This window comes from Stegastes partitus, unplaced genomic scaffold (genome assembly GCF_000690725.1).
Source record: "Stegastes partitus isolate 25-593 unplaced genomic scaffold, Stegastes_partitus-1.0.2 Scaffold54, whole genome shotgun sequence".
In the NCBI taxonomy this organism is placed as follows: domain Eukaryota; kingdom Metazoa; phylum Chordata; class Actinopteri; family Pomacentridae; genus Stegastes; species Stegastes partitus.
Window position 1 is genome coordinate 70,333 of NW_007577785.1, and position 72,089 is coordinate 142,421.

Genomic DNA, 72,089 nt, shown 5'->3' on the forward strand with positions numbered 1-72,089 from the left:
GAAAAAAAGAAAAATAAAAGTTTTCATTTCCTGACTATTCTGATTTGGGCATCAGTAATGGAACACTGGCCAAATACAAACATTTCATAGTTGAGCTGGATTCTCTGTTGTGGAGTGCAATGTACACTTTTCACCACAGTAACATTAGCATATGCTGTAATCCAATGTGATCGAAAAGTGCAGATTAAGTTTAGTCTGACAACACAACAAACTACAATAACAGTTGTGTGAGAGAAATGATTTTATGTTCAAATTAAAATGCCTTTTTTTGTTGGTTAAGTGGTTGTTGGTTAAGTTTGGGGGTAGTCACAGAGGCCCTGGACCAGTATCATCAGCATTAAAGTTGGTCAAAGAAAAGAAGAATTTCACATAGGACCTGGAGCTGATCATCAGCATACATAAGAAAACAAATGACTAAAAGACATTAATATAAATAATAAGAAGAAAGATTAAACAACAGAAAAGCAAATTGAACATTATTTATCATTTTTACAGTTCCCTTACAAATTAAGGTAAAATAAGATAATACTTTATTGGTCCCTTTACAGAGAAATTGCTTTTACAGTTACATCCCGAGGGAGAACTGTCGGGTCAGCCAGCATGAACAGCGCCTCTTAAATTATTACTACTGTAGAGTCTTACCCTCAATATTTACTATAGTCAGGTGAAGTTGTATTTTGTATTTTAACATTTGAATTACTCCGGTTAATTCACATCCTAAATAACACCATATAGACTATATATGTAAACTTGTTCGGTCAACTGTTGTTGCTTTAAATGTGCAATATGAATAACACTGACTTAACGTGACATTTAGGGTAACACGGATGTAATTTCACCTCAATGTCATTATACACCAAGTTAAATCATAATTCTGTCATCATTTTGTTCTTGAGGTGCAGTGTCACACTTCGGCATTAAACATGTTTCATTAAACACAATTGATGTGTTATGATTTTAATAAGCCCATTACACTGCCCCCCTGCTGGGTTTTAAAAATACCTTTCAAAGAAACAACTCCCCCTGCCGGCCACCCACTGCAACTGCACACCGGCGGTTAGCCCACTGGCTCCACACAACAACACAAACGCCATCTTTAGCTGACAAGCAAAGTACCCGAAGCAGAGTTGTGGAGAGAAACTAGGTCAGGCGCTCGGAAAACCAGAAAACACTTTCGAAAACCTCGCTTCGTCAGCTTCCAGTCAGTGTTTGCTAACCTCCCGCCACGCCGTGCTGTCGTATGGTCCAATGTGTTTGATCGGTCGGCCAGCTCGAACGCAGTTTTCTTGTGTCGGTCCCGGTTGACGTTGATTGATCGCCTTTTACTAAATAGCCGACGGAGGTGAAAGCCAGGTGAGAGGAGGACGTGGTCGATAAATGCTGAAAACACACACTAAGTGTAGGAAATAAGCTGTTTAATTGTTCTCATTAACTGGCTACAACTTGCTAAGTAGTTAGCAAGAAGCAGCGTTTGGTTGGGCTAAGCTAACTCCTGGTTAGTGTGTTTATGTCGTAAACTGTGGTGTCACTAAACGTCGCTAGCATCGAGACATTTATGTGCATAAATGTGCATTTTAAGACAGTTTCAGCGAGCAGAAGCTAACTTTTAGCTTTTAAATGTTAACACCAGGCTGCTGTTTCAGTGGCGTTGGTAGAAGCAGGGGGAGGCGTGTCCTCTGTGGACAATGTTTTCATTTTCAAACGGGAAACACTGAGGAAACACATTTGGTTATTGACATAAGACTTTCACCCTGCAGGTTAATCAGCAGTGTTTCAGGTAGACCTAGGTAATACACACTACAGTGGCTCCTCAAGAATCTTTTTTTCATAGGGGTTGGCAGACAAATTTTAGGGGCTACTAAAAAATGATGACACAAAAAACTAAAAGTGAATTTCAGGACTTCTATCATGCTGTTGTGATACAGAGACTTATTAAATACTATGTTGGTACCAGGATTTGGGAATCATCATACTAGTAGGCTTTGGTTTCTTATTTTACAGTGATCGATGCTAATTAAATGATGTGCATACACAAGTACAAGTTAGAGCTGCTCTTGATTTTCATTGTCGATTAATAAATTAGTTGTTTTACATATTACAACAAAATGATGAAACGTGTTTCTCAAAAAAACAAGATAAAGTTGTCAAAGATTCCCAAAGATATTCAATTTACTGTCACATGAGAGTAAAGAAAGCAGGAAATGTTCACATTTAGGAAGCTAGAATCAGAGAATTTTGAGAAATTTACTCAACCCGATTAATAGATTGTCAAAATAGCTGGTGAATAATTAAATATTTGACAAGTAATCTATTAATCACGTTTTTATTTTTTTTACAGCTTTAATACAAGTAAAGTTTTTTTTTTTTTTTTTTTAATTACTTCTTTCAAAATAGCCATAGAGAAGAGATGCTGTGGTGTATTTGAGGGGGGAAAGGTTCACCCATGGTCATAGGAAAAACGTTTGTAGTTAATTTATAATACCAACAATGAAAAAGCTGTCTATGTGGTTTGAAAGTTTATCCAACAACAGCAACTTATGTTGCATTAAAATGTTGTTTTCAATATTACTCGGCTACCCACTGTTAAATTTTGTTAGTTTCTTTAAAGATTCATGTTCTTTACTGCATCCATATACAATTTAACGTCATTATTGCGGATATGCTGAAACAGAAAAATGTCCCTAATCGAAAAACTTGATATGACTGAGATTAATTTTTAGTTGAGTAAAGGATCAGACTGTTACAAAAAAAAGTCATATCCAGCTGTGATGGAGCTCAGGATGCAGTTGTGAAACAAATGAGTTATTTGTAGCTGACAAACTATGATTGTGTGTGTGGCAGGTCACCAGTATTAAATAAAGAAAAATACACACTGTCATTTACTGATGGATCCTGATTGATCCTGTCTCCATGATGGGGACCATTTATAATTATAAGTAATAAATAAAGTTACAGCTGTTCTGTCACATGCATACATGCACACAACTCTCTTGTAATGGAGATGCTCATATGGATCCTGCAGCTGTTTAATGCTGCAAGTGTTTATTGAACTCAGAAGACTTTTACAAACAGCTGGAAGTAACAGACTAAACTTCTTATCTTGTTAATGCCTTGTCAGAATTCTATTCATTGTTAATATAATCTGAGCTGACTCTGTCTTCATCACAGTAAAGTTTGAAAGTTTTTCCGACCACTTAATTTTGTAATAGGTGTTAAATTGTAGAACAAAGGCAAAGAAGGAAAACTCAGCAACCGCAAACTGTCTTGTGATTTTGAAAAGGTCTCTGTGTGCCTCTTGCCAGCTATAGGAATGCAAGCTGTGTCTTTTGCACTCTCTGCTGCTGTATTCGTCAGCTGTTAAAGCCATTCAGCGCTGCTTTTACTTGGACTTGGACACCGTAGTTGCATTCACTGAAACTTGGACATTAGAGTTTCAGTGAATGGACTTGACCTATCACATCTGGGTGTCCAGTGTCATACAGGGGTGGCTGTGCCCCCCCGGTTCCCCCATTGAAGTTGCCATTGTAAACATAGAATAACCACTCTGTTTTAAAACTGTGTTATTAAATACATCAATGTCATGTTTTCGTGCATAACAGGAAATAAACTAATTACATTTAAAGTTGGTGTTCTAAAATAATCTGCACAGAATTATTAGCATCCTTTCAGTATCGACCGAGACTGATATAAATATCAGAGAATGGTCAGATTCATAACAAATAGAAGCGGGAGTGGGCTGTTTGAATACAATCCTGTTATGCTGTGTTGTGATATTAATCTTTTAGTCATGTAGCAGATTTCTCTGGAAAATCAATTGAGAAACAATGAATATAATAACGAGACAGGAATGTCTATTTGTGGCTAATCCGGTGAAGTAAATAGACGTGGTCTAGCACAACTAAGAACAACAGTATACTATGAATTTGCAAAAATCTCTTGACACTTGACAAATGTGAATGTTCTCTTGGCACATAACGCCAGCCCTAGTTTACAGATGCTTTCTATATATTGTGTTTTGTTGTCTGCAGCTGATATTTGGTCAGTTTTGGTCACTTTTTCTCTTGTAAAAGTCAAATGTGCAAGAAGTAGCCCATATTGGTTTTTCAAACCACTTTGTTGCCTCGTAATAGGCTTGTCTGATTTTTATGTGTGTCTGCATTTGAGACAGAAGTCCTACAAAAGTTCTTATGGGTTAGACCGTTAGATCTGAATCATAGTAGTACATCACAATCCCTGTTTCAGCCACCACTGTCAGAGAAATCCTAGGTGTTCATTTCTTTGTCGTGTTAATTTTTGTAACAAATTGTCGTGCAAAATTATCACGTCATCGACAAGGACATCATGTGAATGTATTGTACATCCTGACTAGTCGCCCTAGTTGCTGTGGAGAGTAGGTGTTCATGAGGTATTTTTGCCATGTGTTAGACATTAAATAATTACTTTTGGGAGACTTAACGAGCGATAATTTAAGGAAACTATTTTGGTTGTGATTAAGTAATTTGCCAAATAAAAATAGCAACGGTTCTTGGTTTTAGCAGCTATCAGTATCACAGTGAAATGAATTTCTTTGATCATTTTTAATATGTCATAGCCTAAAAAATGAAACAATAAATAATTCATTGCCTAAGTGATAATGAAAATATTTGCCGCTCTGTGACCATGTATCAGCCCACCAGAAATGGACTGCAAGCTTCTTAATAATGGGATAAATGGGATGACATTCACACTGCCAAGCGTGTCAGGTAATTAAGAGTTAGTTCGGCCCAGTCATCTGGATGTTGTAAACTCCTCTTCTGTTTACACAGGATGAAACGAGGTCTCCAAGGGAATGAGCAGGAGGATGGAGGTGGCACCAGCGGCGGGTGTCAGAAGACTCTTAAACGGTCCCGCAAGCAGAGGCGGGAGAAGGATTTGGAAGAGGAGGGAGCCCATTGGGAGTGTCTGCCACAGGAGATTCTGCTCCACATCTTCCAGTACCTCCCTCTACTAGATAGAGCTTATGCTTCTCAGGTACCTGTATAATAACTTGGCATTTACTGCTACACTCAGTGGACAATATATGCCAGGAAGCGCTATTTATTGTTGCAACTAGTACTTTGTTATGAATAGTCTGACGGTGGCTTGTAAGGAATCACCAGTCACTACTGTTAGATAAAGACAGTCACACATCAGCTTGTACGTAGGCGCCATTTATTACAATGCATTTTAGAGACACTTTACATGTATAAACCTTGTTTTTGTTACTTTGCATACACATACCATTGCCATGAATATACTGAAATTGTTCCTTAGAGGTTCAGATTTTGCCTACTCTGCTTGTATTTTCAATGTTTCAGTGATTGAGCAGTAAAGGTCATCACTTGGTGCTTTAACTTGACTTCAACTGCAATACATAGTATGTAAAACAGGGAGAGTACAAACAGATTCAGACGAACTACATATTTCATAATGGAAGCACACGCATGCAGCCAATTGCCCTAAAATTCAGAAACTCTGCAATTATTAAACACCTCGACAAGAACAAAAAGTATTGCAGAGCAAACACTTCAGATAAAGAATTGATGGTAACATCAAAACACATTGCGATAAGCATGCATTTTTGTGCGTTGCTTCCGTCTATGTGTTATGTATCCATTTCCTGCTCGGAAACGATAATGCTTTTGCCACTTCTCTATTTAATTTCACACTCTTAGCTGACTCATAATAAAAAATGGGTGGAGCCAGACTCTCATTGCTTTTGTTTCTCCGTTTTTCTATGCATTTTTAAAGTCAGTCTTCCACATATACTGTTTGTTGTTTTGTTAATACCCTTTTTTATCTGATTACCTTAAACCAGATCATAGCAAATGCTGATTAAAAGTAACTAGTTGGCACTTCCAGATCAAACACATGCATTGACATGTTGGCACAAAACATAAAAAATGCAAGATTTTCATAACAGAGAGTGGGATTCATTGTATTGTTATTTCTTTTGATTATTTAACAATTCTAACTTAATAATGTAATTAATGAAACTTTCATTTGTTGCTAAACTTGCCAGCTTTCGCTTATCAGTGAACTAAGAGGAGATAAACAACAAATATACACTCATAGATGGTGTTTTCCTGTAACAGGAAGTCTTGCACTCTTGACATATGCTAAGGTGAAGGCCACTATGATTAAATACTTGTGTTTGTTCTTTCCTGTGTTTCAGCCTTCCTAAGGATTGAAAAAGTGTTTTTGACCACAGTGTTAAAAAATTGAGACACAACTGTGGTGGTATTACATAGGCTGACATTTTTTTTGTATCTGTCCTTTGTTAAGTCAGTTTTGTTGTTTGTTTCACCTCAGGTATGTCGGGGCTGGAACCAAGCTTTTCACATGCCAGAGTTGTGGCGGTGCTTCGAGTTTGAGTTGAACCAGCCAGCCAGCTCCTACCTGAAGGCCACACACCCAGACCTAATCAAACAGATAATCAAGAGACACTCCAACCACCTACAGTATGTCAGCTTCAAGGTATGAGCAAGAGGTTGTGGCCAGGGTGGCTGGAAAAGTGATAAAGAAAAGTTAACAGTGAAGTTGATTCCTGCTCTCTGTGTCAAGTGTCATTTTTCATATCCTGTCTGTGCTGTGCAGGTGGACAGCAGCAGAGAGTCTGCAGAAGCAGCGTGCGACATCCTCTCTCAGCTCGTGAATTGTTCTTTGAAAACCCTGGGGCTCATCTCCACCGCCAGGCCGAGCTTCATGGAGCTGCCCAAGGTAAGCCTCGGCAAAATAATTGTTTCTGTGCGCATTAATCTGCAAACAAAGCTTAGATACTGCATTTTTTTGACTTAATGTTATTATGGTAATACTACACAACTAAATTCATGTTTTCAGTACATTGGTGCATCTCAAACTAAGGGGGTTTTGGAGTGAAGACTGTCGAGAGGATTAATATAATTCATGTTGTGACTTAAACAAAGTAAAGTCTTCTGAAGTTTGCAAGGCAATCTTTTTTCTGATTTCAGACACATTAAACTTGGCTTGTTTTTTTAGTAGCTTCCCTGCTGTCAATAATGATTTTGATGTTGAGTGTGGCGGGGCATGAATTTTTTTTTTCAGCCTCTGAAGTGAAGCACAACCGAGTGCTCAAACGAGAGCTTTTCTGTATTGTAACATACTGAGGCGACGTGACAATTAACTAGTTTAAGCTATGATCTTTGATTAATTTCCGAGATGCTGCTGAGTTGATTAATGCCAAGTGCCTGTGGGAAGGTCTATAATTTAACATCTCCAACTTGTCAGCTTAAAATGTTGCACTCAGCTATTGTTTTCTTTGACAGTTAATCTTAGAAGACAAATCCTTCTACAAAGTGATGTGGCTGCACATTTGCATGGTTGTTGTTTTAATTCATGCTTATAATGCAAAGGTACCCTGTGGTGTTGTGATAGCTTGTGGTGTTGTGGACCTCTTTTGTATGAATCTTGTGCTTTACCAGACAAAGGTGATATGATAGGAATTTCTGCTAAATGCAGAGGGTGGTCATGCATATGTATCATGGAATTATACAGCAGTTGCAAGCTTTGTCTGCATGTTAAATTCCGCATTGTCTTAGTAAATAAAGCTAGCATTTAGAGCTACCATGTTTACTAAAGATTCCTTTCTTTTGCTCTATTTGACAGTCTCACTTCATCTCAGCACTGACAGTGGTCTTTGTCAACTCCAAATCTCTGTCCTCCCTGAAGATCGATGACACGCCAGTAGATGACCCCTCCCTCAAAGTCCTTGTGGCCAATAACAGCGACACACTCAAACTGCTGAAAATGAGCAGTTGCCCTCATGTTTCACCTGCAGGTACTGACAAATAGAACGGGTCATACATAATAGCAGTGTTGATGATTAATAACAACTCACTAATCATTATTAAGAATTTGATTGATCAAGAACAATTATAGCTGAGTTGGTGAAAGCTTTTGTACATCTGTGGAACGTCAGTTATCCCTTAGAGCAGTTTCATAAATCACTGTGGCAATAAAAATCAACAGTAAGTCTAAAACCTGCATTCTTCATCAGAGCTCCGCCTTAAGGCTGTGCAGATCTCCTAAGTTCTTTTTCCTCCATTTCAGGCATCCTGTGTGTGGCTGATCAGTGCCATGGCCTGAGAGAACTGGCTCTCAACTATCATTTGCTGAGTGACGAACTTCTCATCGCCCTCTCGTCAGAGAAGCACGTCCACCTCGATCACCTTCGCATTGACGTGGTTAGTGAAAATCCCGGCCAACAGTTCCACACCATCAAGAAGAGCAGCTGGGACGCCATGGTGCGGCACTCTCCTAAATTTAATCTGGTCATGTACTTCTTTCTCTACGAGGACGAGTTCGGCCCTTTCTTCCGCGATGAAATCCCCGCTACGCATTTGTACTTCGGCCGCTCCGTCAGCAAAGACGTGCTCGGCCGCGTTGGACTCACCTGCCCACGTCTGGTCGAGCTGGTAGTGTGCGCCAACGGGCTGCGACCGCTGGATGAAGAACTCATCCGCATCGCCCAGCGTTGCACGCAGCTGTCTGCCATCGGCTTGGGCGAGTGCGAAGTGTCCTGCAGCGCCTTTGTGGAGTTTGTTAAGATGTGCGGTGACAGACTGACACAGCTATCCATCATGGAGGAAGTACTGGTTCCAGATCACCGTTATGGGCTGGATGATATCCACTGGGAGGTGTCAAAGCATTTGGGTCGTGTCTGGTTCCCAGACATGATGCCTACATGGTAGCGCTCCGGGAGAAGGTATAGGTTTGTAGGAGTTTATCTTCATCTTTCTCATCTTTTGAGAAAGGCCTCTTTCTAGGCACAATTTGAACTCCCTGAATACATGAAGAAATTACATCAATTTGAGTTTTGAGTTGATAAAACACAAATTTGCTTTTAAAAACATTGATTTCAAGTGTGTTCCGTGTACATAATTTTTATATTTATATATATATTTATGTATCATTAGATTCATCTTATTTTTACTCATAACATCGAGCACCTTCTTCTCTTCAGCCCCTTTAAGGGCTGTAAAACCCTGCAGGCTGGTTATGTGTAGGGTTTCAGGATTATTCAGGGGTGGCACTTTTTCATGAGAATAAACAGGATTGTAGGAAAATTATTGAATATGAGTAAGAATTGTATTTTTTTTTAAATTTCACGTACGCAGGTTGTATGTACCACATCTGAATCTATTGCGATGCAGACAGCTAAATATAAACTTTGCCTTATCACAAGTAGGCATATATACAATTATTCTAATAGAAATCAGAAACTTTACAGTAATCAGTTTAATATAACTGCAATGACTTCACATATAGACATATTCAACAGATTGTCGTCACAACTCTGAATGTGCAATGTATTCGAAGTCAAGCCGTTTGGTAATTTATAAAAAATAGACTTTGTGTAATATAAAAATGTACAGTACAAACATTAGATGGGGATGATTGCCATTATAAGCTAATATGTTTGTTTATATTCAGTTAAAATCACCAAAATTTTCATTCTAATGGAAGGTTTCTGAAGTTTTCTGACACTTATAACTAAAGTAATAACAAATTATGACTGTACAAGAATATAAAACATTTCATTGTAAAGGGACGGTCTACATGTGGAGCTTGTTAAAGATTGGGTCATGTGACTGTGGTCAGGGAGGCAGTCGCACATACAGATTCCAGCTGAACACATACGTTTTTGTTTGGTTTTCGTTTCTGTGTGTCATCCACTTCCAGCGTCCGTCATTGTGTCACTACTTCATGTCTTTGAATGTGTTCTAAGTCACTGCATCTTATGTCGAAAAGTAGAACTGCCTCTTCCCCTGTCCTCTGCTAGATTCGGACAAGGACAGGGTTTTTTCTGCATAGTTCTATATTCTTTAGTCAATTTTGTTGATTGGGGCTTCATTTACTAAAGCATAATAGGCACTGCTGTTTATTAAATAGTCAGAAATAACAGGAAAATGCATAAGTTTCGGTCCAATAAAGTAACTTAGACACACTGCTAGGCCGAGCAAGCTTACCGTGGTGCATGGTCACCTTTCAAAGGCTCATTCTGAGCTGGAAGAAACCCTGAAGGATGAAGGCAGTTCTATCTCAGCTTTTCTAATAACAGATACTCGTGAAGGCGGAGCTCTCAAGTGACTTATCTCAGTCTGTATAAACTGTATAATGTGTGTAATGTACAGTAGTTCTGTTCTGGCATTGCCTGTCCCATAGTCCCATTGTAAATATCAAAATGTTATATTTAAAAATGATTGGAAGGGAGAAATTCTAATCGTGGACGTCATATATTAATACATTTAATGAATGCTTTTTGATGCACTTTTATTTTAATGAAGGTCCCAAGTTTAGCCAGTTGAGCTTCTGTGTCATTGGGGTGTGAAATTAACAGATTTTGCAGCCAAGTGCAGTGGTCTGTAAGTCAGCCAGCGCTATGAGTCGCTCTTGTTAGTTAAATTGCTTTTATGGGGTTATTTTCTGTTTTTTACAAACATTTTAGTTTCTAATAACTTTGAGGTGGAGTTGTTTAATTACTGTCAGTTGACAAAAACTCTATTCTGTGTAACCAAACCTGCTTGACAGCACAATCATTTACCATGTTGATATTCTATATTAAAATATTTTTTCCCAGGAAAGATATATTCTGGCTGAGAGTTTATAAAGCTAAATTTCTAGTTAAAAGGTGCATTTGCTGTTAAAAAATGACCGTTTTCAATGTAAACACATCAGAGAAGTGACCCACATTTTTAAATTGGATTTTCTGTCTTTAGGAAAACAAATTCTTTATGTGATTTTTAGCCCAAATTATATAATTTGGATTTACTTTCTGAGACAGGGCTGCACAGTTATGACCAGTGGGTTTCTCAGGCTGTCATACAGAAACAATTGGATTACAAAAATGGGAATGTATACAAATTAAACACATGGTGGTTTGAGATCAAATTTGTCTTTTGCTTAAAAACATGAACTCCCATGTCATCCAGTTACTCTATTGCGCATTTGGATGTCACAACTGTTGTAATTTATTAGATAAAAATACAACACTCGTGATCTTAATGAGGTAGTTGTGCAGCTCTGCAGACGGTGTGGCAGCTGAATGTTGATGAAACTGAATGTGTTTGCAAGAAATATTTATGTTTCACTATTGTTTTGTGGCAGTGGAGTGATATAATTGTAACTGAAAGATGTCTTAAGGTGGACTTTGTGAAGATGTGGCCTGTGGATTTGCTGAAAGATAACATATTTGGGCTGTGCAATGAGAACTGCTAATCATTTTGTTCAGTTTAAAATCAATAGTTGGTTTACAGGTTTGGTATTCGTCCTTTTTTGTGCATTTTGTTTGCAAATGTTTATTGAAAAAAAAAAAAATCACTACTTCTGTTCTTCTGCCCTGCAAAAGGGGGCAAACATTGTCTTAATTTTTCTGTTCCTGGATGTCAGCTAGACCTGGCAGTGGACTATCTTTTACGGACATACAGTACATTTTACTGTATATTTATAAAAACATGCCATCTGCTGGTTAATATTTACTGCATTTGTATTCAGCGCTTCAACAGGATTATTGTAGTATCCAAGGATAGGCCGAGTAAGGGGTGCAGTTTCTTTATAGAGACGACAGTGCCGGTGTGTTGTTTTTATTCGAGCTAAATAAAGCTGCATTGTACTGAGAAGTTTTATTGGAAGGTGACTCGTACTTTCCCCAAAGATATGTAATATTTGAGTAAAGTTCATAGCCACATTAAAAATGCCTGTTTGAAAATGTACGTTGTGTCTGAACTGTAAAAAAAAAAAAACAACAAAAGAAAAAAACGGTGCTGCTTTAATTATCGTCACTTTAATTAGTTCAATCTGTCTGTTCTGAGATGCTCCACAAAGTTTAGTAATGAATTTAGTAAAATAGTCTCATAAACTGTTGAAGGGAGTTAAAAAACATCAAATTAGACATTAATTCGGTTTTCACACCCTCAGCACTTGTTCAACAGTCGACCGGTATTTGTACAAAAGGTTCTTTTTCAACAAGGCTATTAGATAGGGAGATAAATAGATAGATAGAGCAGGAGAAGAAGTTCACATGCACAACACATAATTAGGGTCAGTGAAGCTCACAAAAGGTGACAACACACAACAACCATATTGTGCTGCAATTAATGTGTGTTTCATGAGAAATAAGATCAGTAGCATTAGAATTTTGTCAGAGAATTAGACAAAAAACTTGTTTTTCTTCCAAGTCTTGCAGTCTCTTTATCAGTAGATGCCCTCACATGTGACCTTGCATTGAGATTGATTTTTTTTTTTTACTTTAAGGTCAAGATTGCTTTCTTTTTCAATTCAGGCTTTATATACAGTGTATGAGAGCTTTCTGCCAGCTGTGGAACTGCACTTGCAATTACAAAACCTATAATAGCCTAAAAAATACAACTTGGTCCTGTTTGAATTTGTCTGAGTGTCCTTCTCTTGGAAATTTTTTCTTGGAAATTTTTTTCTTGGAATTCACTTAATGTCCTATATTCTGATGATTTTCTTCTACTTCTTTACAGTAATAATAATAATGATAGCCTTTTTTGTCTCCCATTTTTGGGTGAAATGTTTATATATGTACAAAACAAAAGAACAACAATACAGAATTCAGGCACCAGGTGACAGTTCAAAATAAAATGTAATATATTATAATGACTTAATATTATCCCTGCTGAGGCAACACACATGTTGGATAGATTTACTTTTGTGTCTTCTTTTTGTATCACTTGTTTGGAGAAATAACACTAATTTTTAATTAACTTCTAAACCCCTGAACTTCAGTAGTTTCAGCAAGATTTCTGCTCCAAACCTTCTTTATTTAAATCACACATAATTATTGTGACTATACATATGCATTGCAATGGTTTTGCAAAATTCAGGTCCTTTGCTTCTTTTATGTGTCCGTTGAGGGGGGTATATCCCCTGCACCTATGCTTCTCTGTGATGCTTTTATAGCACGCTAAGCCTTGTCCTTATTCTCTGCACTATATTCATCAATTTGCAAATAATCTTATGTCTAATGTGCAAATGCTATAAGTTCACAATAAGAAATGGGATGCATTGTGAGTTGTCTCATTTTAAATTTGCCATGTAAGCCTGTTGAATCAGTTCGATTATACTGAGGAAATTGGGGGGGGGAAGGAATAGTGTGTATTACAATACGAGTAAATTTTATTTACACAGCACTTACCTCCAAGCGGAATGCTTTTCAAGCAGGTACATAAACAACAGTAAACATGAGGACATAAAAGCAGACACAAGCAGGAGAGGACACATTCAAATAATAGCTCCATTAAACGAAATCTGATAAAAGGCATAACTTGGGGTGCTGTCTCCCCTTTCCAAGCACAGCTAATTAAATTTTTAGGTCTCAGGATTTAAAAGGACAATAAGTGATATTTTTTTCCAACGGTAAAACATGCTGCCAGCACTTCACTGCTGATGAAGTCAGATTGCTAGCGTTACTCAAAAAGCGCAGTTTGGGAAGTTTTATGAAGATTGTTGGCCATCCACATTTTTACAGGCCTTGCATTTACAGGAACATTCTCGTCTTTATTTCTGCTCAAAATGGCCTTTCGGCTGTTTGGAAAGCTCTCTCTATATTTTTGTGTTAATTTGGAGTTTGCTGTAAAACTGCACCAAAACCATTGTTGGAACATCACACCCGAAAGCAAGTGGTAATTTAGCAGCCTTGTCCACGAGCGCTACTGGTTGAGATGTTATGAGGAAAAGAGGGATGCTTCTTTAATCCTTCATGTCTTTTGTTACATACTTTGCAATGACAAAGTTTCATTTATATTCTCTACACAACCCCAAGCAGGGGATTTTACTCGTGATTATTTAGGCCTCTTATGGGACTGCATTAATGTGATTATTTAAATAGATTATATTTTACAAGGTGCAGGGTGGCGCAGTTGGTTAGCACCGTTTCCTCGCAGCAAGAAGGTTGCCGGTTCACGTCCCGGTAGGGGCACTGGGATCTTTCTGCGTGGAGTTTGCATGTTCTCCCTGTGCAGTATGGGTTTTCTCCAGCTTCCTCCCACACAGTCCAAAAACATGCTGAGGTTAATTGGTGATTCTAAATTGTCTGTATGTGTGAATGTGAGTGTGCTTGGTTGTCTGTCTCTAAGTGTAGCCCTGTGATAGACTGGTGACCTGTCCAGGGTGTCCCCTGCCTTTGCCCTAAGTCGGCTGGGATAGACTCCAGCCCCCCTGCGACCCTAGTGAGGATTAAGCGGTGTATAGAAAATGGATGGATGGATGTTTTACAGACATTTTTATCTGCTTTTTTGTCAACCATGTCCTTTTTTTAAATTGCATTTCAGTTTGGCAAGTTATGCCATTTCAGTTGATTTAAGTATAAGAAAAATTATTTTAAGTTCCGTTTAATTGACTTGACACACCTACTTTATTTAAAAATGTGATATATGGCTGTACATAAACCCCTTTAATGTATATGATAGGATGTTAGTTGCTAATAGAAGTTTTGGATGAACCTTACCCATATATTCAACATAAATATATATATTTACCACCAATGGCTACATAAGTTACTGTATGAACTATAAATTACTGATTTTAAAAAACCAACATCACATCACCCCAATCCTTACCTCCCTCCACTGTCAACCTGTTCTTTCAGAATTGATTTTAAGATTTTATTAATCACAGGGTCTGACTTCAAGTAATACAAGAGAAATATTGACTTTTGCTGCCTCAGATTCTCAAGTGGGGCCCTTCTGATGGTATCCAAAGTCGAGGCTTAAATCGAAGGGTGTTATCGCATATTTGGTGCTTTTATTCTTTTAATTGTGTCAGCTGATGTTTGTTCTATGATTTTTTTTTATATTGAAATTCTGTGGATCGTTTATTATTATTATTTTTTGTTATACTGTGTCTTTTACCTCTTTTTCTCTGCTTTTTGCTTCTCTTGTCTGTTTTCCTCTGTTTGGCCTGACTCACTGACTCACTGAAGAATTTTGTAAACTTTGTTTTTAAAAGGTGCTACATAAAAAAGGCATATTCTTCTTCTTCTTATTATTAATAATACTTATAATAATAATAATAATAATAATAATAATAATAATAATAATAATAATAATAATAACGTCAACATATCAGCCATACATGCCCATACATCACACTTTTGCAAAAGTTGCTCGATACATCTCCAGTTTAGTGTGCAGATGAACAGAGATGATGATGATGATGATGATGATGATGACGATGATAAACTTCACACACTCCCAGGGGGGAAGGACAGAAGCCGCTGCCAGCTCAGACACGCTGGAGCTCAGCTAGCAGGGAGGGGACGACACGGCGGCACAGGACGGGTCTGCGGTACCCAGAAAACTTCGGCAACAGTGACAGGAGCGAGCACCTTGATTTATTAGCTACGTTTCTTACACTGTCGTGCTAAGAGGTGATGCTGGGGGTGGCAGGAATGACGGGCAGGTAAGACGTTTTAGTCGCAAGCGTCAACAACCACCTAACTTCAGTGAGGTTAAATGGTCAGCTAGCTCTGGGAGCTAAAGCTAACGTCATATTAGCCTGCTAACGTAGCTATTCACAGGGGTAAAGTTAGCTTCGCCGCTACGTTAGAAGAGATGCCCGTCTTAAAATGCTTAAATTGTTAGTGTCTGTACGTATTTTAGTGCAAGGCAAAAGCTGAAATGTTGTTCTACAGACAACTGGTTTAGATAGAGATAGTTCCCCAGCCAAATACTGTTGATATTCTTCTCACATTGAAGCTAGTTGTACTGTTAGCATGCTAGTTAGGTAGCTGGTTGGTAAGTTGGCTAAGTAATGAAATTAACCTTTTAATTCTCAGCATTATCTAAATTATTGTTGCTCACATGTTTATTGTTAATGTCCTGTATGCGTTTTGGGGTATGACAAAGATTTATTCGAAGTTATTTAAGGACAGCAGCTAATTCCTTTTACTGGAAAAAACATTAACCAAACTCCAACAATAATTTAATTTAAATTAGCTTCAGCCATTGCAGTTAAAAGTTAACTCAATTTCAACGTCTTCGGGTTCAACAGAAAGCCTCAGTCATCATTGGCTCTGAGTGTTACTGGATTACCAACAGAAAGTTTTGACATGGTATTGAGCTGTATATTTAGAACAGATTATCACAGCCCGAGTCAGTTTAATAGCAAGTTTGTGTTTGTATGTATGAATATCTGTGTGGGAAAGGATGCGGCCAAAGCTCAGCACCTCCATTCCTTTTACCAAGTTAGGTGATGGCTTTGCAGTGAGCAACGGTGTTAGTGAGTTCATATATTATTTCCATTCTCCAGCGTGACAGCTGTTGAAACAAGCTCAGCAGTTGATGTAGGAGTTATGTGAGATATGATAAACATTGGTCCAAACATGTCTCAAAGTTATTTGTCAGCTCCACATGTCGGGGGACTATGGGGAAGTAAAGTACTAATATGTATTTTGTTGTTGTCTCATGCAACAGCATTGCTAATGCCCTGGCCAACGCAGCCTGTGAGAGATGCAAGAGTGGCTTTGCTGCGACCGAGAAGATAGTCAATAGTAATGGAGAACTGTACCATGAGCATTGCTTTGTGTGTGCCCAGTGTTTCCAGCAGTTTCCAGAGGGACTTTTCTATGAGGTAGTGCACTCAGATGTTTTATATTTATTTATTTATTTGATCAGGGACCATGCATTTTTACATAGAAAACATCTAATGTATTGCATAGAGAGTGTATAACATTAAGCTAATTTTCCACTCCTGCACCACTCACTGTGTTTCACTTCACAAGTCAACACAATGATGAGTCATGCTTTGTGTACTGCATGTGTGTTGATGATCTGTCTGGTTTTATATAACAAATGTTCTGAATGTTTCTCCTTACAGTTTGAAGGCAGAAAATATTGTGAACATGACTTCCAGATGCTCTTTGCTCCTTGCTGTCACCAGTGTGGTAAGTCTTACAGGCCCTGAAGTGGTAATGTAGTTCCTTCTCATCTCACACTGGACAGAAGCAGCACAGGAAAATGATCTTATGCACTTAGTGATACAGCTAGCGGAGGTGCTTGTTTTAGCCCTGTGGAACTTGGCATTGGTATATCTGCCAGGCTTGGTAACTTTGTACAAAGCAAATTAAATTATTAATTAAGCATTCATTTAAACAATGCTGTCATGATACACCATTTTTTTGGCTGCTCACCCGTGTCTTATAAGGACATATCGACTCAGCAGCCCTTCACGAACATGCTTTGCCGCAGTGTATTCGAAAGCATTCAACCTTTACCATACCTCCTGTTGTAAAACCCTCCTGTTTCGATATAAGCATCTCTATGAGTTGTTTGAGAGATCAGATCCCAGTGTATCCTTACTGAACCCTATTTATTCTTTAATTTAAAACTTCCCACTTGTGTTTAGGTCACCCTAGATGCCTTTTAGTGCATCTTGGGTGCATCTCTTAAGCTTAATTTAAATACTGCTTGACTGTGTCCGGGGAGAGACAGATATGCTCTAATTAAATTAAATGGATGATTAAATTGCATTCAACATTAGTCTTCTATTAAGTATCACTAAGAGAACAATACAGAAAGCAATATAGTACATTGTAGGAAAACTGGACAGTGGAGCACTCATTAGAAACTTCAGTACAATAGCCAAAATGTAAGATGTAAAGTGGTCCCAACATATATTGGAGAAGTCAAACTTGGACTTGACTGAAGCTGATCTCTCACTTATGGTTTCCCCCAGGAGAGTTCATCATCGGTCGTGTCATTAAGGCCATGAACAATAGTTGGCACCCTGACTGCTTTTGCTGTGACATTTGCCAGGCTGTGCTTGCAGATGTGGGGTTTGTCAAAAACGCTGGCAGGTAAGTATCCCATCTTATTACAGTCTTAATATAACTCTGTGACAGCTTGTAAAACAGGTGGTTACACACGTCAAGCTGCTGACTGACTCACTTTTGCATTCTAACAAATGATAGAATTTTTAGCAGCTGTGATGGAGTGAGTCTGAATGTTATTTGAGGCTGCAGAATCTTTTTTGACACCCCAATTTTTTCTCTCTCCGCCACTTACCTCAGGCACCTGTGTCGCCCATGCCACAACCGTGAGAAAGCCCGTGGCCTGGGCAAGTATATCTGCCAGAAGTGCCATGCCATCATTGAAGAGCAACCACTAATCTTTAAGAATGATCCCTATCACCCAGACCACTTCAACTGCAGCAACTGTGGGTCAGTCTTACCACTCCACACTATTGTTTAGTATAGATCCATGAACTTAAGCATATATCAAAGATCCGCATAACAAATACTTGTGTCTCTGTCATTGTTTAATGTGTTTCAATGTTCGTCTGTCCTCAGGAAAGAATTGACGGCTGAAGCCAGGGAACTGAAGGGAGAGCTTTTCTGTTTGCCCTGTCACGACAAGATGGGTGTACCAATCTGTGGTGCCTGCAGGAGACCTATCGAAGGGCGTGTTGTCAATGCAATGGGCAAGCAGTGGCATGTGGAGGTTTGTGAACAAGAATTATATTTATCAATACACAACATACAATCCATGCATTTTTCAAAGTAATCTGTATCATGTTGCAGTTTTGCTGTGTACATTATAGATTATCTCAGGAGTTTGTTTTTCCAGAAGAAAGCTAAGGCCTTTCAGAGTTTGTTTTAGGAATCATGGCCATATTTCCTGCATACATGATTTGATATTTGTTTGGGAAAAAAGTAAGGAAATGCTGTGTAGTTTTTTTTTTTTTTTTTCTTTTTTTTCTGTAGTTTGATGAAAAAGAAAACTCAAGTGTAATTGATGTCTAATCTGTACATTTTCTAATGTCCAAATTCATAAAAAGAAGTACACAAAAGATACGAAAACTAAAGTCAAAATCATATGGCAGTGATTCAGGCAAAACAGTGTAACAAGTGTGCAGTAAAAACTGGCATTGTAAGTTGAATTACAGGGAGTAGGCTTCAAACAGACTCCTGACAGATTAATAATAGTGGACAAACTTCACACAAACCACCTTTTTATAGTTCATAATATATGTAATACAGCCTTCACACAAAGGAAGAATAAAAATCTTTTATGAATTTCACATTTAGTTACCATTACTTATGCACAAGGAAATTAGATTCATTAAATAAACCAATTTAGAACCAAAGCACTGAAAATGAGCTCATTTGAGTCCACAGAGAGATGTGAGCACTTTTTAAGAGATTATTTCTCCTGAGGCAGAGCTCAGCAGATCAAACTGTGTGTGTTCCTCTGTCTGGAGGCTGCTGAGTTTTGTACTGTTCAAAAAGCTCAAAACTATCAACCGTGCATAGCAGTCAATTTAATGCTGAAGATGGTAATTAGCTCAAATTAATTTTGCATCTCCCCACTTCAGGAATTATTTTTGGCAAGCACCAGAAAAGTAACTATTTTAAAAACACTTTGGGCACAACACCAGTGGATCGTTTCTCCATAGCACTGGAGGCTAAATGTGATTTGAAAACAAACAAACAAACAAAAAAAAACCACTGTAGGATTTCTTCAGTATTCATACAGTGAAGTTTTCTCCAGTGTCAGGACTGAAACTTTCATAACTTGTCTAGATCAGTAAATATATTCATGTAATACTCATGTAATATTCATGTTTCGCACTATTATATAAAAAAAAAGTCGGTACCCTCCGCATGTGTGTTGACACCTGCTCTAGTCAGTTTCACATGCCTTCGTTAGGGGTTTAGTCAGAGGTCCCTCTTTCCCTCAGCAGCATTTGTTTTTGTTTACAGCATTTTGTGTGTGCCAAGTGCGAGAAGCCATTCCTTGGTCATCGCCATTATGAGAGGAAGGGGCTGGCTTACTGTGAGACTCATTATAACCAGGTAAGAAAGCCAAGTAAAGTAATGGCATTGAGGACATGACTGTCATCACAATATTAATATAGTCTCAAAAATATGGCACAGTCCTACTAAACCCTTATTACTTTGCCAAATAAAAGAATTTGTGTTTGCTGGATAAACGCGTAATCTTCTTGTTTCCCTCTTCTCAAGCTCTTCGGTGATGTGTGCTATCACTGCAACCGTGTGATTGAAGGCGATGGTGAGTATCAGAGTGATAAAGCTCATAATCAGTATGGTGTTTTCAGTGATTTACACAAAGTGTCTCTTGAAGATACAGCAGTTGAATGTTGAATGTAATGTCCCTCTTTTTTTTTTTCCCCCTTCTTCTTCTGTGACCCACCTTCAGTTGTGTCTGCACTGAACAAGGCCTGGTGTGTCACTTGTTTCTCGTGCTCCACCTGCAACACTAAACTCACTCTGAAGTAAGTCATACTGCTTGTTATAGTTTCTTTTACTCACTAATGACTTGATATACTACCAGCTGGCCTCTGTTTTCTCGAACACTCCTACTTTGAGTCTTAACCCTTCTATGTGTATTTCACTCTCTTCTGACAACTCTTCCCTCTTGGCTCTTTTTCTTTTCCTACCTTTCCTCCATTTTCTCCTCTTACATGCTTCACTTTCCGCGTCTATGGTAACTCAGAGATAAGTTTGTTGAAATTGACCTGAGGCCAGTGTGCAAGCACTGTTATGAGCGCATGCCTGAGGAGCTGAAACGCCGCCTGGCCCGACGTGAGCGTGATGCCAAAGACCGCAAGAAAAAGCCCGCTGTCTGTTTGTAGACTTATTACTTACAACTCACGACTCCATCCGCTGGTTGGTGCTATCTCTGCCTTCCTCTTTGTCTGTAGTGTTCCATGTTTACTCCTTTGACAGTGTGGCATGTCATTATTTCTCATTTATTTTTTGAAGTAAAACCCCAAACCATGCAGTTGTTTTGTGGTAATGCTGTTTGTGTATAAACCCACAAGCATACATGAATATTGAATATGAATTTGGCTCCACTGATGCATTTGAGTAGGGCAGTTGCTAAGGAATAGTTTCATTATCAATTTATCTTCTGATTGTTATTAATTTATCAGTTGTTGTGTCTATAAAAGAAAGAAAAGAGTCCAAGGTGGTGTGTTCAAATGTTTGTTTAATCCAATCAACAGTCCCACTGCACAGAGATTTCAGTGCTTCTATTCCTTTTTTTTTTTCTTTGCAGGAACAAGTTTGTTGAGTTTGACATGAAGCCTGTTTGTAAAAAGTGTTATGAGAAGTTTCCTCTTGAGCTCAAGAAAAGGCTCAAGAAGCTGGCAGAGTCTTTGGGACGCAAGTGAGCTGCTTCAGGACAAACAACCTGGAAGTATTCCTGCTATGTCTGTGATGGTAAAACTCCCAGGGAACTGCTGCATTACAACATAAGAGGCTGGTGTTACACCAGTACATCAATATAAAAAATGTAAGTCTGGGATCCCTTTAAAACAAATATAAATATATACCACTGTGTCTTGTGATAAACATAAACTGTTAGCTGATTTTTTTTTTCCCCTTGCTGTTGTTTTTTTTTATATATATATATGCAAATGTCTTTTTTAAATACATTCCTAAAAGGTCCTAATTAGTTTTCTCTCCAATTCAAGACATGTGAGATTCCAGTTGATTATGCTTTACCATGACTGTAATAGTTATGTGTGAAACTTGAATTTGAAAAAGATTGATTGTTGGCATTATTTTTAATTACACCTGTGCCTTGAGAATATGAACTATGTGTATTAAAATAATACAGTTATGCCTTAGTTATCTATCTTAATAAGACAGAGTATCTACTGAAAGCAGAATTTTATTAAACTTTTCACCTTGAGCTTTCATACCTCAGTATGAGCAATTATAAAGCAACCACTGTGTTCTTAAGGGTATTGTAATGGTGCCTCTTTCGGAGAATGGGATGAAAAAAAAACATGTCTCAAGGAGAACGTAAAATGAGCCAGTATTGTGAGCATCTACAAACTGTTATGTGTTAATTAAACTATACTTGGATGTACAGTGACGCATGTTAGAAGTATCTATATAACTAAGTTCTGGTGCCTACTGATCAGCCTTACAGGACAGATTAAATTCCACAGGTAATTATTTTATCTAAAGAACTGCTGCGTGACTACAGCTGGGCCACTGGTTAGGCAGAAACTGTGACATTAGAGACGGTACTATGTTTAAGTGACTGTAAAATCCTGGTCTTATCTTTTAAAATAGTCTGTTGGTGTAAAGGTGTTTGGTATGCTTTCTGTGTATATGGTACTGTAATATTACTGCTTGTACTATAAATGCCTGGGGTTTGCTAGTCTGATATTTTCAGCCAAATTAACATTTGCATCTTTCTGAGGAAAAACAGTTCAAAAGGAATCTGGATTAAACGAACCTTCCTCTGATTATTTAACAGTAAAAACGCTTTGATGGTAAAAGTATTGCTAATGAGTCAGCGCATTGCTTGGGTTATTTGTAAACTGGCGAATGTGTTTAGAAAAAAAAAAAGTGCCTGACACAAGAAAAGATATATATTTGTTTTGATGAGCATTTTATTATGGAATACTTTTGCATATACATTTATTTTGTCAGTTTACATTTTATTGAATTGCATGAACTGGAGAATGACAGTTTACTGCAACACATACACTGTTTAGCTCCCTGCTTGAATGATCAATAAAATATTCCTGAACCCATCATAGTGAACGTAGCACGTTAATGCCTGTTGAGATTCTAAAAAGATGCAGTGCAACCATATGAGAATTTCCACAATCCACCCATTCAGTTAATAAATTACACCAACTTCATGAAAGAGTTCTTAGAAGCTGTAGCATGGATTCATACTGTTAAATACAGGCACGTCACATGCCTCATTTGCAACATTCACAGATGGCAGAATATAGTCAGTAGAAGTTCCAATACGTGCTAAACAAAAAGAAACCAGCCTAGACAATAACAAAAATGTAATGTGTAAATCCTGCAGTTCCAATGTGGTGTAAGAGGCATTGATACTGACAGAAAACAAAGCCTGTATATCTTAGGAAATATGTGTGTGTCTATATATGTTCTAGACCATTTTATAGCAGCTGGTAACAATAGCTGCTCTGCATGTTTTCTCCCTGAAGTAGCTAAATGGAATTCAGCCATCAGCGCTTTGCCTGCTGTGGCACGTCAAGCTATCTGCTGTGAAACAAGCCAGCGGGAATGCGACATCTAAGTAACACGCTAGCTTGCATTGTTGGGATAGTACCTCTTGCGTTAACATTATGCGTGTGATAGTAATTTAACACAGCTACAGGAGATTGAATATTTTAATTTCTAAGTAATGTCTAGCAAGCATTTAACAAGAAGAGTTCATGTTTAATAGACTGATGCACTCAATTATTACTCAACTAATGCGTTCCTAATTATAATATGAAGCATGAAAGACTACATGATTTATCACAAGCTCCTGTGGCAGAACAAAGCCTGTGTGATTGATTTACACTTGAATGAACTCCTTCATGAATGTAACCCGTACATTACTTAAAATGTCTTGAGAATAGCTGTAAACCAGTTGCATTCACAAATGCTGAGACCAGCGCATTCGGTAAAGTCTCAACAGCACCAACTATGTAGCTTCCTGGTCAGCTTTCATCAGCCATGACTTCATAGTGTCCTTCAATGTAGTTTATTTATGCATTAGCTGATTAAAACAGAAAACTTGGGCATTGAGAGGAGTGTGATAAACTTTCCAGTTTAGTCAGACTACTCATTCCAACTATAGCTTGAGACAAAACAAAATACAGATTGCTGTTTTGTCAGTGGCTCAGGGCGGCCCTGCACAGCACACTGAGCAGCAGGTAAGAATGCAGGGAGAGAAGTGTTAAAATCCTTCAAAGGACCCGTGGAGAATGAGTGGAATATGTTGGAGCGGAGGAGGAAGTAAATGAGGATAAATGTAAACATCTGAGCAGCAGTTTGGAGTCGCAGTGAGACAGCGGCTGGTTGAGATGGGAAGCACAGTGGTGCAGTAAACAGTAACAGGTTGTTCATCTCAAATCATCAGGGGCCTTCTGCTCGACCATCTCTGACTTGCTTGAAACTTTTTATTATCATAAACTATGGATCTTTAAAATGGTACTGAAGTTTTAGCTTTATATAGCGAGTACTTGACGAGAAACATTTTCACTGTTATTTCTCATCATACCATTGAGTCAGATTCTGCAATACTGGACACATATCAAGTTATATCTGATCATGGGTGAGTTAAATTATATAAAAAATGTAAGCTGTCATGAAAAGTTCCATCTTTGAACACATGTTAACAAAAGCTGACATGTCACAATAATACAAAAAACATATTTTGCCTGAAGTTTCATCACAGATTGAGCAGGTATGACAAGTTGTATCCCAAAAATATTGCAGACCATAGTTCTGGAGTTTCAAATATAAGATTTTTTAAAAATATGGGCATATTTTTCTTTTAAAGACATTTTATCTTTAATAGTTCATGTGATACTGTTCAAACATAGCCTTAAAATTTTAGTGTGAGAAAAAACAAACTGAAAGTGGGTCAATGGGCCATTTAACAAAAAGTATTGATATGTCAAGCTAGAATTTCACAAATAGCTTTATTTATGCTATAAAAATCTCAGGTCAATCACAGCAGAAACAAAAAAAGAAAAAGAAAAAGATGATTTGAGATGGAATAACCCTAACATAAGAAACACAAATATTAAAAAAAAAAAAAAGAAGGGTTTGTGGGAAACATGATTTTTTTCACAGTTAAAGCAAAGCAGAATTCATCGATAACATCACAAACTATCAGATGTGCTAATAGGAACAAAATTCACTTAATTTCTTTCTGACCCATCCCTGTAAACAGCAAGCCTGGCTCTGAAAATGAGTAATTAACACAATGCATATGGCTTGTTTAATCCACACGAAAGCAGAAATGTGAAATGTGGTTTTATTGGAATATTACTTCTTGGTGAGCAGTGTCGAGCACAGCCAGCTTTAGAGGTGCTGATAGGTGTATTTTTAAACCTGAACAGAGCCATGGCTGGGTAATTTCCCCGGCTCCCAGTTCTGCTAAGCTAATTACCTGCTGGCTCTGGCTTCATATATCACACAGGTACAGCGGTGATATTGCCTTCTTATTTAACTAATTCATTAGTAACATCAACACGGATTACCGTCTGTATGTGAACTCTATGCACACGTTGCGTATTGTTGCTGTCAATAATAATGAATGTGGCTCATGCAGATCATATTTTTAGGAATCTCAGACTTATTATATGAACTGCATTCCTACATGGAACTGTTCACCGCACTTGGATTCGACGAGTAATGCTTTGGAGCATGTAAGAGGTATTTTGACAGCTGGCTCTTAGAATGATAAGGTGTTGGCGGCATATTTGTGTATCGGGGCCGAAGATGTGATGGCAAACCCAAAAAGTGCAATCTGAAAGTTGCCCATTCACCAAAGGTCATGTCTAGGAGGTTTTTAAGGTCATCTACATCACCGAAGACCAGCGCCGTACCATTGAGGTCATTGCTTTTCACAATATCGATGTACTTGCTGGTGTATTCCATCCTCTCCAACTGTGAAAAAAGAGAAAATATGAGATCATGATTATATCACTTCATCCTTGCTGATAAGAATGAACTGATATAAACACAATTTTGATTTGCACTATGGTGTGAAGAGAATAAACACATAACGCTGAATAAATACACACTGCTTCGTAGCAAAGATTTACATGAAATTTATGGATGTTTTTCAGAAAAAAAAGCTATTCACTGTGCTCACAATCAGCATGAACTTCTTTATAAAGTAATGTTAACTGCTAGTGTTTGTTTTAAACAGCCTACCCCATCCTCAGGGTTGACTGTTCTCTCTCTTTCCATCATGTCAGAGTTGTATTAAGTTGCTGTGACGGTTCATCAGAAATGTGTCTACAAAATGATCCATGTTTATTTTCTGTGTTTTTTGACAGCCAATGAGTAATAGAACTATAAAGGGAGCTGTTAGTCGAAGAGCTACAGGCGACAAGCTGCACAACTTTAACTTCTCAGCAAGGTAAAACTTCACTGTACCTTTGTGCTGTGTAGAAAAGCACTTTCACTGTGTGAAAGTCGGATTGCGATTGCTCATGGCATGATGGAAAAAGGCCAATTATTGACTATTACAGCATGAATTTTCTTGGCTTCCTTATAAAAGGTGCACTTGCTGTTATGTTGTATTTTCTGCAAAAAGCTTCTCGACAAACTTTAACTGTATTATTAAGCCACACTTGTGGATACCACCAGTAACCACTGGTGTTGCCAAATCAGCCACGATTGAAATCTGAAAGATTCTAACTTTAAAAAAGTTCTTACCTCTTTACACACATCCTCTGTACTCATTTTGATGATAGTTGTGATTGGCAGAGGAGCGAGGTCCCTCATCCAACCGGAATCTTTCAGCCTGGCTGTCCCTCTGATCTGAGCCAGCTCCCTCCTAATCGAATGATCCAGGTTCACTGTTGCTGCTTCAAACATCTTCAAGTCGTTCACAGTGAACTGGAAATCGACTTTGAGGAATTTTTCAAACATCTCAGGATCTCCATCCTGCTCAAGGAGGTCCTCAATCTGTGTGCTCATCACATACAGCTCTGCCCGAGACCCACGGAAGACATCCCATAAGGTCTTTGAGTTGTCCACGCCTAGGACATTGTTATGATCAATATCTGCCCTCTGCTGAGCATCTTCTACGCACTGGATAATCCAGCTGAGCCGGCAGGGCCACTGATTGGCTAAGACCACCCATGCTGCAATGCGTTCTGGTTGAGGAAGCTCTTTCTTCAAGGCCTTCATGATTATCACAGTTACTTGAATAGAGTTGATGACCCTCCTCATCGACATGACATCATCTAACATGTACTTGTTTAGGTTCCTTTCATTGCTGGTCAGAATGCTCCAGACCAAATTCTTTACTTCCTCCTCCTGTACATCCAGTGGTGCTGTATTTCTATTGATCAGTGGATTTGTCTCCTTCGTTTCTGATGCAACCTCCACTAAAGGGACATTTGAGAAAGATGCATTTCTTTTGTGTTTACCTTCCCTTGAGGAAGAGTCCTCAAGGATTTTTGAAGTGCTAGAGAGGCTGTAAAATAAATTGCGCCTCGAATCATCGCACAGCGGTGGGACCGTGAAGGCCAGAGTCACTATGCGGTTCAACAGTGCATAGGCTCTGTCCTCTTTGCTGAAGCAGCCATCTGCAAAGTTCACTTTCTCTACAAGAACCTGGGGGTTTACTGCAAGAATGGAAATAAATGGGCTATCCTCATCTGAAAGCAGAATGTTGATGGCATCCAGGACTGCAACAATTTTCTTGGGAGAGCAGCGGTCGAGACTGGTGATGTTTAGCACTACTCGAATCCTTCTCCTCTCAAACACCTCCATAAACTCGATGAAGCGAGTCAAAAGCCACATTTCCTTTCGGACCTCATTCAAAAAGCCCAGTTGGCTGCTGATCCGTTCGTTGTCCATCCCCCTCTTAATGTTCAGCTCCTGGCTAAAAATGAGGTTCTTGCCCATCATGAAGGCAAACCTCAATGCACTGGCTGCAGGGACTCCTAATGCAGCAATGATAAGGCCCTCCAGCACACCCACCTGGCCATTTGTTGCAGTCTCCGTCCCGTTTGGTTTCACCTCGGTTTTGGGGAGGCCAAATGTCAACCCGAACACCAGGATGATAGCTGGTATCACAAGAATACACAAGACGAGTAACCACAGCGGGCAGCAGCAAATCTTCTTAGTTCTCCAATGATCTGGACCATCCTTTACAATCTGATTTGTTTATAAAAACAAAACACAGGCCAAAGGAAAAACAGGTGAGACAGTACTGTATTTTTTTTGTATGTGATTCTACAAATGGTAAATATTAGTTAACATGCTGAACAGTCCCAAGGTTAAAATATGTCTTTTCAAGTGACTTTGGCTTAATAGGTTGGCAGCAAATTTCATACAAACAATTGTGGTTGTCAGATAATGAATGCTATTGACTCTGGAGATATTCTTATTTCTGTCTACCATCACTACGATAAGGTTCACATTTTTGGTTTCCTGAAATGGTGAACTATCTCCACAACTACTTCTATTTTCCAGTTAGCATCAGCTAAAATAACTTTGGTGACCCTTTGTTTTATGATGTAACTTTCTTCAGTACATATTTATGTCAATAATTTAATATGGAAAGATTTTGAGGATAAAAAGCACTTTATGATGTTGAACTTTAACAATATTCCCTTTATAAAACCCAACAGTGATGAGCTTTTGCAGAAACAGTTTCCTGGTCACAAAAAACATACCACAACAGACAACAGACCACTTTTCATTGGGACTGGTTTTCTACAAGAGCTTAAAAAGCCTGGATATGAAAGTTTAGTTATTGCCAAACCAGTGTTAGCACATTATCTAACATCCTTAACATGCTGTTAGCATGGCTGTACAGTCACAGTTTAATAAAGGAAAAGTTTAGATGATTCACAGACCTTCTGCTTGACTTCCTCCTCTTCATCGTATTGAGCCACACGGTAAAGTACAAGTTGTAATTTCCCAAAGCTCAATTGCATGGCCTGAAACAGCCGTATGGCTATGCCCGCCCAAAGCAGGTCACTGCCTGCAAAATGCCAAGCACTAAAGTGCACATAAATGAACCTGACGTTGTGGTGCTGCTGGTTCTCTTTTGTCCAAATTGGCCTGTAGAAGAGCAGTCGGCCAAAGAGTGCTAGAAAGTCAGTAAATGAAGGCTGAACTGAGCGAGGCCTGGATCTTCCTTTATATTCCTTTTCAATCCTCAAAGCCTCCTGGTTCATGTACACTAAGGACACACAAACATCCAGGGTTATTTACATTCATCATTTAGGTGGTTGAGGTGCACATAAGGGTGACATAAATTCAAGGCAGAAAGATAACAAGACATGTAAACATGGAAGTGAGTTGGCTGGGATGTAAAAAGGACAAGAAGTGGAAGATTTTTATACTTTTTTTGTTAAATATAATATCAACAATTTTGTGGTTTTTGCTCATTTGGCTCCCAACAGTTGACAAAATGCCCTGGAGCGTGGCACGAAACCAAAAGCTGTTACAGGGAGAAGAATCAGTCTGGCTCTTTTGCAGAAAAAAAACATTGTCACCTGAAAAGACCAGATGCACAATAAACAGTGAAAAATATAGCATTCTTGAATAATAGTGTTTATTATCCGCCTTGCAACATTTTGAAGCTTTATTCATTTATTCTGCAAGCACCAAGTCTGGTCCAACATGTGCGATATATCTGCCAAGGTTGAAATAAAAAATGGTCACGACAGCCTTACACGGCAAGACCGTCAGAGTAACAAAAAATAACTTGTCTTTTCAATTGGAGACCTTCACTACATGCTCCATTCAGTCTGTTCAATGCCACACGTCTATTAAAAAAACACAAACTACATCTTCATGCGGGAGTTGTCGTATGTTTTGCGTGCAAGGTTGCGACTTTCTAGCATGCTTTTCTGAAAGTTCCCAAAAATGTGTTTCTTGTCCTTAAATGTTTATGCTGTGCATGTTTGATCATTATTTATATATGTGTGTATATATATATATATATATATATGCAGACATTGGCTTTAACTGTAATTAAATACTGCAGATTTATTTGCTTATATTTACTCTGTCAAACTGATAATGAGGGGATTGTTTAGACACAGTAGCATTGCTGCCTTTTTAATTACTACACATGGGATAAATGTGCACCTTTTATTTACCCCCTGCAGTGTTTAGGAAACTTTTATGTATACTTTGGGACACAGAGATCCTCCAGAGGCCTGCAGAGCATAAATACAATGTCCACTTTCAGTAAGTTGTGAAGACATGATTAAAGCCTGAGCCAGCTCTGTGATGGTGCACAGTTGATTTACATACTAGGAAGTAGCTCAGCTATTTTGCTGCAGTGACTAAATCACCTTCCAAAATTAAAATTCGGAAAGGGTATAAAGGCACATGTTTTAACATTGTGTCACTATATTACTGTAAGCAACTACAATAGTTATACATACACCAATCATGCTTACAGCGAACACTGCAGACACTGAAAATAGAAACTGCGTCATAAACACTGTTTGCATGCAAATCATCAGAAGTTGTTTTTGTTTAAAAAATTATTGCTTTTTTTTAGCTGAGCATCCTGCAGCTCCCACCCACAGACTGAATATCGTCACAGGGTTTGAGCGTCTGAATAGGAAACAGCAAGCTGGACCAGTTAAACTGTTTATATACCTTCCATTTGTTCCAGAATCATGTTTAGTCGATTCTGACATGAAGAGTAGAGTCCTACAGTTGCAGGTGATGAAACCTTTGTCAGGGTCTTGGACAGGGCGTACGCATAAATGTCATCTGAAAGCAGATTTAGGAGGAAAAAAAAATCAGCATTGCTAACTCATTATACATTTCCATTTTACATCCACGCAAATTTAGCTGATGTGCAAACCCCAGAAAGCCCCCTGGATAAGTCATAAAACCTTAAAAATAAGCTAAAGTTGAAAGACTATTGACATACCTGTTTATATAGTTCATTTACATTCATAGTGAAACTGAGAAAACAGGATCTCAAGTAGACATGCACGCATGATTAATTATTACAGCAAAACCTGTTTTTGTTTTTCACTTCAGTCATGCTGAGATGAGCTGAGCAGTGCAGGTGGATGACAGGTGTTCACATTCAAGTATTAAAAGGTGAGCATTTTCAGCCTATAAATACACCACTGATTGTACTCTTAGATGAGCATCGAGAAGCATTTACATCTTCAATGGATGAAAAAGTGAACTATAAAATATTCTTTTACACATTATTTCCTGTATAATTTGTAATATCTATAGGATATAATCTTATCACATGTGACTCCAGCACCCACAATTATCATTGAAATCATCACAAGTCATTTCACAGATGAAGACTCACTGGCTGTTGCATACACAACAGCGTAACACCTGCAGCTGCACCATGTGGTGACGCCCAAGGTTTGGTTTTATAACAGCAATTAAGTGTTGTCTGATGCAAACTTTAATACAGACTGCAGGAGCCTCTGAATAATTAACTGCTCAAGTAGCGCACAGGTGTTGATGGTAGGTCAGAAAAGACAGTCAATCAGTGGATTACAGAGTTGGGATACATGTGTGAAAAAAATTACAAATGAAGACGTGAATCAACCAGTTGAATAAAACCTATTAGCTGCGAGTGCGATGTGATTAAATCAGTAACAAACCATCTGCAATTAGCACGTATACTTATAAAGAAAACTGTAGTGACACTGAAATATAAACTCATATTACAAAGATTCAAGGCCAACAGCTTGCTGAACACTGAACTGAACACAAATACAAAACAACATCATCAACAACAGCAGCAATAACAGAAAATAAAAAATATTAAATACTTAATTCATGTGGCCCAGGGGGGCATTATTTCTGTCGAGCGTGGCTAAACAATAGAAGCTGGAAACACCACTGATTTAGACATTAGTACACATATTCACAGAGGGTGTCAGTGAGAATTTCAATAGCAAAGTGAAACCAAAAGTGTGAACAGAGTCTTTCAGAGGAGGAGAGAGGAGCTGTGTCACTGACACAGATTACCTGCAGATAACTCACCTTTTGTTGGCTCATTCATGATGACTGTGTGATGGGACACGCAGCTTTCACCGAAAATACCTGCAACCTGTGAAGAATGAATAACTGAGATCTCAGTTCAGTGAAGGTGTGTCTGTGGTTGTGGGTGTTGAGCTACAAGTCCCTCCTTGCTTTTCACTGTCACATCTTTTTTCCATCATTAACACCTAAATATCTGCGCAGAGAGATATAATCAGTCATGATGTTCTGTTGGTATAATTTGCTGCCACTCTCTGATAAAGCTTCGCGAGGGTTTATAAACTGAGATTAAGGATTTATTAATAGTTAATGCATCATTGACTGATGTTTGCAGTTTGTTTAGAAGTCATTATTAAAATTGTGAACAATCCTTGCATTGCTTGTGTTTTCATTGAGCTCTTTGAGCCACTAGGGAGACCAGTGAATCTTTTGTCTGCCTACTTTCTGTAAAAGGGCTGCAGAACATCTGGGCCACAAACGCTTATCAGCATTTACAACTGCAGACTTGATGAACTGTGGAACCCATAATTTTTTAGCATTTTTAACTACAGTTGATTTTAAACCCTAAAACTTATTAGGAAGTATGCAACAATAAGTGGTTTCTTGGTTTGCCAACATGTATAACTGCAAAATCGCTGACTAGAAACACACAGCCACATTATTAATAAAACATTTCACTTTAACGGCACACACTGATGCAATAGAGACTTAGTTAAAGCAATAGAATGGGAATTTCTTAACTTATATATTTAATAAAAACAACCCTTTGCGCCAACGCTTCATATTTACTGTGCCGTTGTCACAACATTTATGCTACTTGGAGCTAACCCAGTGATAGGGTGAAATTAATTTACATATCAGAAATGTATAGTGATATAAATGCTAATATAAGCCCGAAGTGCATCATCACTATTGTTACTTCAGCTCTGTAAATCTTTAACCAGTGAGTGACTAAGTGTATATCATATCTGGAGAGCAACGGTTTCCTGCTTCCAGTGAGTAACCTCAATGTAAAACTCCTGATCTGACAGTTTTAATGCAGCACACTCAGTTTAACTTAATGATTTTCTGTTTAAGAACTGTTTGTTTTTGTGCTAAGCACCACTGGAGCTGAATGGAGAGACGTGGAGTCAAAATGCTTGAGAGTGCTGACTCAGCCATCTCCCCCGCTAAAGAAAAACCAAAAAAACAAAAACACAGAGAAAGAAATTTTAATTCAGTAACACTGTGATTTTGTGAGTGTTGATTGACAGGCATTTAAGTGAGCTGTTTTAAGGTGACATCCTGACGTTCATGTGAGGGTAAGAGCCTTCCCATGAGCTCAGGCTGTTCTGTTTTTATGTGCATAGAAATGTCAACCGTTTAGCTGTGTCAATGATTACCATTACGTAGTCCCTTTCCCTGCCGGCAACATATTTCCTGCTCCTGTTCTTGCCTGTACTTGCCCAACAAACTCAGACTGGCTGTGCAAAATAGAGTTTTACACAGAGACTTTTATGTGTGGTAAAGTCTATGTTTAACTTTCATGGAATAATCTCTGATCAGTGAATACAATACTACAATAAAACTTCTGCAAATATGACTCCCATAAAATACACACTGATATGTTATTACTGCATGGCAATGTGTTACTGGTGAAACAAGCTTACCTGGTTAGCTTCAAATGTCAGTTGTCATGTTGAATCTCAACTCTTCCGTGCCCCGTAAACAAAGAGGATCATGCAGCAGCAGGAGCTAAGGTGTGGTGGACCCTACACCACCAAGACTTCAGTGCTGTAAACCTTTACAACACTGATAAGAGGAAGGAAAGGCACCTGATAACCTGTGTGTTTGTGGGCTGGACACTTTCGTGGAAGTGAGGTCACATACAAGAATACATTATTGCAAGATGAAGCTGTACATCTCTCCCATTCTCCTTCTCCAATCCCCTCTCTCCTGCTCCCAATCTTCTCTCTATTCACAGCATCTCAGTGAAGTGGGTAGTTCCTGAAAGCATTACAAGGTAGAAAAATCCCCCATTCTTGCTGTAGCTGCTGGCGTTAACTATCCAACTTTTTCAGTCCATGGAAAAATGTAACAAATGAGTGATTTCATGCTGGAGCCATGGGTCTGCATGATTCATTAAGTGAATTCCTCGTTTTGGAGTCCCTCAGGTTGAGAATGACTGGATTGCTCTGGCTGGTCTGAACTGACATGCAAAGCAGTTGATGCCAAAGCAGCAGCACCAAAGCTTTTTGCCTGCAGTAGGATTTGTTGTGACATAACTGGTTAGTCAAGCTTTGAAATGCAAGCTAGGAGTCTAATTTCCCCTGGCATATTTTTTTTTTTTTTGTATTAGCCTACTTGTACCATCTGGTGTTGCGGTATACTTCATGACACAGGTCCTTCACAAAACTACAACAACTGCAGTTTGCATTTAAATCAGAAGTGACAGTTTTTAATACATACATACATACAAGTTGCATTTAAAGCATGTGCAAGGTCATTATTCATGTGAATCGTAATTGAAAGTGAAAAGATATTGCATTAAAGCTATATTTTGCAGACAGATATCAATTCACAGCTCTTAAAGTATAAAATACAAAGGACAAGCTGGTGTGAACATGCAGACGGGTGCTAAATTAAAGGGAGAAGCATTCAGGAATGCTTGACCTCTACAGTGATGGGATCTGGTGGCCTCTGTTATGCTGTGAGGGACATTTTCTTGGCATAGTTTGAGTCCACTTGTCCACTCAAAGGAAAGAGGTCACTAAAAATGAGCACACAGTTAAGCCGAGTGATCAACTTTGTCCTATAATAAAACATTTCTGCCTTGATGGGAGTGCAAAATGAAATGAATTATGCACTGTGGCCTTCGCAGTCACCAGATCTCAACCTAATTGAAAACCTTTGAGAGATTTTGGGCCGATGTGTTCTCCACCACTATCACTAAAACACCAAATGAGGGAATATCTTTTAGAAAAATTGTGTTTCATCCCTACAGAGTTACAGACACTTGCAGAACCAATTCTAAGGAGCACTGAAGCTGTTCTGGTGGCACATGATGGCCCAACACCTAACTTAGACACTAAATGTTGGCTTTTGCCTTGAATTCGTTTCCATTCTGAATGTATACTAACACACGGCTTTGTGCGTCCATTTATATTATGGTCTATAACCACTGGCTGTAAAAGAAGGTTAATTTAATGGTAAAGGATTGTTAAAATTTATTTTGGATTAGAAGAAGATCTGAAAAAAAAAATAAAAATTTCATGTTCTGTTGCTCTATGTAATGATTGAGGGGTTACATTTATTATTATTATTATTATTTTTTTTTTAGCAAAATGTCTGGACGAACGTAATTTGTCAGAATCTTCCTTGTAGCAGAGTTCATTTGTTGACCTTCAGATAAAGGACAATTTAATGTTACATGTAAAATGTTATGGTCTGATATTTTAAAGCTGCACCAGTATTACTGAGGCTATGTGGGAAATTACATGTTCATGAAATGATAAATTACGCCATTTAACTTCATGTTCTGTAAACATTCAACTTGAAGTCGACTTTTTTTGGGATCACAACCAAACATTCGGTGTCAGCACTGTATACAGCATCACACACAAGCATCTGAGAGCAAAATACTCAATACTTTAGGCTAGTTGCTGAAATGAAGTTTAATTAGTGCATGTCTGATTAAGATTTAAAGTGTTTGGCCCGAGGGTGACTAATTCTGTCTTTACTCCAAGTACCTGATTGTTCAACTTCTTTAATTAACTTGATTGTCATAGAGAGAGTGAGACTGTGTGTGTGTGTGTGTGTGTGTGTGTGTGTGTAAGGCGTAAGGTGTAAGAGAGAGAGAGAGAGAGAGAGAGAGAGAGAGAGAGAGAGAGAGAGAGAGAGAGAGAGAGAGAGACAGTTCTCAGTTTGGCTAGAAGTCTTTTGCAAATCAATACCGAATGAACTGGATGTTATCTCACTTCATACGTACCCGCACCACACCTTGCCCTTTCACCACATAAACTGTGCAATTAAGGTTAATGAATTCACCTTCATGATTAATCAAAGATAGGCATCAGACATAGATAAATTATGTTCCAGATTTGGGCAGAATTGGAATGATTTTCTGCTAAAGGCAAGAGGAAATTAAACTATTATTGTAATATTTTAGGTTCAGGGGATGGGAGCCGTGCTCTGGCAGGAGCTGGTCTGAAAATGTGCACACTGAAGAACGTTTGTACTATCTGGGATGCATAAACAGATGATGTGAGGTATTTAAAACAAAATCATCTAACACTCCAACAGAGGGTGCTAAAGTATTGTGCATGGAAGCAGGGCAATGACATTTGATCAGTAGCCCTTCATCTCTCCCTCGCTGCTCTATTTGGTATGTAGAAGCAGACGCGACAGTAAAGGAGGCATTTACTGAAAATGGGGTGCGGTCGAGGGCTTAAGATGTGCAAGAACTTCTTGTGGATGGGGTGATGGTCATTTAATGTAAATCAGTAACTGCAGCGCGCAGGACACACACACACACACACACACACACACACATGCTCACACACTCACGCTCACACACTCACAGCAATATCTATCTGCCTTTATTCCTTATCCATTCTTCCTAAGGGCAGACAAGCTTCAGTATTGACACACAGCCTGACACCAGCTTGGCCCTGGCCCAGCTTGCCTGGCCTAATTGGCCTCAAGACCTCTTGTTGGTGTGATCTATTGATCAGTCTCACTGCAGATGCTGCTAAGTCACAGGCAGAGGACAGAGAAATAGCCAGATATACTGAAAGTAAGCACTGCCAAATCTGGGCATGATGTCTTAAGCTTTGCTGTTCCCTCTGCAGAGCTGTGCAGCAAGCAAAGATGATAGGGTCTTCACCCTGAGGTGCAGAGGTCCAGATTCTTGCCACAAGCTGATTCACACACACTGATTGTCCTTTATTGTTACCAAGGGGATGATGGCACCAACAAATGGAGGTTTCTGAATGCTGTGACCCCCAAAGATCTATAGACACAGTCTGCTTTAACAATCCCACCAGAGACAGCGAGATGAAAACTCCTCTATACTCGCAAAATCCACTTTTTCTTTGAAACCTCTGCGGCAAATATTAGGAGAAAAAAAAAGGCAGCAATGAGATTGCCACTGAAGAGCCCTTCTGGGGCAGGGGTGAGCGAAATGGTATGCATGCTGATCTTGTATCTATCAGTGCAAACATCCTATACATGATTATTTTTCCCTGCACCTTCAACCTCGTTTCTACTCACATTCAGATCCCTGATCACATCATCTCATTCTCATCTATTTCCATTTTGACTTCGTCTCCTCATCGCCTCCCTTCTCAAGCAGTACAGCTATTTCAATGTAAATAGTGTCTGTGCTTATCTGCCTCTTAATCCTCCTCAGTCATTCTGTACAGACTTCCTTCAACTCCCTGCAAAACTCATAAGAGAAACATGCATATGTTTATGAGGCCTGCCACACAATGTGTCCTTCACTACCTCATAAAAGGCAATACATTCTTCTTTATGTGCAGCTCAAATTTCCTATTCTCTACTGTGTGTGAGAGCTACATTCCCATATGGTATTACATTTATGATGCATGACAAGGCTTACAATTCTCCATCTCCTCTGCAGCACGGTGCAAGTAACCAGAGCTGTCCAAAAGTCATGGCTGTGACAACGGGGATCATTATACATTTTTCTTTCTGTGCGGCTGCCTCTCTGTATTCCTCTCCACGCCTCCATGAAATCTGTCTTTATCCTGCCGTGAGAGAGTATAGCTACCAGGTGCACACTGAGCCCTTCTCTGGGTGGTGGTGTTGGAATGAGTGTCCACTCTAGGACCTTTTCACCAACACGCAAACTTACACGCATGTGTGCACACATTGCCGCCAACCTGCTGATCCTGCCTCCTGTTTTATTGTCAATATCAGTTGGCTCAGGGGTTGTAGGGTTGACGGCTGTTGACAGGGGCTGGATTGTGGAGGTAAAGATGATGGCAGCTCTCGCGGAGATAGAATAGCTGTATCTTGAGACCTCTTGGAGGGTGTTATTAGGCTGTTATGAAATCTGCTCCCTATCAGACCTTCACTGAAGCAAGGGGGAGGATATAGCCAGATGCAGTGAAAAATACAAGTGTGGACTCTCTCCTTTCCTCCTATAGCTTCCTGTTATCTACCCCTCTACTTCCTTTCGCTCGCACACAAACACACACATTTCTCTGTAGTATCGCCCCACCTGTACCTGTGTTTTTCCAGTCAACATAGCATCCTGCAGTTTCCCTGCACACTTGCACAAAGGAATTGCTTTATCATATAAGAAATGGCAAGGCATGCTGCATGCACTGCATCATGACACCAAGACCTGCTGTCGGGCTGCACCAAAGCTGCTGTCAGGATACCTGAACACACACAGATCATTCCAGGACATCAGTGCGAGAAGTGCTGGAAAACTGTGTAATGCATCTGGCATTCAAGTGCAAACAAATACACAAAAAACAAGGAACACATGTACTTTACACAGCATGGCAGGAGAGCGCAAACATGTGCGTGACACTTATCATGCTACCGAGGTTTGTGTATCAAACAAGAGATCAAACAGCAAAATGAGTTGTGAAGAAAAAATTGATATTTTGAGTGTATCCATGGCACAGAGGAGCAAACATCAACATTCAGGTGATTTCACCTGTAAGCGTCTGTTCTTTTGTGTTTAACTTTACAACATGAGAGTGTTTTTTTGTACCTCAACCTTTTGGCTCCTGTCATTATCATGTCACTGGAGCTGTTTTTCTCTCTCGCTATGCTGGTAGTGGCGCTGTATGGATGGCAGTGTCAGTCAGTTGCTCCACCACCTTGGTTGCTCAGGGATTTTTTTCCCCCCCTCTTCTTTTTCCTTCAGGTTGCAGACGGAAAGGGTGAGTTACAATGAGACTGTCCTTCCAAGAAAAACAACAACATCACTCGTGTCAACAAATTCCCCAAAACAGCATATCATAAATTCTCAAACAGTGGCTCTTTATTTACCTCGGTTGCAGAAAGGTTATTATTTGAGACAGGCCTTTATTTCTATTTTACCCTGTCCTCCAGTTACGTTTTCTGCTGTTGTCTTGATAAATTCAACAGAATTTCCATTTTTGCAACACTAATTTCATCAGAACAGCATGAATCATGCACATCATGCTTTCCACTTTAGTCTTTTTCTCTGAACAATGTTAAGCTCCTGTCATTGTGATGGAAGGTTGTGTATGTTGGCTTCCTTTAACCGTGACTATAATTATGCATTACCTTCAGACAAGTAGTTTTTGTAAGAACTTCTCGGTTCATTTAAGATTGGACTATCTCTATTCAGAGTTCCGACAGAATAAATTCTTAGGACTGTGGTGAACCTCTGACTTTTTCATTATGTTTGTGGTTTTGAGTAAGATGTCTCAACACCTAATAAAAGAAAATATGTTGCATATAGTCACAAGGAAAATCTGCAAAAGCAAAAGTCATCCACAAAAATCAACATTTTATCAATATTCAGCATAGTTTGTTCAACATCTCTCTCAAAAAGAAGTGCAAGAGTGACGGTAAAAACAAATGTTATTTTCCACTGACTCATTTTAAATAGTTTGACCCTCAGAATTCTTTTTGGTCATGTCAGAAACTTTAAGTCTCAGTGGAGCCTCATTACCTGACCTGAGGTCTTGACTTTTTACCTTCCTCGTGTAACCCGCACACATAGAATAGAATAGAATAGAATAGAATTGAATAGAATAGAATTGAATTGAATATTTTTTGATTGATCCCCCATTGGGGGAAATTTACATGCCAAAAAATATAGAAAAGAAGTACTGGGAAATAACAATAACAAAAATATACAATTGAAGGGAAAAAAAAACATATAATAGTTACACTGAAGAAGAAACAGACTTGTGCAAATTTGCTGTGCAAAAGTGAATTATGACCATGTCTTAATTTTACCCATTTGGTAAATATCAGCTAGTGATGCTGATGTTGTACAGTCTTATTGCAGTGGGGAGGAATGACCTGCGGTAGCGCTCTTTCTTGCAGAGAGGATGTCTCAGTCTGCTGCTGACGGAGCTGCTTAAAGCCCCCATAGTCTCATGCAGCAGTTGAGAGGGGTTGTCCATGATGGATGTGAGCTTTGCTAACACCCTCCTCTCATCCACCTCCACTATGGAGTCCAGGGAGCAGTCCAGGACAGAACCGGCTCTCCTGACCAGTCTGTACAGTCTCTTTCTGTCCCTGTCTGTGCTCCCTCCTCCCCAGCAGACCACTGCATAGAAAAGAGCAGACGCCACCACAGTGACATAAAATGTCCGGAGCAGAGTCCTGCACACTCCAAAGGACCTCAATCTCCTCAGCAGGTGGAGACAACTTTGGCCCTTCTTGTACAGGACATCTGTGTTGTTGGACCAGTCTAGTTTATTGTTGAGGTGAACACCCAGGTATCTATAGGTCTCCACCATCTCAATGTCCAAACCCTGGATATTCACCTGTGCACTCTGAGGTGTCTTCCTCCTACGGAAGTCAATGACCATCTCCTTCGTCTTACTGGCATTGAACTGGAGATGGTTCTGCTCACACCAGTTGACAAAGTCAGTGATGATGGTCCTGTACTCCCAGTCGTCCCCCTCAGATACACACCCAACAATGGTTGTATCATCAGAGAACTTCTGGAGGTGACAGCTCCCAGAACTGTAATGGTAGTCCGACGTGTACAGGGTGAAGAGAAAGGGGGAAAGCACTGTCCCCTGTGGGGCCCCTGTGCTGCAGACTGCCACATCTGACACACAGTCCTGAAGATTCACGAACTGTGGTCTGTTGGTGAGGTAGTCCATGGTCAATGCAGCCAGATGACAGTCTACTCCTGCTCTTTCAAGCTTCACCCTGAGCAGAGAAGGCTGAACTGTGTTGAAGGCACTGGAGAAGTCAAAGAACATCACTCTCGCAGTGCTGCTGGTGTTCTCCAGGTGAGTCAGGGATCTGTGCAGCAGCTAGACCACTGCATCATCCACTCAAGTACCCGGTTGATATGCAAACTGCAGTGGATCCAGATGTGAGTACACTGTAATCGCAAGGACGTGCGAAAACTCCCTCGGCAGGTAATACAGCTGCAAACTAACCGCCAGCAGTTAAACATCCTTCGTGCAGCGCTACCCTTTAATGCTAACGTGCCCAGCATTACACAATTTCTCATTCACATACATCGCGAGTCTCCAGCCTTTCTTCTTACCACTCTTCCTCGAGCCCCGGTTCGCTCTGACCAGGTGAAATCCGTCCAAAGTTATGAGCAAGTCCGGAGTGAGTTCATTCAGCCATGACTCCGTGAACATGATAAGGCTGCACTCCCATTGCAGCCGGGTCAGCGCTGCTAGCTCCTCCATCTTGTCCGGGAGAGACCTCACGTTTCCCATGATGATGGATGGGACAGATGGCTTGTAGCATCTCCTCTTCTTCCAACACTTCACTCCTTCCCTGCATCTCCTTTTCTTCCTGCGGAGCTCATCGGGGATGTCCGGTCTCTCCCACGACGGTGGCTTGACCTGGCTCAGCGCTAACAGCTGTTCACGAGGGTAAACAATGGAGCCATGGCTTAACGACTCGCCAGATGTGGACTTCAAAATTTTGAAAAAAAAGTAAAAAGCAAACTAATAAATCGGCCTTTTGCATCTCCATTTTTTCCCGTGCAAATGCAGTGCAGCTGCTTGAAATAAAAATATTAAAAACATAGAAGAAACCAAAGTAAATAACTAACAACACAGAAAGGACGTAAAAGCCACTGCAACTGGCTGCCACTTTCACAGCGCCATCTTGAAACTGAAAGCTGTGGTCAGCTTTAATCTGAAAATACATGAGCATTTTGTTTTCCTGAAATATATAAGTCATTGACTATGAATTAACATATAAATAAAAAATAACCTGTGACTTTACAATTGAAATGTTTTCACAAAACCATCACAGTGCACCACTAAAGCTCAGACATGTTCACTTTCCTGGTTGTAGACTCGTTGAATCTATAATGAAATTCAGTACAAAGTGTCAAAGTGTAAACGCCTAACTTCTGCAGACAGAATGTGTAAAGACTTAACTTCTCAAACAACCTCAGAGACAGTGAGAGATGCTTTGGACAGGTAACTCACAGCAACAACACAGGATAAAATAAATGTTCGCACCGTACTCTGTTGTACGGTTGTTGATGACTTTTATGTGCTGTCTTGTCTGTTTTCCTCTGTGTTTGCTCACATTGCAATAAGTCACGCAAGAAAATAGTCACGTCTCATAAGTAACTTGACTGAAATTGACCTCCCGCAGTATGCTTCTCACAAAAACACATTTTGAAATAAAAGAATAAACGCTGGCATTGTTTGGCTTCTGCGGAGCCTGCAGTATTCATAACAATGTAATAATTTTCCTGCCACGTATACCTGTTTGAATTTCACAAAGGAAGAATAATGTGATTCTGCTTCAATAGGTAAAAGCTTTAAATTGTGTTGGGCAAAATGTGGATCATTCAAAGAATATTATCTAGGTGCTATGTTAAAAAAAACAAAAAACAAGTAAATTGGATTTGAAGTACCTATCGGACATATGGGAACATTTCTTCTGCAACATCACTGCAGATGAAACAGCTCATGGTGGAGGAGGTGAGAAGACGGCAGGAAGCAGAGCAACATACCAAGGCCATCTCAGTGGCCAAGCAGGGCAAGTGGTTTAACTGTGAGAGCCTGGGAAAGAAACAAGTCAGCTGGCGTGATGTCTGGGAGATGGAGGAATCTTGGCTAAGTTTTTTCATCATTGCCACTTATGACCTCCTATCCATACCCCAGAACCTGAAGTAGTGACGAGGAGAAGGCCCGCTTTGCTTCTTTTTTGCTGAGCATCTCCATCGCTAAGGCACATTTTAACTGGATGCACTACGAGCCTCACCCAAGGGCATTACACTTGGCGGTATAACAAAGTTCTCAGACAGCTGGCATCAGTGTTGGAACAGAAATGCCCACATCACACCATTTGTAACAGCGGGCCAACCTCCAGAGTGCCATATAACATCAAAGGACGCATGCATTCTGCAGGTTGCTGCAGAATTGGAAAATGGACGTGGACTTGGCAAAAAAGCTTGTGTTTATCTCAGACATTGTAGCTACAACACTCAGGCCAGACATGGTCCTGTGGTCCACAACAGCCAAGGTGGCATACACTATGGAATTGACGGCACCATGGGAGGATGGTGTTGAAGAAGAAGCTTATGAGAGGAAAAACAGCAAGTGCTCTGAACTGGCAACTGGAACCACCCAGAATGGCTGGAAGACCAACATTCTCCCTGTGGAAGCAGAATGCGTTTTTTTTCTTCTTCTTTTTTTCCCTACCAGTCTTTTGAAGAAGATAAGGGTGAGGGGGTCGTTTTGTCCAACAAACAATCGAGTCCTTGTCAAGAGCATCAAAAAAAAAAAAAAAAAGCAGCAATTGGATTTGGATTAAAAGGAAAGAAAACAACTGGGCTGCAAGATGAAGACAGGAGGGGATGGAGCAGAGGGCGGTGGAGCTGGTTGACCTGTTGAGCCCTCTGGAGATGTCATGGGCATATCAACAAAAAGCCAAAGAGGGAGGGTGCCTACCTGACGACTCCCGATGACGTGCTTGCAGTCTGCTTCACCGCTGCTACCTCACTGAAAACATCAAGAGTGGCGATTTACCACAGGGATTGAAACATCAAGTCATATTAGTTCTACTTTTTGTAGGAGCAAAGCAAGTTGCATGCACACTTCAAATTGTAATTTGTCACACATCCACACACATGCACAAGCAAACATTCAGCAAACAGACAAACACATACATATATATATAATATTTATAAACATGCATATGCAGATTTCTCTGTTGCCAAGGCATCAAGATGTAATAACAATGTTTTCTTATTCAGTGCAAAGGTTTTGTCTGTTTTTTTGTCAGCTGTTGCCTCTATTATAAAGTACTCAGATGTCAGGTCTGTTTACATGGTGCACAGATACAGCAACTATTCAAACATCCAGGCTGGAGAAAGGCAATAGGTGAACACAGAAATCTTAGCGTGAATGTGAATGTGATTTGTGAGACAAGAATCATTTAAAGTGACTCTCAGAGCTCATTCTAAACCCCTTCTGTCAGCTGTGAGAGAGCCTGCTCTAATCCATTGTCACTGGGTGGATTAATTTGCATAATTCCACTATTGTGCAGTCCCAGATCTTTTTCTATCTCCTCCTTCACACAAAATGAAGAAGAAGACGGAAAGAAAAAAAAAAAAAACAGAGAGGAGACTCTCAAACCTCTGCTACTTGTTGCTTTGGCAACAGGGGCGGAAAAAGTGAATAGCAGTACAGTAGGGCAGGAAGAGGAGAACTGGCGGAGGAGAAAAGACTCAGTGGTGCACGGGTGTGGAGGTAAAGAGGGCATGAGGATGGAGTTATGATGAGCGGGGACGGGGGGGAAAGGAGGGAAAGAAAAAAAGGACAAGAAAGACAGAGAGAGAGAAGAGAGGAAACGACTGTTCAGTGAATGGAACACGGAGCAATTTTCTGTTGCTTAAAAAGTCATTTATCTATGTCGACAGTCTATTAGTCATGTATTCGAGTGTGACCCCCCCATATACACTCACACACCCACACGTGCACACTTTCATCCACCACACCCACAGTGTGTATATGTTTACGTATGACTGTTTGTGTGTATGATGAGGCTGTACTGCTCATCCTCCAGGGATGCGAGCTGGAGGGAAGAGAGGCAGCGCTAAATTGCACAGATAAGATCAATATGTAGTTAAGGGGTGGAGCTGCGCCTTTCAGAATGAACACTGTGTAATACTGCATTAACCCTATGCCTGTGTTAAATGCATTAGTCTTCAAAATGTGATGTGGAGAACTTACCTGTCAAAATAACAACATTTAAAAGCAGTCACTTACTGCTCAGTGATTGTGTTTCTCTTTTTGTTTTGTTTTGAAACTCTTCTTGTTCAGGTTGCATGTATAAAACATACACAGTGACTTATTTGAGACAGGCCTTTGTTTCTGTTTTGTCCTGTTCTCCACTTTTGTTTCACTGTGTTCTTGATTACTTCAATACAGCTTCTATTTTTCACAGCACTAATTTCCTCAGAACAGCAAGAGTCATGTCAAGTGTTTTTATGTTGTGTATTTCTCTGAATGTTACTGAGCTCCCGTCAGTGTGATTGGAAACTGTCAGAGTTGGTTTCCATGATAATCACTCCTCATTATCCTTAACCAAGTAGTTGTAAGAATTGGTGGAGTCTTGGAGGAGGCACACATGGAGGCAGGAATAATCTTTACTCCATGTATGGAAATTTACAGGTTCAGGCAGGTGTTGGTAATGCTGTGAGAAGAAAACTATATATACATACAGTTGAAACCAGAAGTTTACATATACTGTATAAAAGACATAAACCCCCCTTTTTTTCCCTCACTGTCTGACATTAAACTGTTTTAGGTCATTTAGAATTACCAAAATTATTTCTATTTGCTAAATGCCAGAATAATGAGAGAGAGAACTTTTTGAGAATTTTTTTATTACTTTCTTCAAAGTCAGAAGTTTACATACACTAAGATGACTATGCCTTCAAACTATTTGAGAAAGCCCAGATAATAATTTCATGGCTTTGGAAGCTTTTGATAGGTTAACTGACAACATTTGAGTTAACAGGAGGCACACCTGTGGATATATTTTAAGGCACACCTCAAACACACTGCTTCCTTTTTGTGACAACATGGGAAAATCTAAAGAAATCAGTCAAGATATCAGGAAGAGAACTGTGGACCTCCACAAGTCTGGTTCATCCTTGGGTACAATTCCCAGATGCCTGAAGGTTCGATGTTCATCTGTTCAAACAATTATATGCAAGTATAAACACCATGGGAATGTCCAATCACCATAGGCTCAGGAAGAAGACGGGTTCTGTGTCCCAGAGATGAAAATGTTTTGGTGCGAAATGTGCAAATCAAACCCCGGAACAAAATCAAAAGACGTTGTGAAGATGCTGACTGAAGCTGGTAAGAGAATGTCATTATCCACAGTGAAATGAGTCCGGTACCGACATGGGCTGAAAGGTTACTCAGAGAGGAAGAAGCCACTAAGGTGGGTACTCCAAAAGCAGCATAAAAGAGCCAGATTACAGTTTACAAATGCACACAGAGACAAATACTTTCATTTCTGGAGACATGTCCTGTGGTCTGATGAAACTAAAATTGAACTGTTTGACCATAGTGACCATTGTTACCTTTGGAAGGAAACGGGGGAAGCTTGCAAGCCTGAGAACACCATCCCAACTGTGAGGTACGGAGGTGGCAGCATCATGTTGTGGGGGTGTTTTGCTGCAGGACGGACTGGTGCACTTCACGAAATAGATGGTATCATGAGGAAAGAAAACTATGTGGAAATATTGAAGCAACATCTCAAGACATCAGCCAGGAAGATAAAGCTTGGGCACAAATGGATCATTCAAATGAACAATGACCCTAAGCATACCGCCAGACTAGTTACAAAATGGCTTGAGGGCAACAAAGTCAATGTTTTGGAGTGGCCATCAAAAAACCCTGATCTCAATCCTGTAGAAAAATTTGTGGGCAGAGCTGAAAAAGTGTGTGGAGCAAGGTGGCCAACAAACCTGACTCAGTTACACCAGTTCTGTCAGGAGGAATGGGCCACAATTCCAGCAAACCAATGTGAGAAGCTTGTGGAAAGATACCCAAAACATTTGACCCAAGCCATACAGTTTAATGCAATGACACCAAATATTAAGGAAATGTATGTAAACTTCTGACATTGAAGAAAGTAGGAAATCTCTTAAAAAAAATCTCTCTCTCGTTATTCTGAGGTTTTTCAAATCGAAATAATTTTGGTAATCCTAACTGACGTAAAACAGGAAAAGTTTAGTCACATTTAATGTCAGACAGTGAAGAAAAAAAAAAGATTTCATGTCTTTTTATATAGTGTATGCAAACTTCTGGTTTCACCTGTATATGACTTAAAAGACTGCACAAAAGAACATAAAGCAACGTAAAAACCATAGGTCTCCACCTGAACGGAACCTTTAGTACGTCAGCAACAAACTACAACATTCAGCTCTTTAAGGTGCAGTGTTGCCAAATGCTGTAAGCCAGATAATTGTACCAACTCCAGAGTCATTATATTTCAAGGGAAATTATTGTACATTAAAAAAACTGACTGTGGAGTGCCAAAAATAGTTTCCTTTTTCATTTAAACCTAATTCACAGCCGGTACGTGAAGGTCATTCACCAACCTTCAATAACTTGGTTGCAGTGAATCCTTTCTAAAAGAAATGTACATACTGTAAGAAAAATAAAAAGTAGAGGTAATTTTTTTGCAGAATTGATCCAAACTAGATTTGAGGATTTTGACACCAGACCTAAAATGCTCTCTACTAACCCCAGCCAGTCGATGCCCATAGGATGCATGGATGCATGACCTGAGTCTGGTTCTGTCGAAGACTTTGAAAGAGTTTTTCCACCCAACTGTCTCGAACTGCTTGCTCAAGGGGGAAATCGTTGGTTTTCTCTCTTCAATACTGTAAAGTTTTGACCTTACTGTACTATTTTATTAAAAGTGAAATGAACTGACCTGTAGAAATGCAGTCACTAAGAGTTTATGACACAAGACAGAGCTAAAAATGGATTGTTAATGGCCGATATGTTATTCATTACTAATCAGTTTGATCCCATTTCACTTATACAGAAAACAAACTGTGACATGTTGAAAACGACAGCACTTATTTAGGGATTTTTAGACTTATTCCTCTTACATCATAGAAATGGCAAAACGATCAGACAGATATAATTTCCATCATACATATGGCAACATTACAGATGAGCTTCTACTGTTTCTCAGGCTTTATTGGGTGGATGTTTCATATTCACAATGATATGAGATTCAAATTTCCAGATTAAACAGCATGAACAATATTGAATTATCATACTTATTGTCCCAACAATGAAAAACTTTCAACGCAGGCTGTTATTCTGTGCTGTAAAAACTTAGCACACTGCAATGAATAGTGCTGGAATCTGCCACATTTGAAGTGAAGCACATGCAAACAATTTGTAACAAAACCTGAAAAATAACGAATAAATAATAATTTGATTGAAAAAATACAATATGTGTGACCAATGTGTAGTTATGTCTGTAACATGTAACTGATGTCAGAATACATATTAACATAACTGCAATGACCAGAAGTGATTGTTAATTGGGTTATCATGCCCATGTGCATTACTCTATCTATCTAGATTCTTGTTGGTATATTCCTGTAACAGAGCTGATTTTACCAATCATTTACTTTGTTCAATAAACACGTGACGCCTCCTCATCATGACGAAGAGTCTCTTGTAGAGCTGCAGTGATTTAGGATAATTTTCACCATTGACTGATCTAGTGTTTTTTCAATTGATTGATTATTCTATAAGAGGTCAGGTCAGGTCAGTTGCCAAAAAATGAACTGTCTCAGAAGCTCCCAGAGACTAAAGAGATGCTTTCAATTTCCTTTGTGCAACCAGCAGTCAAAAACAAAACACATAAAAGGAGAAAACCCACACATTTTGACATGTAAGAAGCTGGAACCAGAGTTGCAATTTGCTTAATAGGACAATTCTACATTCTGTATGCATATTTTATCGGACACAGGAGACTAAATAGGTGGAGAAATCCACCTATTTAGTGTTGATCTCTCAGTTTGTTTGTGGTGCACACAGCATTTAAAAATTATCCAGAAGATGGGCTATAGCTCACCTGGTTGAGCTGGCGTCCCGTGTACAGGGCTGCAGTCTCGATGTTGAGGTCATGAGTTCGAATCCCGCTCATGGCCCTTTCCCACACGTCCTCCCCCCGATTCTTCTCCCCCACTTTCCTGTCTCTCACTCACTTTACTATCAAATAAAGGAACAAAGGCCAAAAAAATAAAAAAAATAATCCAGAAGTTACTCTGGATAATCCAGAGATGTGATTATGAGCAGTTTTCACACCAAAGCAATAGCCCCCATGAAAACCACTGAAAGTGTATCAGAGTAACAGGGGACACTGATACTGGTTTTAAATGTAATTTTCCGTCTCCGTGAGCAACGCTTCAGTTTTATTGGATAGGAGACAAAACCTGGGCAAACGAAACTGAACCTCTCTGTGCGGCTAATCCCACTACAGGGCTAAGTGAGAAAATATGTTATTTTTAATTTGAGTCCAGCAGCCCATTAAAACTGAAAGTCAGTGAGACTAACCAGGAGTAAGTATCTCTTGCCCTCAGCTGAGGCTGCACACTGTTAACCCTGCTACCGTGGGATAAAAACACCCCGCAGAGCTGTGTCCTCTGACTCCCCTGTGGCCTGTCCTTCCCTCTGCTCTCCCACCATTGAAATAAGCTAAACATCGTATCCTGCTATAATCACCATGATATATTAAACATAATCACATGTGCTAATGAGGTCATAATTAGAATAATTCATGCACTAATTAGCAAAAAAATCTCTAACAACACATTTTATAAATAATCTTACCAAGCCATATGATCTGTAACAGTGGATACAGTATCATGACCACCTGTGCAATAAAAAACAGTACAATAAGGACAGCTTCTGTGGTTCTGTTTAAGAAAGGTAGTTTACCGGCATTCTTGTAAAGAGTGACTTTTAAAGGTGATCCTTTCGTCACCTTATAATTACCAAGCTAATTCCCTCGTGAAAAACGATAAAGCAATTACCAAAGCAGAGTCTAACACTTGAACCAACTGTGTATTAGATTCAACAGAACATTATGAACTCATTGTATGATATTGTGGTGTTTGCTGACTATCGTAGAAAACAGTACAACGAATGAGTAGGTTTGTCTAAACTTTTGACTGGTACAGTCATGTGTCAGAACCAGGTCTCCAAATTAAAGACTGGTAAAAAATCTTTTTTTTTTTTTTATAGCATAGTTAACACATCCATGTGGTGTTCTTCACATGTTGGCATGCACATCTTGAGCAAAAGAGGCAGTCAACGTCTTGGCTGAGATTTTCTACCTTGAAACAGCAGTGTATCGATGCCCATCTCAGAAAACAATTCAGACTTCCAGGATTTTCACATGTAACACACTGAAGTAACTGATCTTTTCAACTTGCAAGGATAAGTTCTCAGTATAATATTTTTCCAAAATAGGTTTCCAATTCAAATATTTATGGCTGAATTACTTCAACTTGCAATTCATGTAGCACAAAGTATTTTATAGTGTTTGAGCAGAATCTAAAGCTCAGACTATAGGAGTTTCAGGCTGATTTAACCCTGTTTCCCCAATCCCAATTATTGAAGTAGAAATCTGGTCTTGGATCTTGGTCTGAGCTGATATGTGGCCCAGACTATTTGGTAATTTGAGGGGATTTTTAGATCCAGTCCAAAATCATCCAAGCTGTTTGCAGACTCATTAGCTCTCCCCTGAATAATCCCAAACATATATGATATTTAAGAATTAAAATTGTAATGGTTAAGATAATCACAAAGGTGAGCGCCCAGATAACTCAACAGGTCAGGAGGGTGACCCATGTACAGGGGCTATAGTTCCCGATGCAGCAGCTACGGTTTGATTTCAGCCAGCGCCTCATTTGCTATATGTCATCTCACCTCCAGTTCTTGCTGAAAAGAAACAACATGTGTTGGACACATCTGCTAAACCGTTTTCACATCCAGACTCATTTATTCTTCTGCTTTTGACTTTATTAGTGTTATAGCCACTGTTGCTCCACAGTCTTTCGTTTGTTTATATCTGCACCCCCTTGAGGTGGTGTACTGCTCTCTGATTGCACAGTAATCTTAATAATATCCTGTAGTGTGTCATGCACCTTTGTTTTTCAGTATTCTCCTCATACATATGATGCATCACAATTTTAGATTAGGTTTCTAATTAGGTTTTTTCCTTTGGTGGCAACCCGGCTTTGGGTGAGCTAGTGTGCTTGAGCTGCATCGAGTGGGGACGGCTGAGTGGAGAGAAAGGTGGGCCGTCATGTTCTAGATGAAGAAACGGTGTCTCTGCTGCTATGTTTTTGTTCTCAAAAATGAGAAACATCTGCAAAGTTCTAGTAATATTTTCAGCTGGAAGTTTTTAAATTTTTTTTAAAAAAAATGGGTCCCGAGAATGTTCTTCTTAAGAAGGTTAAAGCCATTCTAAAATAACACATTTTCCAAATACTGCTTTGAGAGCGTCCTTCCCTTGCTGTCATGTAACACTGTGAAAATGTTTCATAAAAGAATCTTTTCTAATGCGTTACCTTAACAACATTCCCAAAACATCCTTAGAATATTGCTGGCAAAATGTTCTGTCTTTGTTAAAATATCTTGTTACAGGAACATGTTCTATAATAAAACTAATTCTGTCATCTGAGGCCTTGAAAACATTGTGTCATGTTCTGGATGTTGGTTTGATAATGTCTCTTTGTTATCATGTAACATAATCTGACAACATCCTCGAAACATCCTGTAAAAGTTCCAATTAAAACATTATGTTTTAGTTAATTTTTGTCCTTATAGGAAGAGTATTTGAAATGAGAAATAGCATTAAAAATTCTTCTAACATGAGATTAAATGGTTTTTGAAAACATTATTATGAATTATAGATAATGTTTGCCCATGTTGTAGAAACATCTCCTGTTTGCTGGGCTAGACTACATCACTTTAGAACACAGAGACAATAATTTCATGGAAAATGAAACTTAAAATTATGTAATTTTGATACACGCAGAAGAGTTTTTAGGAGTTCAAGCAACAACAATAACCACAGAGGGACGTGCTCTCTTTGGTATGAAACTGAAAAATTAATTTTTTAAAAAAGGGATGACATGTCAAATTTGTACACGTTTTCACTGGCCCCCCAAGTGGTCAATAAAATGTTTGTTGCAGCTTTCAAATTAAATAAATTTGCCACAAACTAAATATGCAAAAAAAAAGTTTGCAACAGTAGTGCTCTTGTTTTAGGAAACATTACAACACATGAGGAAACTCATGTTTGTTATCTCAGAAGATTTTACAAATGTTTATTCATCCAAAAAATATGACTGCGCATACTTGCTCATTTTTTAGCCATGTTTCACATTCAGATAGTAATCCTCGCAAGCTGTCCAGTACGACAGCCTTGAACTGTCGGCCAATACCAGAACGAGATTGGGTTTCAGTGCGGGCCTTGCCTCCGGGAGAGGGAGAGAAGCTAAAGCAGAAAATCCATTTTTCATAATTATGAGTGAAAATTAATGTCCATAATTCACTGAGCAGAGCTGGAAGACACTGGGAAAAGGTCGGAGAGGGTTCTGCAGAGATGTCGATCGCAGCCATTGATTAGGTGATTACGTACATTTCATACCTACTCTGTTTTGGATAAAATGCAAAACGAAAAAGCTGACAATAAAATCTAGGCTTTAAGAAAAGGGAACAAGGTGTAGTCACTTGTGGCGTTCAATTTGTTTTCGTTGGGGGAAAGAAAGGGAAAAAAAAATCTATGGTTCAAGCCTGCACCCTTCGAAACCTCATCAGCAATTCAGCGATAACTGAATCTCCTTGGAGCAGCAGCCGTAATCAAATCTCACTTCTTCAGTTACTTTTTTAAAAATCTCATCATATCGTTACGTAATCAAGGCTTTGCATTTGGATATCTGCCCCAAACACTGGCTCTATATGTTTATTCATGTGAGCTCTGAGCCAAACCGAGCGGACCATCCATCAACGCACTCTAGAAAGGAGCGACTCTCTTCTTCTCTTCTCATGCTGTTCAACACCTCCGTCCTCCACCAGAGAGCAGAGTGTGTTTACTGATGCGTGAAGGCGGTAGCCACGAAGGAGCTCCGCGGAAAACAAATGCCGTCCCTGGTCTGGTTGTCACTGTCATGGATCATCAAGAGGAGTTCATTGTTATTACGTCCGCTGTTACACTCGCTGATAGGACAGACGGGGGCTAGTTTTGATTGGTAGTTAAGACACATCGAGCAAGGAACACCTGCTGGCTGATAATTGTCACAACATGGCAAAAGGGATACAATCGAGCATTGTGATGTGCTGCGTGCACACACTGACACACGTGCAGTCACTTGCTATTATGCAGTCGCGGAGACATAGACATCAACGCAGGCAGACACACATTTATAAGCTGCGCCGTAATGGGCCAGTGTGTGGTTTAAATTCTCTTTGATGCTCTGGATACCCCCCGCTGTTCACCATATTACTCTGTACACATCAAACAGGTTGTTCTGGGAAGAAAAAGGGACATGATGACAAGACCGCGGCTCACTATTCAGCTCTTCCGAACGTCAGCCTTTTTATTCAAATAAAAATAGGTTCCTGTACCTTTTTCTCCTCTCTCTGTTGCTCAACTATGGCTTCGTTTTTTTGTGCTTTTCGCTCACAATATCAAATCCTTCCTCTTCCTTCTTTTTCTTCTTCCTGCCTTTCTTCTCATGTAATGCTTGCATCTGTTTTCCTCACCCTTCTCTGCAACAAAAAACTGTCTTTAAATTTCCATGTCCATGTCTGTCTTTTTCTTGTCTTTATTTTTTTCCCCCCGTCTACTGACATCCCCTGCCATTCTCTTTTTGAGTCACCTAAAGCCTGTCGCAGCATGCTACCCCATCATAGCTGACCATCCAGACAATGTCAGCGTGAGTCACAGTTCACAGATGATAATGACCTGGCCCAGCTGCTCGGTAACCAGGGACACACTGGGCTCCTCTAACCTACGATCTGCCGTGTGTGCCCGTGCATGCCTATTTCGGCGTATCAGTAAATGCGCTTGTGCAAATTCTGAATGTGCAGAAGAGGAAATAAGCAACCTATTCTCCCCTTGTGTTGATTTGTTGTGTGCCAGTGTGTCCATGTGTGCACTGAACTAGAGATTTGCGTGGCGATGTCTGTGCATGAGCCTATTGGTATGGATAGCAGGGTATGATCTTGAGCGTGATCTGTGTTCGCCACCTCCCAGTGGGCCCCTCCCATCCCATAACTCCACCGCTGCCTCCAAAGCCCCTGTAACCTTCCTGCCGCACATCCATCTGTCAATCATGTTCATTCCAGCATAGCTACATAGGGACCTTGTTTCATTGTTAATTGAACCCTTACAGTTTACATTAGAAAAAAACCCAACATCCCTTATCTGTTATTCCTGAGGTAACCCTTCACGGAGATATTATTAATCACTGCAGCACACAGCTCCGGGAACATCTATCGGCTGATAAAACGCTTGGAAAAATGAGGTTGGAGCCAGCTGTTGATGTACAGGCTAAAATTTATACATACATTTATGAAGGCTGTTTTGTAAAGCAAACTGTGCATTGTTCTGAAATGATTCAGTGGAGTGAGCCTCCTTTAAAGTGGTGTGAAAGACTTAGGCGGTGAAAACACATTTTTCCCATACTTAAAGGTCACACCTATTTAAGGCGTAGATGTAGGCGGTACATTTAGCATCACAGTTCAAATTGCTTAAGTGTTATACAGATGGTCACCGAGCAGCTCAATTTGTGTGCACTTCTCGGTTCAGAAGAGAAAATGTTCCAGGCTAGAATTCCCAGGATATTTAGCGAATCAGTCTCAGGATGTTTCTGTTAAAAGCTTGCTCCTCTGGTCATCATGTTGAACATGTCCTCCATCACTTGAGGGCATCAGGATGCTTCAAAAGAGGACCATCTAACAGCTGGGAGATCGGGGGGGGGCTGTGTTCCGACAATTTGTGTAACTTTCTGACATCAAAAATCTGACCGGCATGGCCACAACACAGCGATTAGCTATGTCAGCTGAGGGGAAATATATCAAGCATTTGAATCTTTTCCTGAGGCTTTTTTGGGTCTTCACACATTTTTGTGTGTGCAGCTGAATACCTTTGAGGAGAAGTCCATCTGAAAGTGTGCGCCATTATCCACATGATTCATTTTGTGAAGAAATGACATACAAAAGACAAGGATACAGCTCTGAATTCAAAGAGTGGCCATTCAGAACAGACATTAATACTCTGCCTTTGACGTGTTTGGACATGCTGTACAACCAGTTCTTTTAAGCATAAAGCATGCTGAACCCTTAAATGTAGCACGGCTTCCTTTAAAAGCATCGTCTGAGTCAATTTGGAAGCTTCTGCTCCCCAATGGGGTTTTCTGCATGCATTTATAAACGTGCAAAATGTCATTAAAATCAATTTTGCCCATATCGGTTTTTGATTAAATGCTTATTGGATCCACACAGTCTAATGCTCTGTGTGTGGTGTACGTTTATCAAATTACTCTGACATCTTTATTTCTCCTCTTATCAAATATTTAGTCCCTTAAAATCCATATTTTTGAACAGTGCTTTGTGCAAATTGAGTCTTTGCTTGATAGATGAGAACTGGATCAATTCAGGGTGAGACCACCCGGTTTTGCAGACAAAATTCTTTTGAGTGATTCAAATTTGTTGACTTCAAGCTGGTGCATAATTTATTCTTAAAGATGAGGAATAAGCTTTATTACTTTAAAGCAGAGCATTGCACGATCTTGCATCATGTGTGGTTGCCACATGGAAATGAAAATGAGTGTAAAACCCAGAAATCATAAAGGATCAGTCTGATTGTTTTGTGACAGGAGTATGTGTTTTGGCACATCGCTCTGCCTCGCTCAATGTTCTTTACATGAAGCAACGGTACAAAAGAGCAGTGCCGGTGACAAAATGTCATGTCAGTAATTGCCCCCAGCTGCTTATTCTCTCCAGAGCCCCGGATGGACTTACAGAATTTCCTGCATTGTCCCTCTATCAAATCAATTCACTGAGAAAAGGTTAAGTTCTTTTCTCACCATTTCCATTTTGCTGGAGAGCCTTGGATAGAGATCAGACTGCAATCAATTAACTGTCTGTGTCATTACAGGATTAGCTCTACCCACAGCATGGTCACATACATCTGGAAGCTTGCCCAGTAATGGGCAGGTAATAGAGCAAGTGACTGCATGTCCCCTGGGGAAGATTAGTACTCCATGTCCCATATAGTACAAGACTGGGGAATAACAAATAGGAGGTAACAGAAATAAAATTAATTGAAAAACAAGCATAATTGTGTGTAACACACACACACACACACACACACACAAATATATATATCTACATATATATATATGTATACACACACAGTGCTGCTTAACAAATTTGTTGGACCGCCACCTAATGTAAGGGTTATGCTACAGCTGCCTTAAATGAACAGCACTGATAACTAACTAAATCATTTCTCGTTTCTGTAATGGTTAATACACCAGTATGTAGAAGCTCTTTAACCAAAATTACATTTTTAATGCTAAAATATAATTATTATTGTTATTCAGGAAGTTTCAGATTTACTGTTTTATATTTTTTTAAAAAAAAAGAAAAAATAGTAAAGCACATTATTATTTTTTGATAAAGGTGTCAAATTATTGCATTCCTGAACAGAAAAAGTAGTTTTAGCAGTTGAATGTTATGTTTGATTTATTTCTGACTTATCAGGGGGTGATCTACTAAATTTGTGAAACACTATATATATAAATATATATACACAAAACTAATATGTACACATGTGATTGATTCCAGATTAATTGTAGAATATGACAATGACCACACATCTGCCAGACTAATGACATTCGTAATAACTTCGGCCGCGCTGTTAGCATGTTGATGGTAGCCTTCAGCTCAAAGTATTACTGTGCACAAGTACTGCCTCCCAGAGGTGCTCAGACTTTGTATTGTTACTATTCAATAATCCTTGATGGATTAAATTGCAACCTACCTCCTCCGCCTGTTGTATAAGTTTTTAGCGAAATAGTGGTGTCACAAAGGTGTTGCAAGTTTTTAAGAAATGGGCCGATTCAGATGCTATGTCTCTCTGTTAGGCACGTGAACAAGTACATGTATAGATGCAGACAAACACACACCTTCACATTGACTACAATGCCACATGGAAGGTAGTCCGTAGAGAACAGCATTTGTCCTACTCCATCTCTGAGCCTGAATAGGCCTCATTCCTCTCAATAGTTCCTCATTATCCAGCCTGCTGGTGTTTGAGTTTGATTGATTGTTCATAAAACATGCATGACCCTCATGAATTATTGTGAGAGAACATCCAATAAATTGTTTTAGATGGCTTATTACAACAACATTACTGGCCCGGCATATTAAATTATTTGCAATCCTGTAAATCACAGAGGCGATTTGAAAATAACCCATTAAAGGCATCACGGTGACATTTCTGTACTCTTACTACAACATAACCATCTCAGTCACAGCTCTTTTTAATCACTTGGAATTTTGTCATCAGTCACATTCCATTAGGCCTTTAATAAGATATCGAAAGAATAAGATGCATCTGGTGAAGTCTGCAGGGTTGGGAGGGAGGTTTTAAGAATCAGGTTAACAGTGATTAATGTAGCTCAGTTTTAAAGACACAACTGTAAACTTCTTAACTTTCATCTGTCTTATTCCAAAATAGAATAAGTGCAGTAAAAGTAAGCAAGGTCAATAAAAATTACATAAAAAAGACAACTAAGCCTGATGATGTAATCATTTTCTACACGGTATTGCATTTTGAAAGATGCAAGCACACAGCTGCAGTAAGGCAAACAGTGAATTATTACATTTACTTGTATTAAAACAAAATACTTAAAAAAAATATCTCTTGATAGGGAATTCGTTTTAGCCAATTTCAAGAGAATCATTGCTTTCATCCATCATTCAGCTTGTAGATACCTGTCTGCACTGAGAAGTTGAGTTCAGGCTGTGTATAGATTTTGATAAGTATGCACTGACATAAAGTTGGCCATGCGTTTGAATTTTGTGACCCTCTTTCACCTTCCCTGTGTCCCATGGGTGAAGCAAAGGAGACAGGAGGGGGACAGGATGTGTTGGGGACAGAAAAGAAGGAAAGCAGAGGGGATGCTCACCAAACCGCCTCCGACCTTCAGGTCCCAAAGGGACAGGAGTCAAACTTAAAAAAAAATATAAAGTTGAAGGACTGTGTGACTGGGGAGGCAGAAAAGCTAATGTGACTTTTTATTTTTATTTTTATTTTGCAACTGGCCTAAATAAGAGTTTATGAATGGTCACTTCATGCTGGTTCTTAAGACAGCATTGGCTTCAACAGATGTTAAGCTGATGACGAAGGATCACATGTACAGATTTGTTTGCTAACAAGAGTTGTGTGTGCCTCGAGCTCTGTTTAATGTAACTTCGCCTATAATCTTAAGTAACATTTTATTTATATCAAATCTCTAATAATCACTTATAAGATATGAAACAAACTGATTTGCGGTGCCCATAGTGAATAAATACTGTTGTAAATGTATAGGAACTTTTTTTTTGAAAAAGACTTTCAGCTTTGAAGGTCCACAGAGTTTTTACATAGTTTATCCGACTCAAGCCTTTGAAATCAAATTAGTTTTTTGACCAAAGGGAGATGGTCAAGAACAATGCCTATAAAAAGTATTCACACTCCTTGGACATTTTTCCCTTTTACTACTTTTCAACATTAAATCATGGTCAATTTAATTTGTCTTTTTGAACAAGAATTTACAAAGAAAGACTCTTTTATGTCAAAGAGAAAAGAGATTTTTACAGAGTGAAACACATAAAACATAAAACGTAATTCATCTCTTTTTAAATGACTCACCTAATTCAACACAGGTGCAGCCAGTTGGTGCTAGAAATCACACAATTAGTGAAATGAAGATCACCTGAGTGAGAATATGTCTCAAGCGATCCTAACGAAAAGATACATATATTTAGAAGGTCCAGTCACTACTCCTGGGTGTAGCTATACCATGAAGACAAAAGAACAATCCAAGCACCTCTGTGAAAAGTCTAAGGGGAATGAATGCAAGAAAATCATACAGCAAAACCAAACACTGCACATCATTACAAACACACCATGCCCATTGTGAAGCATGGTGGTGGCATCGTCATGAAGTGGGAATACTTCTCAGCAACAGGCCTCAAAGGCTTCTAAAGTGGAGGGTAAAATTAATGTAAAATGAATGGAGTATAGGGAAATCTTTGAGGACAACTTGAGGCAGTCTGCATGAGAAATTCAACTTGGGAAAAGATTTGTTTTCCAGCAAGACAATGACCTAAGGCATACGGCCAAAACTACCCAGACACGGTTTAAAGACAACAAGGTGAATGTTCTCGAGTGGCTGAATCAGAGCCCAGACCTCAATCCAATTGAGAAATTATGGTCGGACTTGAAAAGGGCTGTTCATTTACAATCCCTTTGTAACAGAGCCCCAGCAGTTTTGCAAAGATGGATGGGGTAAAATTGCAGTGTACAGATGTGCAAGGTTGAACAAAAGGTGCATCTACTAAATACTGACTTGAAGGGGGTGAATATTTATGCAGGCCCTTATTTTACACTTTATATTTGTAGTTATTGACATCGCTTTGTAGAATTCTGTTTTTACTTCGACATGAAAGAGTCTTTTGTTGGTTACAAAAAGAGAAAACCAAAAACATATATTACATTAGCCACAATTCAGTGTTTAAAAAAAAAAGGGTGGGGTGGGGTGGGGGGACTTCCAGGAGGCCGTGAATACTTTTCATAGGTCCTGTATCGCTTCACACTCAGGTTCCAGCATCAGATTTATTTGAACCACAATTTCATTTGATTTGAGCTCATTTATTCACATTAAGATTCAAGTGTTGTAGTGAATGTGGCTCCTGCAAGCACAGACATGAAAAGAGCTATAGATGAAGGGAGTGGAGCCATGGAGAGAGTTGTGTACATTCACCACCTACCTGCACCCACTGCGTTTGATCCAAACCCCATGCCTTTGAAGTGTGTATGCCTTTGTGCTGGGCCAAATAGGGGTGTGTGTGTGGAAAAACCTTGCATGCAAGTGATGTCATCATTGACACACCAGCATCCACTCACATACAAATGTGCACGATGGATGTGCACATGCATCCAAACACAGTTGCTGCCACACAGATGGGAAACTAAATGGGAAAATGTTTCTATCACTTACCGATATGTGCCTCCCTTCAAACTGTACCTCAGACCTTTTTCTTCTGTGGCTGTGGGTTATCTCAAATGGCAATGCAAATGCTCATCTTATCAGATTGCACTTTTCAAGTTGAGAAAAGTGGAAGAAAATATACTGCTCAAATACAAACAATATGACTTTGCAAAGTTTCTTTCTCAAAGTGGCCTCAATCAATATGTTTTTTATTAGGAAGATTACAGAGAATTATCACTTGGCTCTGCAGCTCCCATCAGCTCTACTGAGTGTTATAGCATCTTTCAGCTCATTGCTGCATTTTCAGCTTTGGTGTCGCAGACAGCTGTTTTTCAGAACTTACATTCACGCAAGACATTTAGAGGTAAAAATCAATTTTAGTTGTACAACACGCCTATAGCCTAAATACAATGCTCAAAATAGTCATTGTAGATAATAGAGTTGACTTGACTGATTATTAACTGCTCTAGTGTATAACCATGTAAACATCCACACCAACACACAGCATACACAACCACAGCCACAAAATGCTATGAGCAGAGAGAGCGAGGGCGAGAGAGAAAGCTCTTGACTTCACGTATCTCAAGTGGATGACATTTTGTCCTTCATAGCCAGAGAAATGGTCAATAACCAAGTCATATAATTTCCCAGTGGACCTTCAGCTGGGTTAATATTTTGGCCAAGTGGCCATGTTTCTCCTGTACACACATTCAAACCCTGCTCCTATTCTTTTACTTAGGCACCGGTCCAGTTTCAAAGTCATTTCGCCACCTATGAGTTTTTATTTTCAGTCGATGGCAATTTTGAGAAGTCGTTTTCACCAAAATAACAGATTTTCACTGCAAAAAGTGTGATAGCTGATATCATATCATGAGTGTTCTACCAGTCGTTGGAATTTAAATGACACTGAGAACGTTCTATGGTCTCATTGTAAGTTTGCAGGGGGTCTACATAATAAATACCTTTTCTCCACACTTTTCTCCATTTTGCGGTGATCTGCTTGATCATATCAAAAGATGAACTTGTTTCAGTTTGCAAAATTGACATAATCCTGTATACAAAATATTTTAGCCACACAAACTGACTGGTATTTATTTGCACCTGTAATTCAGAGGGGCACTGAGTAAAAAAAAAACACAAAAACAAAAAAAAAACATATTAGAAATGGGATAGAGATGGCAGTGATGCAACACAAATACAGGAACTGTTTGAAAATGTTGAATCATTTTGAATAAAATGACAGCAATAGTTTCAACAATAGGTGAAGCGAAAGCACACAGCCTGCAAATGGATTTTCAGTGTTTGAGGATCTTGTAATGGAAAAAGAGCTTAATAAAATGTTTGTTTTATAACTGACACTCTCATGCTGACTGATCTTAGCTATAAATTAAGAAAATACAAATACACTTGGTGGGCTAAAAAGAAATTAAAAAGATTTAGGGGATTTAATTTTCTACTTCTTTGCTGTTTGTGACCAGCTGTTACTGAGTAAATCAATATGAAGCCAGCTGAATTCCAATTAGCAGGACTAAATTTCCAACATAAGATGCTATTTATTCTACAGGCTACAGAAAGTTCCACTCAGAAAGACAAGTGCAAAGAAAGAAACCAACATAGTTTCAGTATAACTTCTATTAAAACATCCACAAAACAAAGAAGAGACTGAGAAATACATCCAAAACCCCTATTAGTCTTTGGAAAAAATGTTTTGCATAAACATATATGTTTTATGTAACTGAGCATTTACCTGTTAAAAAAAAGAAAAAAATTGAATCCTAACCCCTCGGTGAAAAGCTTCCTGTTGTGCAGTTAACTGTCAGATGACAGAGTGAGACAGAAAAAAAAAAAAAAAAACCCAACAAGGGAGGAGATGAGCTATGAAGAAGAACAGGAAACAAGAGGAGCGGAGGAGCTGTCAGTCGCACTCTGGGTTCTTAGGGTTTAATATCTCTTTCTCATGCACACATCTAAACCTCCTCCTCATCTGCTGTCAGTGAATGCCAGCTAGATGTCACTTTTACTCTGGATTTCCAGCTCATGACAGAGGAACTGAAGGTCAAATCACTAACAGCGAGCTCTGTGTAATGGGACTGAACATAAACCCAAGATAGTCTTAAAATACACTCAACAGCTGAGTCGTTTCAGCGAATTGATCATGTTTATCAGTGTCTGCTGCACATCCCGAAGACCCTCTTTTAATCATTTGTATAATATAGTGGAAGATAAGCTTTATGAAAATTTACTCCTGGTTGACATTGTAGTATAAATAGGCAGTGCAGGTGAGATATGACAAGCACTGTGCTACACTTTATCAAGTAATGAATAATACAGGGAACAATCTTCAAACAAGTAGGAGCCAGAAGCCTGTTAAAAAAGCAAGTTTTCATACTGTTCTGCTGCAGCTGTGTGGACTCTGGGCTTGTCATTTTTCTATGGGATAGATAGTCCCAGAATTCTTAAAGGATCATTTCTTTAAAGCTGCACTGATACATTTTTCATAATAACAATGGATCAAATGACTATGAGCATTGGGGTTGCTGATAGTAAGAAACTCACTGAAAATTATCAACCAACTCTGCAACCCACACTTCCTAAACTTTTGTGTGCTTTTTACTGACATTTTGGGTGCACTCACTTCTAGTTGTAGCTCTGATTTAGAGACGTTGACTATAAAACCATCAAACACACATCAGTTTCGCAGTGACTTCTCAGAGTTTGAGCAAAAACTGAGTCACTGTCCTAAAAATGATTCTTGTGTGAGCATGAATATTACATAATCGTGACCATAACCATCAAGCAATTTTTATCGCTGCAGTCATTTATTAACTCACTATGATGCATTGATCCCTGATTTGGCCCTATTATGACCAATGAAAAAATGAAACTAATAATGGATTTTTGATTTAGCCGAGGAGCTTGCCCAAGACAAGCAGTACATCTGACATGACAGGAGGATATCTGTATTCATCCGGGAAAGAGTGTGTGTGTTTGTCCCATTTCTGGCTTGGAGTGGGCGAGCAAGTGTGTTTGTGAGTAACCCGCACTTTGTGAGATATCAGAAAAGCAATATTCCTTCAAGTTGAGCGGCATGTGTTGGAGGGAAGACGACCACACCGGAAGGAAAGGGATTGTGGATGTGGCATCGATAGCCATCTGTTGTTTTCTGTATTGTAGTCGCTCTCTGTATGTGTGTGTTTGAATGTTTGCAGCACAATATATCCATACTATGACAGCGGCATCTGAGCTAATAATGATGTGAATCAATTTTAGACATAAAGCTGACAAAGTGATGCACAGTATATACAATAAGTGATTACACAAGTATTCACACCATTTAAATTGACTCATTTAATTCAACACAAGTGCAGCCAGTTGGTGCGAGAAGTCACACAATTAGTGAAATGGAGATCATCTGAGCACAGTGAATGTGTCTCAAGTAGTTGACGTGTAAAGACACCTGTATCTGGGAGGTTCAGTCACTGGTGAACCAGTACTCCTGGCTATAACTACACCATGAAGACAAAAGAACACTCCAAGCAACTCTATAAAAAGGTATTGTCAGGGGATGGATGCAAGAAAATTTCCAAATCACTGAATACACCTTGGGATACTGTGCAAAGAAATTTAAGTAATGAGTGACCATGCAGGAAAGAAATTTGTGAAAGAGGTCACCAAGACACCCATGACTCCTCTGAAGGAGTTACGAGCTTGGGGAGAGATGGGAGCCTTTCCATACAGCTATTGCCTGTTTACTAGTAAGTTCTGATGAGAAATTCTGTTTTTTGCCCACTTAGAAGCATGGTGGTGACAATGTCAGGGTGTGGGGATGCTTTTCAGCAGCAGGCCCTGTGAGGTTTGTAAATGCAGAAGGTAAAATAAATGCAGCAAAGTATAGGGAAATCCTGGAAGACACCATGATGCAGTCTGCAAGAGAACTGTGATTTGGGACAAGATGTTTTTCAGCAAAACCCAAAGCATACAGCCAAAGTTTAAAAAAAAATCCAAAACAACATTTGTAGATGGCTATAATGGTTAATTACTCTATTAACCACTTAATTTTCTTATCAGAGTTAAAAATCGTATCAGCGAGTATTATACACCCAAACACACCCTCATTGTGTCCATCAGATTCCTTGCTCTTTCTAATCAAAAATACATTACATTTCAGATCCATGTAGCTGCGAAAACATTTTGGAGGCTAAATCAACACTTTGCACTCTTTGTCATGTTCCTCAAACCATTCCTGAACAATTTTAGCAGCGCGACAAGGCGCATTATCCTGCTGAAAGAAACATTTGCAATCAGGGAATTCTGTTGGCATGAAGGGTTGTGCTTTGTCTGTAACCACGTTTAGGTAGGTGTTGCGTCACATACCCATTGTAGGTGCTTTTGGTGGTGGACAGAGGTCAGCATAGGCATTCTGACTGTCTGTAGCTACCCAGCCCCCTATGCAGCCAGCTGCAAATCACTCTTCTGTGGGATCAGAGCACACAGGCCAGCTTTTGGTCCTTGCGTGCATCAATGAGCTTTGGGCGCCCACAAGTCTGTTGCTGGTTCAGCAGCCTAGCCTTGTAGATGACTCCGATGATGTGAAATAAGTGCACAGGCAGAGTGCGTTAGGTCATGCAGTCATGTTGGGCAAACCAAACACAATGATTAGAAAGGCTATTTACAGGCCTCTGACTGCCATAGATTGAAGATTTTTCTTCTTTTTATTATCAGAGGACTTGATTTTGGCATGCCCTCCACCTCTGACTCTGCCTAGGGGCAGTTTCTTCTCCCCTTTTTTCCTTCCTTCCCCCTCCTTTCCTTTCTCCCCTTGGTGGATGCACGAAGCCTGGTGTGTGAGGTGTGGACAGGTGCGGTGAATCAATTGATTCCCTGAGTGCTCTCACCTGTGGCAGGGCGGTGGTTTACATTGAGCTGATTCAACCGTCTTCCCATAAACGCTGGCTTCAGACCACGACACAACGCTGGATGACCAACTGTCAGTTTCTCTCAGGTGCTGCATTATCTGCTTTAAAATATGCTTTGCCTTGTTCTGATCCTGTTTTCCTTCAGTCTGGACCTGTCCTGCTGCAACGACTCCTGGTTAGTGACTTCATTCTGCCTTCTCTGCAACCTGGATCTGACAAAGCTTCTGGATCAACACCATCGGTTCACCTTGTCTGCCCACCGATTCATCTGCCTCACTACCGGCCTCGCCATCCACCTTCCCCGATCCACATCTCCCTGTCCATAAGCCCCTATTCCCCACCTTGTCCTGCTAGCTTTAGCGTTCATTGTTACCTTAGTTTGTATTGCTAAAGATCATGGTTAATCGCTTGACCATTCCTGACATAATTCATACTAGGTTCGCATTCAGTTTGTATTTGAAATTAGTCTTCCTCGCCTGTTGGTATCACTCCCGAGCTTAGTTTCCCTTTCCCCTCTGACCCTGCTTCTGCTTCTGGGAGTTTTATATATTTATAAAAATTTGTTTCCACTATTTGCACTTTGGGTTTTGATTTATCATGGTGTTTTTCATATTTATTGTGTGTGTGTGTGTGTGTGTGTGTATATATATATATATCATTAATTATAAATATTGTAAATTCTTTTGGAACAACTAATCTGCCGAGTCTTTTGTCTGCATCTGAGCCTCCAAATATTCTCCGTGACAGATTTATTGATTGCTGGCAGGATGTTAAGAGACTTTCACCAAATACAACAAAAAAATGCCTCTGGATTACATTGCATTCTCCAGTTAACATTTCTCGGAATACAAGAAATGTAAGCTTAATTCATGAAATGTTGTTCTGAAGAAAACATTTTAATATGTTAATGAAGTAAGAGCATTTATGTGTTTGACTTTAGAATCCAAATGTTCAACTTCAGAAAATGATATGCTTCTTGTACAAGCGACACTTATTAAAAAAAAGCTGTGAGATGGTGATCAAACATAACTGTATACAGATTTCATCAATATAGATGCTGTAATTCACAAAGAATATTGTGACTTGTTTGAAAAAGATAACATGCTAACCTGTTTTAAGGGTGAACTAGCACAACTTGTACAGGATACACTTTATCTTGGGCCCAGAGCAACGGCTCTAGCTTGCTCAGATGTCAATCAAGCTGCTTTGTCCCCAAGTACATGCTGAGCATCTAATATAATTATACAGTATAGGTATATATTTTCCTCTGTATTTCCTGAACGTACCAATTCACTGCCTTCTTCACGTAAGGGATAGTTACTTCCTGCCTGTGCTCTTAGTACTTTTTGCCATTGTGATGACTGATTTCATTTAAAGTGTTCTCAAGGCACAGTGCAGGCTTTTAAACCCCTCAGGTGCAGGCTATGCTGCTTTTCAGCACACACAAATAATACAACCACCTGACAGGCAAAAGGCAAAAACAAGACAATATAACTTAAGGCAAAATGCACTTTTTCTTCAGTTTTTAAAGGTCCTTTATTGTTTCCCTTTTCCAGAAAATTAATAAATGTCTTGCATGTCCCTAGAGTGTCTTTCAGTTTTTCAGCACGGAATAATACAAGGATGGTTTGTTTCACCATGAATGTATAACCCCCTGGTTTGACCCATTCTGAACTTTTTTTTTTTTCACGTTTGTAGCTTTAAATCCAGCTGAGCTGTGTCTTTCCAAAGCAAAAGACTTTGTCTAGATCTGTGATTGACAGCACGGAGCAAAGCTTTTGACCACATGATAGCAAACACAGAGGTGAATGAATGTGCGAGACCAGAACTTTCTATCACCTCTAACCTCTTTCTGAGTAACGGTTTTACACAGAAATATCTTCAAATTCACAGCACAGCTGTTGTTTTTATCGTGTTGCAGTAATAAAATCATTGTTAGTGGTGTAGATCCACAGCTTAGAAATGGCTGCTAGCTGACATTTAGTCTGAATGTGTTGCGTTTCACTTATTGTTTCATGCACATTCCATTGTCTTACAACTCAATTAGAAACAGAAAACATGTAAATGGGAAAAGCTTTATTTGGAATTCAGCTGTATTAAAATGCAGTACAGGTGAGCACAGAGAGAAGGAGAAAAGCAAACAGATTAAAAGGGCTTTTACTAGCTGAGTTTAAGATACACTGAAGTCCAACAGATGTTGTGAAAGCACAATAACTCACCCAGTCTTTATTTTTTTACTTGTATAAAATCAGTCTTAAAGCTTCCACCATATTGTGTAGAGCCTCCTTGTGGTGCCAAGACAGCTCTAAACCAGCCAGACTATGGACATGGGACCTATTGTGGTGTCTGGGACCTCTTGTGGTGTCTAGAACCATGATGTTGGTAGCTGACTTGCAGAGTGGGTCCTTTTGTAGCTTGTTTTGGGGCATTATATGAATACTCGATTGGATTTGAATCTGGGGAATTGTGAGGCCGGGCTAACACCATTGGGAGTAAGTGCCTAGTCTTAAACAATGTTTAGGTAGAGTGTACGTGTCAAAGTAACATCCACATTGATGCCAGGACTCAAGGTTTCCAAGCAGGTCTTTGCATTGTAACAGGACGATCAGTGTCATTCACCTCACGTCAGTGGTTTTAATATTGTGACTGATCAGTGTATAATATCAGAAGGCAGACTTTGATAAATTGTGTCAAAAAATACAAAAACAGAAGAAATCTGTTTCTCTAATTATGACAACTGAGGCATACTAACGTTAATAAACAACTAATTTAAAGCTGGAAACCAGCCAACCAAAGCTTTGATGTCATCAAAGCAAAATCTAATACGACTTCAGTTTGAAGTCCAAACTGACAAATCTACAGTTTCAGTGAGTTTCTGGTGTTTTCTTTTTTCAGATGGCAAGTTATTTTCAGAAGATTATTAAAAGTGGCCTCTATTTTACATCAGTATATATCAAGGTGAAAGTTTCTTTCAAGTTTTTGGCAAGTTTTCCAAGTAATCAAATATTTTTCTAGGACAGAGTTAGTGTTAAAAAGGTCAGACTTTAATGTTTTCATGTTGCAACTGTTCCCTCTAAAACAACCTCAAAACGATTGGTTGGGCTGCTCTGCCACCTGAGCCGCAGGTGTCCTGTTTCAAATGTTTTACATTAGTTGCCTCCTTTAAAATGTTACACAAAAGGGATCATTCTTTTAGTGTTATTTTCAAATGTTATTTGGGCTGAATTTTTAGCTGTGCCTTTGAAAATGTCTTATGCTGCCTAGCAACAAGCACACACCTGCTGCTTGTTTCAGCTTTCCAACTGATGAGCTGATGCTTTTTACAGCCAAAATACTGCAGGCCTTCCCACACATGCTAAATGCCACACATCTTATCATAACTACTTTGGTAGCTCTTTCTGGTACTAAAAATTACTTATTTGCCGTAGACATTAAAAGTTAGCCTGAATTTCCAGTGTATGAGCTAAAAACAGACAAACTTCATACAAAGATGAGCTTCATTTCAGATCTTGGGAAAGTGTTACTATGTTGTTTTAAAATACACCACTGGGATAGAATCCAGACCCTAATACTTTCAAGTTTTCGTAGAAACAACTTCTACCACTGCAGCTATTCCTTCTTCAATGCATATCAATAACTTTTGCAGAACTATAAATGCACTGAAGTTAATTCTGGTCAGCCAGTTGAACTGGCGTGAACCTTTCTCTTTGCGTCTAACTGTGCTGGCCCCACAGCCAACACACGATCATGGACAAAACCCTGGTGGAGTGAGAGGGCTTCAAAGAGTGGGATGTCTCTACAAAGCAACAGTTCAAGCTTCAGAAGCAGCTACAAACAGAGACACTAATGGCCAGCAGCCACAGATTTCCTTTCAGCGGGACATGAATGGGTGATAGGACGGGGTCAGTCACTCTAGGCAAAATAAGGATTGTAATGTTGAACAAAGATGCACTCTTCAAAATTACACTTCAAAAATGGTTCATCTGAGAAGACAAACCAGTTATTTGTCTGAAAGTCAATTATCAGATTTGCCTACAAAACAAAAGATATTAAGTGATTTAGGAGCCCTGACAACTGCACATTTTTTGAAGGTTACACTAGAGAATGTCAAGAGCAAAACAATTTGACCTGCAGAGGTTCTCATAGTTGAACCTGCAAAGAATAAATTATAAAACAGTATTTTTCTGTCCTCTCTGGTTGGAAATTTAATTTCTGTTGCATCTCTGATCACACCACTAATACAGTAATACAGACAAAAAAAATACTGAAAAACAATTAGTGCCAACGTTTTTTTAAATAAAATTTTTATTTATGAGATGTCAGAATCACATGATGTGGATATTATAATCATAAGCAAAGTGCACTTTCTTTCTTTCTTTTTTTTTTTTTTAAATCCAAATCTTTTGTAAAGTATTATCTTGTCATGGATCCAGTGAGTTACACTGTGGGCTACAACTTGAGCCTTGTTTTCTAGTTTATATTTGTTTGCTGTAATGGAACCAGTTTTACGCTCTTTAGTACCACCTGGTGGTGGCAGCAACTTAGCAGCACTAATAAGGAAGTGAGCTAATAGGAACAGGAAGTACTGTTCAGGAAGTTCTTTTGCATGTGATATGAACAATTTGAGAGTCACAGAGCATCAATCAAACCTTGAAGCCCACAAACCAGCTTCTTTCGTAAGTCATCAGCTATTTTCAGTTGTATTAACATGTTTCTGTTACTATTTCCTGGGTTGAGTGCAGTATGTTTGATGATGGTTAGTTTTTACAAATGGATGTATCAGTGGTTGGTGGTTAAAGGGGTGTATGCAAATGGAATTTGCTGCTGTATTTTCATAATTTGTGTTGCTTAGCATTGCCTTAAGCATCTGTTATCATGAGTTTATGTCAGTTTTCTGGTTGTGGGGCTGCTTCAATGCTTTTGGATGCTCCTTACATTGCCTATTTGTTTTTAACTTGCAAATCTGACATTGGCCTCTTTCCGTTGGCTCATGTGAGCTGCTTTGTTTGTAGTTTTTCTTTGTCTGTCAATCACTGTAATTCCTTTATTTCATGCTCCATTTATCGTCCAACTAAGAGTTAAGTTTGAGGACCTCATTTTGTTATTTCTTTGTTTAGTGTTCAGCTGTATTTAATCTACTTTCTGTTGCTTTTTTTTTTTTTTCATGATTTATAGGTATTTTGAGGTATTTCAGCATGTAACATTAGGCTTCTGGTAATACCATATTGGAAAATATATTACATCCTCAAAAATCTGCAGGTACTCATTTATCAAAATATGAAAACATTCCCACCCTTAGTCTGCACATAGTAACTATGGAACAGTTAAGGAGAGGCAATAATTGGTTTTAGACCTCTGTAGTAAATCACCACCAGTGCATTTATTTTGATACCCAACAGTAATGTCACAGGATCCTGGAACATACCTGTACAGTCATGCAGCATGGGAAGTTAAACCAGTGAAGACTACATAAACAACAAACAATTACATCAATTTTTAATCACCCCGTCAAATCCAAACTGTTGCAAAAGCGGTTTTTAGCCAACTTACAGCCCATCTGTTCTTTTTGATTGATTTGAATCTGAGTTCAAAAGTAAACACTCTACTGAAACTGCACTCACCAGGGTAGTAAATGATTTGTTAATTGCCCTGAATTCTCACTTAACATCTGTCCTACAGTTGACAGTGAGGACCTCAAGGTCCTCTTAACTTTTTTTTGAGAACTCTTTAGTTCTTGTGGGGCTGCTTCTTTTCTTTGAACGTGCTGTCCATTGGTCAGGACTTCAAAAAGAAAAAGGACAAAAATGTTCAGCTTTTGGGTTTTGGAAAAATGTTTGACTGAAATCGAATCCTAAATGTTGCAAATAAGACTGAACACAGATTTAAAATCATCTCTCAGCAGTGGAAACGTCAAGCCACGCTAGATGTATGGCTCTTGGGACAGCTGCCTTTTTGGTCCAGATGGAAATTTCTTTAAAAAAAAAAAACAACTGACTAGATTTCCATGAATTTTTGTTTGAGGATAAGTCCTTATGATTGCAGCAGTATTAACAGGGCAAAGTTTTCACTTATCCTGAAACATCTGTGGAGCACATTAATGATTCCAAGAGGAGGAATCCTAAATTATTTGGTGATCCCCTGAAGTTGATATTTGTAATTTTGAGTGAAATATCTTAACAAGTGCTACATGGATTGCCATAAAATTTATTACATGTCTTGCCAAATTTTGAATACATGGATTCCTCATTTCATTCACACTGCCTCTGTATGAGAGGCCCAGCAGCAGCTTCAGTGCTCTGTGTGTGTCAACAAAGGAGGAATTCAGACACAGTATTGAGCAGAAGGTCAAACTGTTTAGAAGCTCTCAGAGCCAAAGGCACAGTCATCCTATTTATGCGTGTAAAATGTGGGATAATGGAGTTGAAGTGTAAAAATATGTGTTTTACTTGCGCTGCATGCCCATAAATGTGAGCTGTTACATGGCCTATGTGGACAGCTGCACTGATTAAAATAGAAGAGAATCTGTTCCATCAGATGTGCATGAGATGGACAACTTAAATGCTTTCTGTGTAGACACACTGCGACAATGACAAGAGGACAAGTCAAAGACACCTGTAACTGCAGCTGGACAGGTTGTTTTTAAAGGTAGCACTGAGAGAGAAGGAAAAAGGGAGGGAGTGCGTTTCTTGGCATTATTTTCAATCAAAGTTATATTGACCCTCAGAGAAGTTCAATAAAGAACTGATGGTTATGAGTTAGGCAGAAACCAGGCCTCGGAGAGTCTAAAGAGTAGCAAATAAACTAGATTTATCACAGCATCTTTCTGGCTCCCACAGGTTTTTACTTACCTTTGAGAAACATTTTTTCCAAAAATAGCAACTTAATTAAGGCTACCATTAAAAACTTAAATGAACTCTGCATTCATTTGGCAGATGTTTTGGTGGATGTAACTCCCAATAAGTGCATTCAACCTATGGGCAAATGAATATTTACTGCAATAAATAAAGTTTAAGAAATCCATTTTCCTAAATACAAATTGGCATGGTGATTTAAAAAAATGCACAGGTTCTGGTGTGAGTAAATTAATGTGCTGTCTTTTGTAAGAGTCTCTTTTTTTTCACGCAGAACTGCAACTGAATCATTATTGCAGAGTTTTAGCTGGAGGAAGACTTTAGCGAGTGATTTCATAAGTGCATAATCACCGTAGTTACCACTGCTCCTCACCTGTAGGTGTCGATTACCAAACAGCATGTCACATGGAAGGGAAAGGATTTCTTCCATCAACCTTCCAGTGGTGTCTGCTAACTTAAAATGAACACAAATTAGACTTGATCTGTATATTAAAGAGCAACAAATACAATATATATTACACATGTACTCAGAAATATAGAAGCCACATAGTATCTAACAATTTGGCCTCAAAGCAGTGATACAGTCATGAAGCCTGTTCAATCTATATCCAAACGAGCTCTCAAGGTCCTGGATAATAAACCTGAAAGCTACCATCTTTGTAATGTACTTCTGAGATATAGTGTCCTTTATGGATCCACATTAAGCACTTTCCAGTTCCTGAAAATTCCTCCAATAAATGTATGAATTGGCAAAGCTTACTGTTCTTGAAACCCAGATCTGCCATCATAACTAGTCACTGCACGCT

General features: G+C 39.2%; 3 protein-coding genes across 3 annotated transcripts; 2 read left to right on the forward strand and 1 right to left on the reverse strand.

The window, feature by feature from the left end:
• Window positions 1–1,071: 1,071 nt before the first annotated feature.
• LOC103352837 (F-box/LRR-repeat protein 3-like) lies at window positions 1,072–11,750 on the forward strand. The gene is made up of 6 exons (XM_008275515.1): window positions 1,072–1,353; window positions 4,806–5,010; window positions 6,331–6,495; window positions 6,616–6,738; window positions 7,645–7,816; window positions 8,089–11,750. Exons 2-6 carry the CDS (start codon window positions 4,807–4,809, stop codon window positions 8,727–8,729), a joined length of 1,305 nt encoding a protein of 434 aa, XP_008273737.1. The 5' UTR covers window positions 1,072–1,353; window position 4,806; the 3' UTR covers window positions 8,730–11,750.
• A 3,555-nt stretch (window positions 11,751–15,305) lies between these two features.
• On the forward strand, window positions 15,306–22,573 carry LOC103352838 (LIM and senescent cell antigen-like-containing domain protein 1). Its single transcript, XM_008275516.1, has 10 exons — window positions 15,306–15,459; window positions 16,473–16,629; window positions 16,876–16,942; window positions 17,734–17,854; window positions 18,068–18,217; window positions 18,347–18,497; window positions 19,760–19,852; window positions 20,021–20,069; window positions 20,217–20,292; window positions 21,078–22,573. Exons 1-10 carry the CDS (start codon window positions 15,431–15,433, stop codon window positions 21,190–21,192), a joined length of 1,008 nt encoding a protein of 335 aa, XP_008273738.1. The 5' UTR covers window positions 15,306–15,430; the 3' UTR covers window positions 21,193–22,573.
• Window positions 22,574–24,616: 2,043 nt separating this feature from the next.
• On the reverse strand, window positions 24,617–33,238 carry nkpd1 (NTPase, KAP family P-loop domain containing 1). Its single transcript, XM_008275517.1, has 6 exons — window positions 33,178–33,238; window positions 31,532–31,598; window positions 30,161–30,277; window positions 28,396–28,724; window positions 26,240–27,691; window positions 24,617–25,462 (listed from the first exon to the last, which is right to left on the reverse strand). The coding sequence occupies exons 2-6, from the start codon at window positions 31,548–31,550 to the stop codon at window positions 25,169–25,171; spliced, it is 2,211 nt and encodes a 736-aa protein (XP_008273739.1). The 5' UTR covers window positions 31,551–31,598; window positions 33,178–33,238; the 3' UTR covers window positions 24,617–25,168.
• Window positions 33,239–72,089: the final 38,851 nt, after the last annotated feature.

Coding starts and splice junctions, on each gene's coding strand:
- LOC103352838 (XM_008275516.1), top strand. CDS start 15,431: ATGCTGGGGGTGGCAGGAATGACGGGCAG. Junction 18,498..19,759: donor GCAAGCAGTGGCATGTGGAG/GTTTGTGAACAA, acceptor TTTTGTTTACAG/CATTTTGTGTGTGCCAAGTG. Junction 20,293..21,077: donor AACACTAAACTCACTCTGAA/GTAAGTCATACT, acceptor TTTTCTTTGCAG/GAACAAGTTTGTTGAGTTTG.
- LOC103352837 (XM_008275515.1), top strand. CDS start 4,807: ATGAAACGAGGTCTCCAAGGGAATGAGCAGGAGGATGGAGGTGGCACC. Junction 6,496..6,615: donor TACAGTATGTCAGCTTCAAG/GTATGAGCAAGA, acceptor TGTGCTGTGCAG/GTGGACAGCAGCAGAGAGTC. Junction 7,817..8,088: donor CCCTCATGTTTCACCTGCAG/GTACTGACAAAT, acceptor CCTCCATTTCAG/GCATCCTGTGTGTGGCTGAT.
- nkpd1 (XM_008275517.1), bottom strand. Junction 27,692..28,395: donor AGGAGGAAGTCAAGCAGAAG/GTCTGTGAATCA, acceptor TAAACAAATCAG/ATTGTAAAGGATGGTCCAGA. Junction 25,463..26,239: donor CAGAGGATGTGTGTAAAGAG/GTAAGAACTTTT, acceptor CTTTTTTCACAG/TTGGAGAGGATGGAATACAC.